Source organism: Rhynchophorus ferrugineus, unplaced genomic scaffold (genome assembly GCF_030347505.1).
Source record: "Rhynchophorus ferrugineus isolate W39M unplaced genomic scaffold, kcgeb_rfMv2 rfM9, whole genome shotgun sequence".
NCBI lineage: Eukaryota > Metazoa > Arthropoda > Insecta > Coleoptera > Curculionidae > Rhynchophorus > Rhynchophorus ferrugineus.
This window is the reverse complement of record NW_027472588.1, coordinates 24354148-24407608: the sequence shown is the minus strand read 5'-3', so window position 1 is coordinate 24407608 and position 53461 is coordinate 24354148. Positions and strand designations below refer to the sequence as shown.

At 31.7% G+C, this 53461-nt stretch overlaps 5 protein-coding genes across 6 annotated transcripts; all 5 read left to right on the top strand.

The window, feature by feature from the left end:
• Positions 1–7298: 7298 nt before the first annotated feature.
• On the top strand, positions 7299–15816 carry Sym (symplekin scaffold protein). Of its 2 annotated transcripts, none has more exons than XM_076415238.1 (14): positions 7299–7503; positions 7567–7763; positions 7817–8206; positions 8265–8551; positions 8641–9116; positions 9229–9522; positions 9578–9770; positions 10671–10876; positions 10970–11116; positions 11169–11444; positions 11499–11696; positions 11752–11910; positions 15287–15583; positions 15662–15816. In XM_076415238.1, exons 1-14 carry the CDS (start codon positions 7486–7488, stop codon positions 15728–15730), a joined length of 3207 nt encoding a protein of 1068 aa, XP_076271353.1. In that variant the 5' UTR covers positions 7299–7485; the 3' UTR covers positions 15731–15816. The 2 variants fall into 2 exon arrangements, with proteins under 2 accessions (XP_076271353.1, XP_076271352.1); XM_076415237.1 differs by having other exon boundaries at positions 7300–7503; positions 15287–15592.
• Positions 15817–22747: 6931 nt separating this feature from the next.
• Positions 22748–23431, top strand: LOC143202073 (endocuticle structural glycoprotein SgAbd-4-like). The gene is made up of 3 exons (XM_076413346.1): positions 22748–22903; positions 22959–23101; positions 23158–23431. The coding sequence occupies exons 1-3, from the start codon at positions 22892–22894 to the stop codon at positions 23429–23431; spliced, it is 429 nt and encodes a 142-aa protein (XP_076269461.1). The 5' UTR covers positions 22748–22891.
• Positions 23432–33976: 10545 nt separating this feature from the next.
• LOC143203227 (larval cuticle protein LCP-17) lies at positions 33977–34570 on the top strand. Its single transcript, XM_076415374.1, has 3 exons — positions 33977–34006; positions 34064–34206; positions 34259–34570. The coding sequence occupies exons 1-3, from the start codon at positions 33995–33997 to the stop codon at positions 34551–34553; spliced, it is 450 nt and encodes a 149-aa protein (XP_076271489.1). The 5' UTR covers positions 33977–33994; the 3' UTR covers positions 34554–34570.
• An 8189-nt stretch (positions 34571–42759) lies between these two features.
• On the top strand, positions 42760–44772 carry LOC143202060 (larval cuticle protein LCP-22-like). The gene is made up of 3 exons (XM_076413331.1): positions 42760–42817; positions 44214–44344; positions 44401–44772. Exons 1-3 carry the CDS (start codon positions 42809–42811, stop codon positions 44663–44665), a joined length of 405 nt encoding a protein of 134 aa, XP_076269446.1. The 5' UTR covers positions 42760–42808; the 3' UTR covers positions 44666–44772.
• Positions 44773–49189: 4417 nt separating this feature from the next.
• On the top strand, positions 49190–53219 carry LOC143202061 (larval cuticle protein LCP-22-like). The gene is made up of 3 exons (XM_076413332.1): positions 49190–49244; positions 52671–52801; positions 52858–53219. Exons 1-3 carry the CDS (start codon positions 49236–49238, stop codon positions 53120–53122), a joined length of 405 nt encoding a protein of 134 aa, XP_076269447.1. The 5' UTR covers positions 49190–49235; the 3' UTR covers positions 53123–53219.
• Positions 53220–53461: the final 242 nt, after the last annotated feature.

The window sequence follows — 53461 nt, the reverse complement described above, 5'->3', positions numbered from 1 at the left end:
CACTTCTTGGAACCTTTGCTGACGACAAAATTATTATGGCAAAAGATATATCTCTGCCTAGGGCAATAGAAAAAGTGCAAGTGGCAGTCAACAAAATTTACAAATGGACGAAAGATTGGAAAATTCAACTTAATAGCTCCAAATATATCCACTCAATGGATGTCCGATTCCTCAAGCAGAATCAGCAAAATATCTTGGAATCAATCTTGACGGTAGATTAAATTGGAAGCATCACGTTAGACAAAAAGCAAAACACATTAGAACCAAAATAAAACAACTATACTGGTTAGTCGGAAGATACTATCAACTTGATCTAAAATCAAAGAGGTTGATCTATAGTACAATTATAAATATATGGGGTTGCACTAAAAATTCAAATCAATTAGTCATACAGCGCTGTCAAAATAAGGTTCTTCGATTGATTACCAATGCCTAACGCTATGTAACCAATGAAGAACTGCACGATGACCTAGAAATCAAATGGATTTGCGAAGTTGTCCAGGATTTCGCCGTGAAACACGAAAGAAGTTTACTAAATCATACTAACGTGGAAGCGGTACAACTGCTGGACAGCACGCAGGATGTCAGGAGATTGAAACGAACAAAACCATACGAACTTATATAAAGTGTATACATTTAATGTAAACTATAGCTATAAGTTTATAATTAATAAATAATTATAATTTTATAACTGAGGAATACATACTAATGTATTTTCTCGCACTCGTCTTGCTTGTTAATTAATCCAAGTACATAAGAAATGTAGTAAAAAATTAATTGTAAATTAAGATTGTACTAAACGTATCTAATAAAGAGGTTATGAAAAAATAGTTATATGTTATTATTATGTCATTGTTTATATATTTTATACGTTTTATTTTCTCTTTTTTATTTTTAAAATTATTTTAAAATTAAAGATGTTTATAAAAGGTTTTTCATATTACAAAGGACAAAAAATATACAAAAACATTTTAACTCGGGTTTCACCAAAAATATTATGTTCTTTGATATTAGGTTAACTTGTGAATTCAAGAAAAATTTTTTTCTTGTGCGCATGCGGGGATTCTTCGCTACCAGACTTTTGTGAAAAGTTGTAGCTAACGATGGAGAATACTTTGAGTAAAATATAGAAAGCCTTTAAACTCATGCGTGAGCTCTATAATTTGCAGATTTAAGACAAGCTTTCATCGGCGCAAATCATTTTTCATTTCTTGTAGTGATTTTGTAAAAAATAATAATTTTCTTTTGTTCAAGTTCAATTCAAGCCCACATAATGATATTTCTTATGACAATTATATTTTTTAATATATCTCGTCTCTGCAAATAATACATATGCAACATAGGTCGATGGCATTTTTATATTTTTTGTTGAACTTAAAACATATGCCGACGTTACATAAATATTTCAATAGTTATTGGATTCACAAACAGTCTGTCTACCAGAATGGTAACCTTGTGCGTTGTACAAAGAAAAGAAAGTGTTACTCATCTTTATAGCTTATACAGAACGAATTTTAATTCTAATTATCTATATTTCTATTCCTCCTATTTTTTTAAAGGTTATATTGTCAAACGGCATTAGAACTTTCTCTATTATTTTCTTATTCGAGGCCTTAAAGTAATATCTTCCTTCACTCGAGCTTTTCTTAAAATACAAAATTAATTGTTATAATTAATAACATACATTGTTTTTAACGTTCACGCATGGGGATGAATGAACTAAACTAACCAATTCTATTCTAAATATCACCTTTCCTAATCTTCAATAAACATTTTTTAGTATTTCGTTTCTACAGGTTATAAACCGGCAAACGTTGTATTAAGGCTTCGCTTGCTTTGATAAATTTCAAATCGCTGCTTATTATTACTCTAATTGAAAGAACCGAAGCCACACTGAAGATATCTAACGGCGGATCGTACAAAAATTAATAATAACATTGAGTAGTTTTTTCATTATGGACATAATTTAGTACAATTATTTCATAAGAAAACTGTTAGTTTGGAAACTTTTTGTGTTTTGGCACAATATTAATACTATTTCCAAAGATCTTCTATCCTTTTTTTATAATTATTTTATATTTTATGTATTATGAAAAATGTACAAATATTCCAATAAAACAGTCAATTGACAAATTCAAATTATAAAAACATAAAATCCCTTTAAAACTTCAATTTTTTTTTTCATTTTACTAATTAGCATTATTCCAGTTAAAAAGAAACATAAAAGTTTGACGTGCCCGAACACGTACCCAAATAAAATTAGATTTGTGTTGGTCGACACCATAGAAAAAATAGAAATTTCACGGTATAGAGGTCCCTGGGAAATTGTTTTGCTTAGTTCAATCAACTGTAGAGTTGCGATCGCAAATTTTGATTGGCTAGTTTAAATTGCCACTAAAATGAATCGTGATTGGTCGATCCAATTGTGTAAAGCCAGCATTTTCTATGGGCGTCCAGTTTTAACTTTGTTGTTTCAAAGTTTTGGTGTTTGTTTAGGTCAAGAAATCTTCGTTTTACGTTACGCAAATTTTCTGTTTTACATTAATTTTTATGGAGTAATAATATAAAAATTGATGACAACGCATCCGTGTAGTAAAAGATGTAGTGTACCTGGGTGTAAATCTACTACCGAAACCAGACATCGTTTCCCAAAGAATGATTCCGCTCTTTTCCAAAAATGGGTCGATTGAGTTAATAGTAGTAAACTATCTGGATTAACCACAATGAAAATATACCAACGGCATCGTGTGTGTCACAGACATTTTAGTGAAGAATTTAGAATTACCCTTCCTTCACGAACAGGTATTAGGGCAAATGCATATTCAATATTGTTTTTATAAGGTACATATAATATTATTTATATATCTATTATATGTTTGTTTATTTAGTAAAGAAGTCTTGCAAGAAAGTACTAATAAAGACCATTTTTAATTGTAGAATATCTTTGAAATATTTGTAATTCTTATATATATATCTTTAACTTTTTATAACAACAATCGCAATGTTCAATAAAAGAAACTCCCCGAAAAGGTAATAATTTTGATACATAATTTGTATAGTTAATACTAAAAGATCTTTTGTTTTAACATGTAGAAGCTACAGTGGCCTTATAAGGAAATTTGGGTCCTCTCGTCAAACAAATTTATCAGACGAAGTTAAAAATATTTATAAAAAAAGTAAAAACGTCTTATAAACGTATCACAAGAAATAAGAGATTAGTAGCCTCATACAAAAGCAGATTTGCAAATATTAGTTCAAGTTTGCATGCAGAGTTATTAAAAAACTAAAAAACTAAATCTAGACGTTTCACAATACAGGAAAAAGTTTTTGCTATTGCTCTCTTAAAATCAATTGGTAAGACCTATAAATTATTGTCAAAAATATTTGCTTTTCCATCAAAGAGTACTTGCTTAGCATTGCTTAGGCAAATTCCAATGCGAGTAGGGCTAAATGAGCAAATATGTTTGTCACTGAAAAGCGCAGTTCAAAATATAAGCATGCCAATAGATTTTGTATTGTGATGTTTAACGAGATGAACCTGGCTCCCAATTTGCAATATAATATAAAATAAGACTGTATCGATGGCTTGGATAATACAGGGAGCTATAAAAGGGCAGCCATAGCAGACTATGTAAATGTGTTTATGGTGAAGGGATTATTTTGAAAATGGAAACAACCTATCTCCTTCACCTATACAAAATGACCAATTAAATCGACATTATTAAACATTTGATTGTTAAAGTTATTGCAAAATGTCAAGAGATAGGTTTAAAGGTCCTTTGCACAGTTTGCGACTAAGGGCTTGCTAATCAAGCTGCCATTAATAATTTGCTGTCCAAGTAAAGAATTTGTTCCGAATTTCAAGTAAATGGGAAAAATAATTCGACTTTACAATATTCCTCATTTATTTAAAGGAATTCGGAACAATTTGTTAAAAAAAATTATATATTAAACTTAATAACAAACATTGCAAAATGGGAGCATATTTTAGATATGTATTAATAACATCGATAGAGAGGCGCCGATGAGAATATGCCCAAGATTAACTGTTAACAACAGTTAATAAACAAGGCAAAATAAACAAGATGAGAGTCAAGAGTTGTACACAAGTGTTCAGCTATACAGTAGCCTCACATTTGGTGACCTTCCGAAGGAGGCTGGACAAACATGTACTGTATACCCTTTTTGGATAGTTTATTCGATAAACGGCCAGCCAGTGCAGTGCTACAACTGCCAGATTTTCGTGTATTCCAGCTCGTATTGCTGAGCACACTCTACTCTTTCACAAAGGAAAACAACATCATTCCTGATGAACAATTCGGCTTTCACCCTCACCACGCATCCGTCCATCAGGCTACCCGTCTGGCCGCACACATCCATCACCCTCTTGACCAGCGTAAAAAGCTTGGAGCAGTCCTTCTGGACCTAACCAAAGCCCTCGACAAGGTCTGGCATAACGGTTTGATCGTAAAATGCGTGCGGTTAAGACTCCCAGAAGACCTAACCGCTCTCATCAAGTCCTATCTCACGGACAGATCTTTCCAGGTCAGGCTTAGGAAATAACTTTCCAGTCGTAAACAAATCGATGCAGGCGTACCTCAAGGTTCCCCGTTGACTCCAGCCTTATTTAACCTATTTATTTCAGATCTGCCGAGAAAAGAGCATATTGATGTCGCGTTTTACGCTGACGACATTGCTTTCTTCATGGCCGCCAGGTTCAGCTGCAGAAGCAGCTCGATCATGCGGTCAAGTGGTTCAAATTCTGGAGGTTGCAAAAAATCAATACACTCAAAACCCAGGCCATCATTTTCCATAAGAAGCGTTACGCACTGCGCGTCTCGCAACTTAAGGTTGACACCGCAATAATTCCGTGGCTGGATAACGTCAGGTACCTCGGTCGCAATTTCGACCGACGGTTCGGTTGGTATTCCCAAATCCAGAAAGCAATCCAGAAAGATTCGGAGATAGAAAAACTGATCTGCCCTTCTAGCAGACATCCCATCTCCATCAAATGCTTATTTTACAAGATGTTAATTCGGTCCGTACTCCTCTACTGATCTAATGTCAAGTTCAAGTGTTACACCCAACCAGGTCAAACGGTTTCAAGTTTTTCAAAATAAGCTCCTCAGGAGAATATCAAACGCTCCATGGTTTGTCAGAAATAATGAAATTCATAGGGAAACTGACACTCCAGAAATCAAGAACTTCATTTCTCAATCATTCCACAAACAACAACTCAGCTCAAGTTCTTCTGAAAACGCGCTTGTTCGCGAGCTGGTTGAGCTGCTGGCAGCTTAGCACCGCGTCTCCGCTAAACTCCCCCCTTTTCCAGGCTGAAACGACCTCATCCGTCGTAACAGTCATAAATTTTGCGCCGATATGACAGTATCCAGTCGTGTGTTAACTCAAGTTCACGAATCAATAGAATCGTCAGGTCCTCGTGCCCAATAACGGCTACCTGATCAGCGGGTGCCATATCCCCAAATTTAACGCAGTAGCAGTTGCGATCCAAAGGGATCAACTGTGAGGCGGTTTCGGTTTAGTGTATTGGTAAGGCCAGAGGCAGTCCCACATAACCCAGTCCAACTTGTCACTCCAGGACAAATCTCCGCGACCAGGTATGCGTCATGCATTCCACCGCCTGGTTTATAGACCAGAACAAAAAATATATATTTAAACAGTGCCAAATTGTATTGCCTTGCTAAGAAAGTATTTGTTACGGCCCCATCAATCAAAAACTTAATTGCTACTTTAATGGCATTTATTTCCTTAAAGAAATCAGTTCTGTCCAAATTTTAAAATGATTACATTTGTTTAAGGAATCTTAACCAATGATCCCTTGGAGAATTTGTTTGGATCTATTAAAGGTCATGGAGCATTTTTACATTTTTTACATACATTTTTTTTTAACCGAAGATGTAGTATCACCAGAGGTTGTAGAATAGAGTTGAGTCTATATTTTCAGTTCCAGAGAACTTTGCTGTGAGGAAAACAAGAGTGGAACGTTGCACGTTAGTCTACATTTCATACCATTTGATAAAACTTCTGTGAAAAAAGACAGCGTGCAATATCTGTCTACATTCTACATTAAGTAGTTCCACAGATCAAAAACTCGATACTGATTTTATAGAAGCAATGCAGCCGCGTAGACCCAAATTAACAACTCCATCAAGACTGTTTTACTATACTGTTTGTAGATCTTTAAGCTATATCTTTTATTTGATACCTAGATATTGCCATCAAAACAACATATCTGTTATTTTGAGAGATGTCTTAAAAAACACACAAATTTTAAACATTTCAACTGTTCAGTCTATAGTGATTTTGAAGACTAAATTTTTAAAACTTATTGACGGATGTTCATTGTATTTTTGGCTTAAACAAGTTAATGCAATATTAACAGGGAAGGACTTAAAGTTTACCTTCAGTATAGCAAAAGTACAAATTGATAGCACTAAACAAATATGAAAAAGGGAGGAGGCGTTATAGAAGAGTATTTTAATTATTTAGTCTGGAGTATGGAGCTGTTAATTTATTTTTATTTACATTTTTATGGGTTCTTTTTTTTTGCTTTTTGTTTTACATTTATGTTTAATCGTATAGGATTTTATTTAAATAAATTAGTATTAAAAATTTAACTTGATTTCATTCAAATACTATTGGCCAATAAATGTGACGTCATGAAATAATCACGTAAAATGGGAGACCAATCAAAGCAAATTATTTACTTTACAGGTTTCTATATATTATGTTTAAACTAACCAATCAAATTCACGTTATCAGCGCCACCAATGATTGGATTAAGCGAAACATTGCCCCATCACCTACCATTGTACTTGCACCCCCTGGTTGGAGTTACACTGCCCTGGTTGACATCGTTGTCATATGGGAATATAAATATAATAAAACAGCTCTGACATTCAAACTATTTTTAATTAACTGTAATTGTAGTTTAAGTTTTTCAAAAAGTATTCATTAAAGGTTAACATAAATTATATTTTATACTTTATTTTTGTTTTATTATTTTATTTATATAGTATTTTGTCAGATTCAGTAAATTTTGATGAAGTGCATTGGCTGTTTTATTGAAAGGACTATATAGGTTTATATATGTAATAATAATTTATATTTTAATTTTTAAATCTTTAACATGGCCATAAGAACCACATAATACGTTACACAATAACAAGTAGTTTCAGTATTTTGTGCTAAGAATTAGGGGTGTCGATCACCAAGAAAAATGTCGATATTTCTGCATATTAATATTTTTTTCTGTCATCCCTACTAAAAAACCTTTTGTTTCAAGAAGAACTGGTTAAACATAACCTATATAAATTTACTATTTTGTTAAGTCAAAGTATGTGAACTTATTTGTACTCTATGCCGTAGATTAATTACATAAAAAAACTATTATTAAATAGTTTATATACTTATTAGATGTTATTTTATGTGTAATTTATATTTTGTAAATTAATTGTGCTCATAATGTCTGACGAGGATACGGTATATTCAAGACAATTCTATCAGATATATAACAATGTTAATAATGTATTGAAACATTTTTAGGTTGTGGAGAATATAAACAATGCTCTGATAGCACCACAAGCTTCTGAAAAAGTTCATTATTTTGCCAAACTCAAAGAACTTCTGTTATATAAATCCCCAAATTTATTGCCAAAATATATCAGTGATATGATGAATTTTGCTACTGTTAAACATCAAGATGTAAAACGAGCTTTAGTAGGATTTATTGAAGAGTTATGGTTGTGTTGAGACATATACTTGTATAATTTTGATACTAATATGTTTATTGTAGTAAGCTTAGGGAAAATATGATCCCTAAAGTGATGGTATCTTTACATATGCTTTTGTGTGATGAATCCGTACCAGTACAGAAAAGAGTTATACAAGCAGCAATTTCAATTTATCGGCACACATTGTCTTGGCTATGTAGAGCTACTAATATTACAGAAGAAATGGAAGAGGCATGGAAGCAATTAAATACTATAAAATTAGAAATTGCTAATATGATTGATAGTGATAATGATGGAATTAGAACGAGTTCTGTTAAATTTCTTGAGTGTGTAGTATTGTTACAAAGTTATCCAGATGAAACTGAAAATAGGAGGTCCAATGACTTCTCTTTGGATAATGTACCTTTAACATTAAAAATTGCCAGAAGAAGGAAACTTGAAGAGGAAGCAAGGTAGAAGTGTTATATTTATGTACATTTAAATATAATATACTACTTTTCATATTTTTAGTAATCTGTTTGAATTGCTCGTTAAATTTCATGGTTCCCCTCATATTAGTAGTGCCAACTTATTGGCATGTATTGGGGTTTTAACAAATATAGCAAAAAATAGAGCAGATTTTATGAAAAGGGTTGTTGATGCTTTGGAGTTATTATACAACAATTTACCTCCAACTTTAACTAGTACACAGGTAAGTTCAGTAAAGAAGAAATTAAAAACAGAACTATCTGGACTTGTGAAACATCCCGGGACCTTTGAATATGTACCTAGATTAACACCTCTTCTATTAGAATTAGGTAAGATATAAAATGTCATGAATTTTTACTGTCATTTCTTTTACAAAACATGCTAATGATAATTTAAACAATTAATAAACATCTTATAGGTTGTTCACAAAATGACATAAATAAAATGATACCAAAAATTGAAGAGCGGCGTAAGTATCAGAAAAGATCACTATCTTCAGAGAATTTACAACAACCTGTGGCTAAAAAGTTCCGCAGTGATGTTATACCTTCATTTGATTTGGAAGATAATGATACTAATCTAGTACCGATGACCCCCCTGGCAGCCAATGAAAAATTTGTTTTCGACAATTTAACAGTTGAAAAGGCGGTGTATCTTGTTATGACTAGTATTCCAAAACTACCTCCAGTAGTACCCCCAAGTTTTTTAAAGGACTATGCAAAGTATGTGTTTAGTGGAAGAATTGGCAAAGAACATATTGCAAGTTGTATGGCATCACAGTTTCTGGATGCTAAAGTTGGTCCAGGTGTTGACATTGTGTGCCCTGAAAAGTTAGATACCAATAAAAGGAAAAGAGATAGAGATGCAGATGAACTAAAGGAACGGGAGGAGAAGGTATCACTTTCAATTTTGTCATATTTTATACATTTCTAAAACCTGGAGAAACATGGAGATATTTAATTAATTATTTTTTGTAGTAATATTTGTATTAATAATATTTTTACAGATACCGAAAAAGGAAAAACCTAAACAGATGAAGGTTAAGTCTCTTAAGTTAGCTGAAATAACTAAACCTTTATCCAAAGATACCAAAGATCATCTATTAATTTCGTCTGTGAACAGACTTCTACGTTGCGACAAAGCCAAGAATAAGGGTCTTTATCAGAAGATAATTATAACTTTGGCTTCGAATTTTAATAGTAGCGTGCGGGAAACTATTCTTTCTTATTTACGCGGTGATCTTCGATCTAATATCGATACGGCATTAGCTTGGCTTTTTGAAGAGTATAGTATTATGCAGGTAAGTTTGGTATTTTTAATATATATTGCGTGTAAGTAAAATACATTTTATTTAGGGTTTTGTTAGAATTCCTCCTTTACGTAAAGGTATTAGACCTGACGAATACTACAACCTGTTATTATGCAAGTTTATTAAAGCTGCCTCTCATGATGCTATAATACTTTCCCGATTAATGCTCGAAGCACCGTTAATAACAGACGAGGCATTGGAGGAGATAAAAACAATTTCGTGTGATGAGAAATGTTCAGGTGAGTGAGACGTGTTTCAATAAATTTTATACTTGATTGGATGGCCCTGTTTTATTTTTGGATCGTCAGTGAATCAATTATTTGAAGTATAAAATGTTACCACAACCATTCTCTGCATCATATTTAATTTTGTGCATCTTCTAACTCATGTTATTGTTACATAGACGTATTTTGACAGTGTTCTATCTCAATGATGACTTAGCAATTTTTTTGAAAAAAAAAACGTCTTTAATTTTTAAAGTAGGAAAAAAACGCTTTATATTTATGGTTTTATTACTTATATGTCTATGAGTATACACTAAAAATAGGGATTAATTTTAGTTAGTTATTAGCTTCTAGATGGAACCTGCATTTATGGAAATTGCGTCTTCAAGAAAAGCTTTGATATCGATCTCTTAATGTGGTTATCCTAGCAACAAGTGCCTGTTTGGGCTGAGTAATCAGCCTGTATGTAACTCTTTTTCATGTTTTGTTGAATAGATTAACAACCGAGAAGACGCTGGTCTTATAGTCGTAGCCTTTGTTGAAATTATTTTGGTGTTTTTAAATACCAAAACCATATCAATGTTTTCTCTTGAATTATTCTCGTGCAGTGGCTCAACTGGTTTTATTAAAGTGATTGTTTTGGACAGTATCGTGGCTATGGGTCTCACCTATCGTTGATATTTTTTTTATCCGTAAATTTATCATTCCCCTGGTTTCTATTATGTGCTCTTTCTTATTCATACTATGATGTATATACCTGTAGGTATATACTATATATATAGAGAGTATATACCTGTAGGTATATACTCCCCTGTGGGAGTCACCTTTAGTGGATCTATTTTTACAGTATATCACTGTTTGAGTAATAATTAAGTAAAGAGTTCCTGTTGATAGTGATAAAATTATTATTTTAAGCTTGGGCACTTGGCTTATTAAAAGATTTAACGCTGAGGAAACCAACTAAACAACTTACTTTCTTGAACGCCCTCCTACATTATACTACGTATGAGTCAACCGTGGTTCGAGATGCTGCAATTAGTCATGTTCTGGAGCTGCACAAACATTTTGAACTGCGATTGATAATAGAAGAATTTGCAAAGATGAACTTGGAATTTTTAAAGGTATTAAAACAATACAAAATAATAATTATAGAAATATAACTCATATAAATTTAAGCTTAATAACCATATTTAATTCTTTTTGTCTTATTATAGCTTTCAAAGCCACCAGAAAGTTTATCTGGAAAGAGTCAAGGTCGGTTCAAGAGTGAAACCTGGGGTGATGATTTCATTAAAGCCTGTTTACTTCCTTATGTTTCTCTTTTGCCGGCCAATTCAGCACTGATTCATGATTTAGCAAAGGTATTTATATCATTCAAATAATCGAAACATCTATTACTATTGTTTTATTTAGGTTTACATAGAAACAGGGGCAGAAATTAAACGTATAGTTCTTCGACTAGTGGAAGCACCGATACGTTCTTTAGGCATGGATTGTCCAGATCTAATAAAACTCGTAGAAGATTGCCCGAAAGGATCTGAGACCTTGGTGACGAGGGTCATTCATATTTTAACTGACAAGGGAACACCAAGCCACATATTAGTTGAAAAAGTTAAGGAATTATATAACACCAGGGTATCCGATGTTCGATTCCTTATACCAGTGTTAAATGGATTGTCAAAACAGGAGGTACTTGCATTAATATGAATTTCATATACATCGGCTTGAAAGTTTGCATTTTAGATTATCGCAGCCTTACCAAAACTAATCAAACTAAATCCAGTCGTGGTTCGTGAAGTATTCAATAGACTTCTAGGGTTGCACGGTGAAAGTCCAATTTCACCATCTGAACTATTAGTTGCTTTACATCTAATTGATTTGAGTAAAGCGGATTTAAAATCTATTATAAAAACTATTACCTTATGTTTACTAGAAAAACAGGTCCGTTAATGTGTTTTTTGTAATTTTATATATAAGCTTATTATTATTTATTTAGGTGTACACTCAAGAGGTCCTAGCTGTAGTACTTCAACAGCTAATGGATCAAACACCTTTGCCAACGTTGCTCATGCGAACTGTTATACAGGCATTGGGTAGTTACCCCCGCCTTTCTGGATTTGTGATGAATATTTTGCAGAGACTTATTTTAAAGCAAGTAAGTATTAAACTGTTTCAACAGAGATCTTTTTTTATTAATCTCTTAGAACTTCAATTTGCCCGTGGGCGGTAAGTATTATATGATTTCCGTTATATGATATAACTATCCTGACATGTAGAAGATCGCTTCAGTAAGTGATCTGCTGTACAACTTATAATTTAAATCTTATTCTTGGTACTATTCTAACTTATTTAAAGTATATCCTAACTTATTCTAAAGAATATCCTAACTTATTCTAGAGATTATCAAATCCCACTCTATGTGTCTATTAATTAGTTCAGTAATAGTCTTTCAGAGTACTTCACACTACCACTTCGAACCACACTCCTTATGGGTCCTAAGGGGATATCGCGCTGAATCAGTCTGTTGGAGACGTAATATGGAATATCGGCGATGACTCGCAACACTTTATTCTGGAACCTCTGGAGGATAGCTATGTTAGATTTGCTAGTTGTACCTCACAATTCAATACCATAGGTCCAAATGGGCCTAAGTATTGACTTATATAGCAAAACCTTGTTATCTATGATATTTAGATTTACGCCCTATCAGCCAATACATTTGATTTAGTTTTAGTCTAAGCTGTTTGCGTTTTGTCACTATCTATTTTTCCATGTCAAACGTCGATCACAATGCATTCCAAGATATTTAACATTGTCTGCTTGTGGATGTTCATGATTATTTAATTTTACTGAGGGACAAGTTATTCTATAAAGGGTGAATGTCACATGGGTAGATTTTGTCTCATTTGCTTTGATACGCCACGTTTTCAACCGTAATTCCACTTTGTTAAGATACAGTTGGAGGGTTTCTTGTGGCTGATATTACATCCTCGTGTGATGATACAATCGCTGTATCGTCAGTATATGTTGCAACATTAGTGTTTCTTGAGGTCGATAGGTGAGCTGTATACAATAGGTATAATAATGGGATAGAACACTGCCCTGCGCAACATCCGAATATATTTGGTGTAGGTCAGTGTATTTGTCACCCTGTTTGACAATAAAATGTCTGTCTGTCTGTGAGGTATGATTTCAGCAGTTGAAAGTGTGTATGGGGCAAAAGCTTTTTCAATTTAACATGCAGTCCAGTGTGCCACACCTTGTCGAAGACCTGAGATATATCGAGAAAGGCAGCAGACCAATATTTTTTATCGTTATCGTTTAAGTTTTTGTTAATTTGGTTAACTAATCTATGTATTTGTTCTGTTGCTCCGTGTTTATTACTGAAGCCAAACTGGTGGTCTGGAATAATATTTCTCTGTTCTGCGATTAATTTTAGTCTCTTATTGCATAGGTTTTCAAAAAGTTTAGAGATCACAGGTAACAGGCTTATAGGACGATAAGAGGATACATCGTCTGATTTTTTCCCAATATTCCAAGTGCTAGGAAGGTAATTAAGTCTTAGCATGGCATTAAATATGAATGTTATTAATTTGATGCACTTTTCTGAAAGCTCCTTTAAGATTCTTGCAGTAATTAGGTCAAAACCAGGAGTCTTTTACTATTGATTTCTTTAACTATTGTTTGTTTTACTTCCTTAACAGTAAATTTCTCATGTGGCAGATCCATTTGAAACTCAGTGTTAAGAAAGTCAACTATGTTATTTTCTTCTGTTGCGGATATTTTAGACGGGTACGGGTATTAAATACTGTTTTTATACTGTTGTCTAAACACTTATTTAGAGAAAGCTTCTGCTTGTTAATGCCCCGTGAACTTCTTCAATGGTTACACTGGTGGCTTGTAAATATTCCTCGCCAAATTTGTCTCTTTCATAGTGTTTTATGTTTTCACGAATAATTATAGATGTTACTCCATGTGCTTTATCATGTGGGCGTCTTGTGTGCCTCAGCTTGTATTTTGAAATCCATAAATAATTTTTATCCGTAAAATGTGTTTCGGATACCATCATATCAATATTTTGTTCATATAAGAACATTTTAAGTTTGGTGGCATGTTGCTGGAGTCCATTAGCATTCTTCCAGACGGTAATGGCTATCAGTCATTAGGCTAGCATGGTAACGACGACGGTGAATAAATTCATCATTGTACTCATTTGTTCCATAAGTTTATCCATCATTTTCTCTAATTTATTAATAGTACTTACCCGTTCAGTGGTGATTGGCGTTGTCTGCACATTAAGTTGGGTCTTACTGTTGGTTACTGTTGTATTGCGTTAGGCGAGTTAAATGGTATAGGCTGTCTTGGTGGCTGTAACTTTATTTTTTCTCCCAGTGTTGGATAAAGTTTTTTTTGTAACCCTTTATGGACTAAGCATCCCCTGTTATTTGCAGGATGGTCACCGTTACAGTTGAGGCATTTTACTTTATCGTTACGTGTTTTGCGTTTTGTCGCATGCTCTCCTGCGCATTTCACACATCTATATAATTTGCGACAGTATGTTTTGGTATGCCCATATTCTTGGCATCTGGCGCATTGTGGGATGATTCTTTTTGTGTATGGTGGTTTACATTTAATGATATTGTGGTCCAGATATTTAATCTCCTAAATATGTTTATTATTTTCTTTTGGCTTCAAATCAATATAAAACATTGGCCTTTGTTGCATGGTCTTTAACATTGTGTATATTTACAACTTCGTGGCATTGTTCAGCTACGGCTGTTTTAATTGTGTTTAAATCTGTAGAGTGATGCAGCCCTTTTATGACGAATTTAAATGCTTTTTTCGGACTTTTGTCGAAAAGTATGATATTGCGTATTTCTATTGTCCAATTCCCTTATTAACACTTTGAAGTGTTCAGGGTCAAACATTTGAGTCTTTATTGTTTCAAATCCGATTGTTTTTATTGTATAATTATTAGAAATTGTCTTCAGCAAGTCATACAGATGTTTAATAACACCTACCTTATATATTGTTACTAGGGGTAGTGTGGGAAACGTTTTTGGTTGGTTTCCTTTGTTGTTCAGGGTTTCTTCTGTCTCTTCTGTCATCGCTGATTTTCGTTTGATTTTGAACAACTTGTTCTTTCGGCATTTGAGGGGTGTCAGTCATTGGCAGTTGATCGTTATTTCGAAGAGCGGGTGATTCAATTGATAAATCGATAGAAAGGTATTGTGGATTAGTCATTATATATTGAAATTAACCGAACAAGAAAGTGTAATTTTGAGTTAAATTAATTCAGAAAATTGCTGGAACACAGAATTATCTGTGTCATGTGAATAAATAAATAATAAAAGAGAGGAAAATAGAGTATGCTTAGTTAAAAAAATGTGAAAAGTCCGGTGAAAAATTAAGTTGTTTAAAAAATCCTTAAATATGGGTGTTTTTAAATAAAATTTCTATCATATTTTGTTAATGTTACTAAGGGCTACCTATTATTTTTGAATTTTTTATTACAGTTTTTCATATTTTAGGTATGGAAACAGAAAGTTGTATGGGAAGGATTCATTAAATGTTGCCAAAGGACAAAACCACAAAGTTTCGCCGTTCTGATGCAGTTACCTGTCCCTCAACTGACCGAAGTCCTGAAGACGTGTCCGGAATTAAAAACACCTTTACAAGAACATTTAAATACATTTACTGAAGCCCAGAGAATGCATATTCCAGCATCGATACAGGAGGTTATTTTGGGAACTAGCACAGTTTCAACTCCAACACCAGTTCCACAGCCTGCCCCAATTGCTGCTTCAGGATCAGAACCTAATTTAGTGGTCAGCATGGTATTCTTTGATAATTAGCTTGTTATATTTAGAGCTATTTGAAATATTATGTGATATATATTTTTTCAGATTGCTGATGATACAAACACAACCACTAGTGTACCTAATGTAGACGTTTTGCCTCCCAGTACAGAATAATTTTAATACAATATATAGGAGACATTTTTTTGTTAAGTATAGGTATATAATTCTTTGTTTAATATACATTTTTGTATAACATTTAACATATGTTTTTGTCTTATTTTATTTTAGTGGTACTTTGTTTTTTAATCTATTTTTTATTAATTACATCTTACATTAAATATGCTTAGTACAACCTTACTTTACAAATGTCTTACAATTACTTACAAAAACTTACAATTTAGAAATACTTGAATTAATAGACAAGCAAGACGAGTACAGAATCAAAATATATGAATGTATTTGCCAAATTAAAATAACAGGTCAATTGAAAAGTCCTCAGCCTACCATAGTTAAACAAATTTTTTTGGCAAAATTAGTTTCTTTTATTCAACATAATTCCCTTCAATGGTTATACACTGATTATAGCGAAATAGGCCTCAGTTTCGGCGATCACCTCTTCATTCGACGAAAATTTCTTCCCAGCGAGCATTCTTTTGAGATCTAAGAACAAGAAATAGTCGCTGGGGGCCAGATCTGGAGAATCTGGATCTGGAATGCGCCTGGAATAATTTTCATTGACTACCTTAAAAAAGGAAGGATTATCAACAGCGACTATTACATAGCGTTATTGGACCGTATGAAGGACGAAATCGCCGAAAAACGGCCGCATTTGAAGAAAAAGTGCTGCTTCACCAAAATAATGCACCGTGTCACAATTCAGTGAAAACGATGGCAAAAATCCATGAATTGGGCTTCGAATTGCTTCCTCATCAACCGTATTATTATTATAATATTATATTAGTATTATAATAATTATTATTATTGCTATTAGATATAAAATAATTGATGTCAATCATTTGTGGTCATGATGAAAATAAAGAACATTATTATATGTTGTAATATATATTTTATTAGATATTTATTTGCTAAGTATATAAATTAGCACTTAAATGGAACAAACTGTTTCTTGAATCAAATCAGTTTTCATGAGATTCCCCACAAGTTAATTCGACAACTGAATTAGTAGATGAAGAAATTCTTTTTATTATATTAAAATGTTATTTTATCGATTTTTGGGTTATGTTTCTTAAGTTACGACATCTCGGAAACGACTAGCTGATGGCCTGTCCCAGAATTTTTCAGAATTATTTTAATTATGGCTTTTGCTGATAAAAGAGGTCAATTTTTATAGTTATGAAATATGTCTTTATAATTATGAATTATGAAAAAAACAGCAAATAAAATTCTTTGGTAATATATATAATATGGTAACGCTATTTGTAAAAAATTTACATTTATTTACACATTATTTATGAGTAAATCGATAACCGCGTTGAAATTGAATTGATACAAAGTATACTTAGATTATAATTCATTATGTAGAACGATGATGTTATCAAAAAGGGAAAAGACTAAGAGATCAACGTACAAAAATGTGTTACCATCACGAATCTAATATTATTTATTTATTTATTTATATATTATACAACCATCACTCCCCGAGACAATTTAGGTTCTGTTTACAGATATACAATATACAACACGTTTACAGTATCAGTTAAAGTATATAATCTTATTACAAGTATGTTGCAAGATGACAAGGAACATGTAAAAGCATACAGATACATGAATATATGAATGCTACAGTATAATGGTCGCATAACCCATGACAGTGATAAAGATACAAGGTACAAGAAATTCAAACGAACACGAATGATATTACACAGATGCACACTATTATATTTCTAGCAATAGTCCTGTTACGGTTAGAAAATGAATGAGCTTGTCCAGGTTCTCCAGCCTAAGGCACTGGTCTCTCCCCAGGTTGACCAACCGTTTTTACGAGTTGTATCTTTGACATTCGATTAGTATGTGTTTGGTTGACTGTAAGGAGCCGTATTCGACACACATTGGTCAAGTAATCCACTCTTTTATTTTTAATGAAGCCAGAGTGAGAAGGGAGCCACATAAAGGTGATAGTTTTGCCGTTACTTTCCAATTTAGATGTTAGTTTACGGATAAGCACTCCTAGCGGGTGTAGAGGAAGATATGGTTGGAGGCATTTTAAGGAGCTCATTGAATCGGAGGCGATAACCAATCGCTTGTCTTGCACATCTTGTATTGAGGTCATACATGGCAAACAATTCAGCCGTCAATACGGCACATAGTCCGTTTGTCTTGGCCCATGATGATAGGGTGTCGAGGCCTTTTTGCAGTAGCCTTTGACTTAACTTATGGTCTTGGATAGTGTAGTAGATGAAAATGTCATCCGCAAAAGTTCGGACCTTAATCTGCTTCGTATCATCATATTGATCCAATTAAAGGCTATAAGGAATAGGGTTGGGCTAATGCTTGACCCTTGCGGTACCCCGTAAATCTGGGAATATGAGCATGATAACACTCCATTTACTCTAACTCTAAATGAACAGTCACTCAGAAAGGATTGAATGAAGGGGTATATTTTGCCTCCGATTTTGAAAAGCCCTTATTGAATCCCAGTTGGTGGTCACCTTGAAATCCGTGATACAGTGATGTAACAGTCTGTTGTTTATAATTCTTTCCAAGATTTTGCATAGATAACTTGTCAGAGATATAGGCCTGTACCCGTTGATGGAATATCTTGGTTTGCCAGTTTTATGGATTGGAAGAAGTATAGAGTCTTTCCAAGAAGACGGCAGCTGATCCTTAGTCCATATCAGGTTATAAATGTCTAGCAGATGTTGGTTTATGTTAAGTTCTTTAATAAAGAGCGCCTTTATGCCATCTGGGCCTGGGGAAGTATCTCTGCTTTTTGAAACAGCGGCCATAAGTTCTTCGCAGGTAATGTGATAGTCCAGGATAGATTCATCTCCTTCCACTGGTGTATTTTCAGGTATATAATAGTCTTGATGGTTGGAGTATATTGAGTGAAAATGCATGCCAAAAGATTTAGATATATTTATAGGATCGCTTATGTAATTAGAATTATTAATAATCATAGTTATCTTTGGGGGAGGAGCGTTCTTCATTTTTCGAATGTTTCTCCATATGGTTTGAGTTATGGATTGTGGGCTAAGACTGCTAGTGAATCCCATCGATGATTTGGTTTTAGATTTTCTTACTACTTTCCTAGCTACTGCATTTCTTTCTACATCTTTTATACTCCACGAAGAGTTGAGTAGTTGGGTGGCTTTTGAATTTATTGAGTCCTTGTCTATCCTTGATGGCCTGCTTGCAGTCATCATTCCTCCAAGGCACGGGGGCTTAGTAAAGTTATATGGGATGTTAGGGGATGACAACTGCTCTAGTAATGGCTTGCGTAAATTAGCTACGAATGGGTCTATATTAGATGTGAGAGAATGTAGCATGATGGAATTTCTATATATGTCCCAGTCAATCTTTTTTGTGTTGGTAATATATATTCTTTGTGGGGCGTAAGTAGGATATTCTAATTAGATAATTATTGTGTAGTGATCGCTGTCGTGCAAGTTATCAAGGATTAACCATTGTAGTTGGCTCGTAGAGTGGCGAAGCATAAGCCTAAGTCGAGATGCGAGTAATTTCAGGTTGAAGATAACACGAACGTAGGGGAGTTGTCGTTGAGGATGTAAAGGCTATTCTCGTAAACCATTATAACTATGAGGTGACTTCTTATGTGTTCTTCTTCTTATTCTGAAGTATGAACTACACTCGGGTGCATGAGTGTTTAAGTCTCCCATTATTTTTATTGGGTGAGATAGTTATGATCTTAGCATATCTAGGTCAGTTTTGGTAATGGTTATTGAAGGTGATATGTATAAGTTGCAGAGAGTAATAGATTTGCCGGATAAGTTTAGTTTAATGGCCACCGCTTTGAGGTTTGTATTTAGTTCGATTTCGTCGTATATCATATCGTTACTGACCATGATAACTACTCCTCCAGAAGGTCTTAGAAGGTCAGTTCTATCCTTTCTCAAATAGTGGAAACCTTTGACTTATATAGCGTCTGATTTCTTGAGATTTGTTTTTTGAAGGATCAAGATGGAAGGTTTATAGGTTCCCAGTATTATCTTCAGTTCGCTGTATCTGCGTTTGAGTCCATTCATGTTCCACTGTAGGATTTTTATTGTCATTATTTTGATTTGGTGTATATAGTAGGCAGTCCTTATTTTTGAATTTCAATATCCATGTCATCGCTGACTGAAGATTTGGAGCTGCTTCTGCACCTACTTCGAGAGCGACCGTTATTGTTTCCCTTGTTAGTTGGCAGGGAGAGGCGAAATCTGTTGGAAGAGCCGGTGGTTGTGTCGTCGCTGCCTTTATCTTTAGTGCGAGGGTTGTCCGTCTTATTGGAGGAATGCGAGTGTGAAGGTTGAGAGGAGGTGGAGGTAAGATGGAGCTCTGAGCCCTTAGGTGTGATTTGGGATTGGGGGTTAAATAGATCCTGGGCTAGTGGGATAGGACGAGACCCAGGTTCTTGAGATGATGATGGTGGCTTTGGGTAGCCGTCCGTTTTGGCTATAGGGGGCTTGAAAGTGGAGATTGAATGGTTTTGTTTGTTTTTATTGCATAGTTTGACTGTGAGGTGTGGTTAGGTTCTTTGCTTTGACTTTGGTTGCATAATAGGATCTTTTCTCAGTCACTTTCAAATTTTTGTATCAAAAACTCTTCCTTGTATGTAGGACATCCTCTATATCTGGGGGAGTGATCTTGGCCACAATTGATGTAATTTGGTGATGGTACACATTCACTTTGTGTATCTTTTCCGCATTAGGGGCAAGCTGGGTTATAAACGCAATTCTGAGACAAATCTAATATTGAATGACTCGATGTAAAAATTCACTGCAAATAAAATGAAACGAAAGAGAAAAACTTACGCAATTATTACGAAGATCTACACTATTCGTAAGATTTTGTTCCTTCTGATTGACATCTGGCCTAGTTTTCATATTTTGTATTCAGGAGAATTTATTACTCAAATTAATCATAAAATATATTTATAATAGAACAATTTGGATTGGAGCCGCGTTTATGGCTTAAAACTAGTCCACGTTTCTCAACTAATACGAATTGTATCTTCAGAACAATCACAAAATGATTTTGAATGACCGTAAATTGAAATTGAATGAAACAGCAGATACTCTAAAGATATCAACACAACGTGTACATCATATCATTCACGAATATTTGGGTATCCGAAAGCTCCGCGCAAAGTGGGTGCCGCTTTGCGGCTCATGAGCTCACTTTTAACCAAAAACAACGACGAGTAGATGATTTGAGGAGTATTGTTTGAAGATGATCAAGCGTAATAAACCCGAGTTTTTGCGTCGTTATGTGACAATGGATGAAACATGCCTCCATCATTTCATTCCAAAGTCCAATCGACAGTCATCCGAGTGGACTGCACACGATGACCCCGCTTCAAACCATGAGAAAACGCAACTGTCGGCTGGCAAGTTTATGGCGTCTGTATTTTGGGATGCGCATTAATTTTCATTGACTACCTTGAAAAAGGAAGGACCATCAACAGCGACTATTACATAGCTTTATTGGATCGTTTGAAGGACGAAATCGCCGAAAAGCGGCCGCATTTGAAGAAAAATAAGTGCTGCTTCACCAAGACAATGCATCGTGTCACAAGTCTGTGAAAACGATGGTAAAATCCATGAATTGCTCAGATCTTAAAAGAATGCTCGCTGGGAAGAAATTTTTGTCGAATGAAGAGGTGATCGCCGAAACTGAGGTCTATTTTGAAGCAAAGGACAAATCTTACTACACAAGTGGTATAGAAAAGTTGGAGGGTCGCTATCACCCTTGAAGGGAATTATGTTGAACAAAAAAAATTTGCAAAAAATGTTTTACTATGGTAGGTCGGAGACTTTTTAATTGACCTGTTATAAATGAAGTAGTAAATATATACATGATTTAAAATCAAACTAACTACATAATTTGCATAGTTGGAACACATAGGACAAATTGAAGAAATTATGAATTATGAACAGTACCTTTGTAAACATTTAAAAACATTGATAAATTTAAGGGGTTTAATGATTAATGTAATAAGATATCTGACTGTTTGACAATTTATTCTATATCAATAATTTTAATAATTTATTTTACAGACCTAAGTTTTGGAAAATCAATAGTTGATTTAATGATTGTAAATACATTTAATATACATTTTAAAATTTTCTTCGTTATTGTTTTAATATAAATGCTGGAGTCAAATATCAATTTCAAAATTATTTTATCCATATATTCTCTGTTCTAATATACAAAGGTGTATTTCTTCATTTAAGAAAGATCATTTATACTTATGATATTTTGTTATAATGTTCAGTGGCGTAGTAATTTACACTTATTAATGCTTTGTTGATTATTGAAACATAATGGAAATTAGATTTAATTAAATGCAATTTAAAAAATGTTAGTGAGTTCTGATGTTATATTGAACATGCTGTGAAAACAAGTACAACATAAGATTTTTAAATTAGTCTATTTATTCTATTATGAGAGAAATATGATTAAATTAATACATTGTGTATGTCGAATTTCGACCACAGTGCGATTACTAGTATGTCTTATAGCCCTTTATTGAGGTTATTTCGGTATTTATAAACCTTAAAATAGATCCGTGGAGTATCTAGTGCTTTGATTTTATCAAATTAAATGATGTGGCCAATATCCGGTCAAAGCCGTTTTGATCGTATACCTATGTTTTCAAATCGTTGATGTTCGTTTAACCGTTATTCGTATAAGTGCAATGTTAGTACCTTATCTCATAGCTAATCGTATAAATGATTTTATTATAAAGGGAAGAGACAAATATATGAAGATGTACTTGGTTTTTGAATTTGTAACCTTTATAAACTTTTTATTAAATTTAACTCAATAAATTAATTTTATTTAATTTACCCTATTCATTTATTAAAATAAAAAATTAAAAATATGATTTATTCATATGAATAAAATTGCTTAAAAAATTGTGCTCAATATATATTAAATATTCATATTATTTAGCTAAATTTAACTGAAAATTACATAAGCACTTTACCTTTAGGTGGACATGTGCACCCTAAGGCCAAATAACCGCGAATGTATGAAAAAGAAACGAAAGTGTTACTCATCAATACCATTTAAAATTCATATAAATAGACGGTCATCGGTTAAAGAAGATACATTGCAACTTTAGCAATAGTTTGAAACGCTTGAATCAAAATGATCCGATTGGTAAGAGGAGTAAAATATTGTATATATGTTGATAAATGAATTATCATTTGTTTAGGTCATCGTAACTGCTTTTATTGCTTTTGCTGCAGCCGCTAATCGGCCATTTGGCCGTCCACTTTCTCCCCAAGCACCTGCCCAGTTTGCTGCAATCCTGAGATCTGACTCTGACATCAATCCTGATGGAAGTTATTATTATTCGTGAGTTCCCTATGCGCAACAGTGAGACACATTTATTAATTGCAATGCATTTTCAGTTATGAAACAGAAAATGGAATTGAAGCTCAGGAACAAGGTTCTTTGAAATCTCTACCTGAAGGAGCTGGTACAGCTGCACAAGGTTTCTATCGGTATACCTCACCAGAAGGTGTTCCTGTGTCTGTTCAATACGTAGCTGACGAAAATGGTTTCCAACCACAGTCTGATATTCTTCCAACTCCTCCGCCAATTCCCAGTTACATTCTAAGAGCCTTAGAATATAATGCTCGTCATCCAGAGCCAACAAATCCACCATCTTACCGTAGATATTAGAGACTTTTGTGAAATGATTATATAACATTTATATTTTAAATTAGTATTAATAAAATATTTATATAATATTTCCACAGGTTCTTTAAATCTTCCATTTTTATTATTTCAAATTAGTGAGTTTACTGCTATACTATGTAAGCGAATGCCTTTATTTTTACAGGCATTATATTTTACCTTCGAAATATTTTCCATTATTTTATTTAAAAAATCTGCACCATTTCTCAGGTAACTTACAAATGGTGACATAAAAGGCACTTTTGGTCATGCAATCTCAAAAAAGGCTATTTTGTTGCTGGATAAGTGAGTGTAGAGTTCTGGGTTATATTTTTGATTTTTTCATGCAAACGCCTATAAATTGCTGTTTAAGTGATATCTAGCTGAGAGCTTACATCTCGTCAACTTCAGAGATTTAAGAGTTTTCTAAGGCTAACTAAGTTTTAAAAAAGGACATCACTGGTCAACATTATAATGTTACAAGTCCTTTTTATTGAAGTAAAATTATTTTTTGAAGTGAAAAGAACACTTTTAACGCTGCAATCGTTTCGCAGTTTAGAATGCGATGCAATCAAAGACGGACTGAAGTTGCTATAAACTGACACTTTTAGCTAGGATAAAATAAGAAAGAAAAATTTGATTCAGATTCCAAACGAATTTTATAATTTTACAAATTGCAATTGACAAATATTCGACATTCAACGCGCTATGTTTGACTATTCTTGCTAATATAACGGGACTAATTTTCTATCATGCCTAAATTCCAATAACTGTTCTTAGAGGATTGCAATGGTTACTTCTAGGGAAGTTTCGCAAGAAATTAAGCACCACTTCTATTTGAAAAAAGTGCCAGGCTATAACCTTGTTATGGAAGAGATTCTTAAAAGACTCCAAAGAAAGCCGTTGGTTAAATTTTTATTTATTTATTTATTTATTTATTTATTTATTTATTTATTTAAACCCGTCAGCCTCTTGGGCTATTTAGGGTGAATTACAATGTATTATATGAATATTAACAGCTTAAAATACTACACAGTAAATTATAAACAGTAGAATATATACAATGAAATTTCTTTACAAGAATTTTTCAATTACACAATAATAAATGTATGTTCAAATGTTGAAGTAGGTCTATGGTCTTTAGATAGTCAATCAGCAGATCAGCTGCTCAGGTTGAACGAATTGTTCCAGTGTTGTCGGCATCTCAGGTTGTCTCCTCAAATCATCATATTTTTGACAGTCCAGTAGGATGTGTATGACGCTAAGTTGAATCTGGCACAAATCACATAAGGGCGGGCTCTGTCCCTTCAACAAATATTCATGTTCAGTTTACAGTGCCCCATTCGCAGTCGTACGAGGACACTTGACTTGTGTCTGCTGATGTTATTATGATCTATAGATTGATAAAAGATCCTCTTGACTTCCCATAATTTATTGTTTTTATGAGAAGGTCCCATTCTAATTGGGTAAATTGCCTATTTAGGCTCTTCATATAGACTTCGGTATCTTTTTTTGCTAAACAGTTCGTTTAACTTGATCGACTCCTCTCCCCTACTTGCCAGATGGTCGGCTCTTTCATTTCCAGATATTCCTTAAGGGAGGGGACAGAGGTATGTGATTCTTACACCCCTAAATTGTAACTTTGTCTGTATCTCTCTGATATATGTGACCAGAGGGTGGACTGTCCTTGCCGATCTTAAACTCTCTTCCTTGGTTGTTATTAATTTACAAGTTTAGTGTATATAAGCAGATACTGAAACCAATGTGGTGCTATGGAATTCAGTTGTGGGGCTGCGCCAGTGACTCCAATGTCCAAGTGATTCAGAATCCAGTCCAGTTCAGATGTCCAATTCCAAAATAATATGCTGAAGTGTATCCGCCTTGATATGTATGTGTTAGTGACCTCCATCGCAACCTAGAAATTGATATGGTTATGGAAACTATCAGAAGATTTGTCGATGCTTATCAAATAATACTCCAGCAGCATGTCAATACAGATACGCCTTGATATGTAAATGTACTGTCATTAGATGTTTCAAACGAACGAAAAAGAACTTCTGATCTTGCAAATGTTTGAACTCTAATTGATTCATTGGGAAATAGCTTAGTTGTAGTTGTTCGTTAACAGGTTAAGTCTGATTAAAGCTAATTGTTAGTTATATACTTGTCTTAATAAATACATTTAAAAAATAATAATAACTTTATTATTTCTGCAGGAATACAGGTTCATAGAAAGAAAACCAGTTGTTACTTTAATGTTCAAATTGTGCTGGCTGGTGTCATATAACGTCAACTCATCAAAGTAATTTATTTTTCATGTAAATTATGAATTTTAAAGCGTTTAAAGTTATCATCAATTCGATAACTTCAATGGGTGAACAAAAAATCCTAATATATTGTTTATTTATGTCTTACAACAGGATAATTAGAAATAGATGGCTAAATCTAGTACAATTAGATTCAACAGCTATTATATAATATATTAAATATGTTTAAATTCTTCGGTCTATTTCTGTAAAGGTACTTTTTATTTTATTTCATATATTCTAAAATAGTGTTTAATTTAATGTAATTATAAATTATAACCTTATTGAGGTTGTGATTTGATATATTTTTCTTCTTATTTGCTCTTTTTTAAATTGAATAAAAATTTTTATGAACAATAAATTTCATCTCTTGATCCTAACAAATGAAAAATATTGTAATATGTGATTTAATTACTTCATACAACTTTTTATGGACCGACTTCTTTTGTTTTTAAGTTGAATGTAACTGCCAGCGTCATAATCTGGGGGATCTAAAATAATGAAATCAGTATGTGAGAAAATTTTATTTGTATAATCAGTATATGGTAAATTTGGGTTTCTAAATGTTACTAAACAACAGTCTTTGTAAATTAGTGCCGTTTGTTTTCGGTAAATTCCTGTTCCTTGGTATCCAGGTTAACACCTATATATCCAGGTAAACACCTGCTATTCAGAAGACACTGAACACTCCGTAAACGTCTTTTTGTATCAGTTTACATGTGATGTTTGCTATAATTTGTCGTCTTTAACTTATGGCACATTACTGTATTTCATAGTATGAATATATTCGTAGTATAAATACAATTTTAGGTAAATACAGTATGTTTTCATTGTTAATTAGTGACGTATTGTGTACTCAGAGGACGTAGTGTTTTTAAATTATTATTTGTTTTAGGAATTCCAATATATTATAATTGAGAAGATATTCATTAAATTGATAATTAATATTTGTGAAGGACGACAGATATACATTATAAAATAATATTTGGTTAAAGTGGATCCCAATGCAAGAAAGACTGTTTTATAGAATTAATATTTTGCAATTGTTTTGGCCAGACACGAATTACTTGATTTTTTAAGAAAAATGTCTTAAAGCGGAAAGATTTACGACCAATAATCAATATTCAACAAATTAGTAAACATTTCATTGCCTGAATTTAAATTATTGTTGCATAATTTTATATTTATTTTATTATAGATGAATGCCCTGAAGATGTCTGGCCTTGAATATTCCTAAAAATCGAAAGTTCTTATTATCCTTAATCTGTATTATACAAATTATTGCATTATAAAATGGTTTATAGTTTCCTTTTTCGGTACATATATTAAAATTTGATTGGTACAGAGAAGTATACTGATTTCTGCACAAAAATGGTATATACAATCGTGAAACATTTCGTTTTTAAATGTTAACATACTATGGAGACGAGCATTATTTACCTATGACCATTTTAATGTTCTATTATGTATTCGTCTTATGTATTTTTCTTTACGACCTGTGTCTGTCTTTGAGTTATATAGGATTAAGAAGGTAAACTCTTCACAATGGAGAACCTGAATTTATTTTGCTTTCAAAATTACTCAATATAATTTAACATTTTCATGAAGGAATTGATATGCCATTGATTTTCCAATCAAAGAAATTTGGACAAGTTGACAATTATTGGTATTCATTGATGAGAATGTTCTTCTACGCAGAGTGAATGTTACATGGGTAGATATTGTATCATTTGCTTGTATTATACAAATTATTGCATTACAAAATGGTTTATAGTTTCGGTACATATATTAAAATTTAATTGGTACAGAGGAGTGTACTGATTTCTGCACAAAAATGGTATATATAATCGTGAAGCATTTCGTTTTTAAATGTTAACATACTATGGAGACGAGCATTATTTACCTATAACCATTTTAATGTTCTATTATGGATTCGTCTTATGTATTTTTCTTTACGATCTGTGTCTGTCCTTGAGTTATTATACGGCTAACAAGTTTGGTTCGGATTAAGAAGGTAAACTCTTCACAATAGAGAACCTGAACTTAGTTTGCTTTCAAAATTAATCAATATAATTTAACATTTTCATGAAGGAACTGATATGCCATTGATTTTCAAATCAAAGAAATTTGGACAAGTTGACAATTATTGGTATTCATTGATGAGAATGTTCTTCTACGCAGAGTGAATGTTACATGGGTAGATTTTGTATCATTTGCTTATTTACGCCATGTCTTCAGCCACAGTTGTATTTAATCAAGGCGTGCTTGAAGATTCTTTGATACTGTTATTACATCTTTGTGGGATGCTAAGATGCCTATTTTGTTTTCACACGTTGCTACCATAGTTATTTTGGTAGTCGATAGATCCGCTTTATACAGGAGATACAGTATCGGGCCCTGTACGCTGTCTTGCGTAACTCGTGAACATATTTGATGTAATTTAGTCATTTATTTGTGAGCGAAGATTTTAGGAACTCAAATATATGGACGAGGGAAGAGTTTCTTTAATTTAACCTACAATCCTGTGTGCCGTAGTTTATTTAAAGTCTGAGATATATCAGGCATGCAGCCGAACAATATGTTCTTGAATTTAAGTTCATATTTATTTTACTTACAAATCTATGCACTTATTTTATAGTCCCGTGCTTATTACGAAACCAAAATTGATTTTCTGGGAAATATACGGTTGGAGAAAGATTATCTTCAGTTCGGTTCGGTTTTCACATGTCTTTCAAGGCGAATTTATTTTTATACATTTGTTTAACACTAATCTATAGATATGCCGTTTTGATCGATGAACTTTTGCTACTTTTGTGACGAATTCATATATTATATCTATAGAATCACTGTCGAACTTCTGCGATTTTTGAATGAAAAACTGAATCAAATGATGTTTACAAGCCTTTTTTAAGCCTATTTCTACACCATTAAGTTCCTCTGTATCTTCCGACTTAATCACCGAATTCTTCCTAATGGACTTGTCATAAAATCTACAAAAGGGTTAGTAACTATTATCTCGTCATAGATTCCGTCCAAATGCTCATGTATATTCTGAACAATTACACACATATCTATGCACATTAATCTTACAGTTACTGTTACTTTCACTTTAATTATCAGTGTTACTGTTCAAGTCAATTACTTAATTGTTAATTTATAATATATCAAACACTTGTTCTCGATTCCACAATTTGTCAATTTCTTCTTCTGTGTATCTGATAGAGTTCATCCAAACCGAAGGTATTATTGTTCCATAAGCAAACACGACCATTCCTGACCAGCATGTTTATATGCATTAAAATAATTCTTTAGCACCCCCACATCAATTGCATAAACATGATAGTGAAGAAGGCGTAATACTCTGTAACCATATTCTGCCATCCCATCCATTGTGTATATTTTTGCAAGCTTGTTTCTAAAAAAAGTAAATTAATTAAAGCACAAACATTTAATTTATATTTACCGAGTGACAATATGAAATAGTACTCTTCCAAAGAGTAGCATATTCCTGAGTTTTCTGAAAATAATTCCAAGATTAACAGTTTACACTGAAATAATTGTATTAAAGTCATTATATTGAGAACAAAACATAAAAAAATACTATTTTTTGACGCATTTAATATATTTAATTCCAAATAGACCCAACATCAAGTTGATCTTTATTTTTCACCCTTTTCGCATATAGATGGTTTTTCTTTGGTAAATCTAATATTATACCGTATTTAATTTTTGTAGAGATGTTGGTCATGGTGCCTATAGTAATAATATTTACCATTCTAACTGATTTGCTTTATTATAATTTTTGAGGGTCAGGAGATCTTAGGAGCACCAACACCATATGTTCGAAAAATTATTTGATGTGTTTTTGCAGCACATTACATTATATAGTAATAATGTTTACCATTCTAATTTAATTTATTTATATTAGTATTTTGTTATACCAGATTCAAAATAAAGAAAAACTTAAATTAGGTGCGGCAACGTTGCATTATATATATACTATATATACTATACTATACAATACTATGCAATATATACTATAAATTAATTACTCAATGGATAGGACCCCCATTATCTCGTTCCTGTTGCAAGTAACTGATTTGAGGTGCAATGTGTTTTTGATTCTGATTATTTATTGTTTAGGCAATTTCATTGCGAGTTATCACCAATATTAAGCAACGATTTGAACTTTATCAAAATTAGCAAAGATGTGTATAACCTATATTATTACTAATGTTTTGAAGAATTTTGCAGATATTTGACGACCAGGCGAATTTTAGCGGCTGATTCGGTTTCATGTTCGAAGTCATCAGGCAGCATTGTGTCTCTTCTTAATTATAATACGAATTTACAAACTATAATTGACAATACATTGGACGTTTGTGAGGACATGTGTCCACTATTATTTTAGACGGACTATACATTTTTATTATCTGAACCCATATGTTATTATATAAAATATTCGCTTTTGAATATTTGTATTTGACAGAAATATGTATATTTTATTTAATTCGTTATATAACAAACTAATAAAGCAGTAACGCGATAAGACGATGAAACAACAGTAGAAAGCTTATTCATCTGGAGAAATTTATATCTTGCGAATATATATGCGTGTGATTTTTTTGCTTCTAGCCAGTGTTGCGGTTGTCAGGTTCAGACTCAATTGGTTAATAGTATAATTTGGGGTTACAAATGGCATTTAGTATGTCGATATTTTGCAATTAACACTTTACTTAATAAGTTTGACATAGGAGAAACCCCAACCAATAATATTAAGTTTCAATCATGCATGTTTCTACAATGTAACATTTCATATCATTTCCACTGTTGCCTTATAAGTTACAATGCTTTTGTAATTTTTATTTTTATGAACTTTTGTTATTTTCAAAACAATGGATATGTCATGTTAAACATAAGTGGACCAATATTCCCCATCAAAATCAGCTAAATACTTCGGCATAAATCTCTCTCTGGTAGATTGAATTGGAGGCATTACGTAACCAAAAGCTGATATATAATAAAAATCATAACAATCAGACTCAAAATTAACCAACAGCACTATACTGGACTAGTAATACAATGCTGAAAATGTTCTACGATTAATTACCAATGCTTATCGTTTCGAAAGAAACGAATATTGTAGGATGACCTCGATATCAAATGGATTCACGAAATTATCTAAAATTTTGCTGCAAAACATGAAAGAAGGTTACTAAATCACAATAACACATATAAGGTATATAAGTGTTACATTTGACATAACTAATCTAAGTCTAATTCTATTTTAATTTGGGAAATAGATACTGATGTATTTATCTTGCATACGTCTTGTAAATTGATCCAAATATAACAGAACAGTAGTAATAAATTGTAAAGAAAATAAATCTCTTCAAATTGTTTTCCTACCCACCATACTCTCCAGATTTGGCCCTTAGCAGCTATTGTTTTTGCAGACTTTGGGGAAATTCAAAACTAATATCACTAAATTATTTTAGAGGCCTGCGTTCAGAGCGGAGGCAAATTGTTTTACAATAAAGGCATCGATTTGATACTATTATAGATATTTAGGCCATGAATAAAGTCAAATATCGAACGTAAAAACGAATTTTTCTTAGACCGGATACGATTCGTTTTGTTTCAACTAGTGATGACTAATACAATAATTTGATGAGGGTTTTGACTTCGGGTGTTCTTGAGGTTTATGTTACAACAATATTATAATTTTATTAAAATTATTTCCATATTTTGCATGCTTATTAATGTATTTAAATTATGACTAGTATAAATTAATTTAAGATTTATTAACTCACCGGCTGAAAAGTTCCTGGTATGACCTATAGACGACACCTTTATAAAAATAGTATGATATTTTGAAAATATCAACGAAATCATGACGTCAATAGATAGATAGTCATTAGATATTAAATTGATTTGCTTGCAGCGCCGCTACATTTGAAATCCAAATACTATGGATGATTAATTTGGCATGCAGGTGTTTGAATTGTTCTTTTGGTAGAAATTATCGGTCAGGCTAAATATTTGCTAATTGGTAGTTCCAAATATCGTGATCAGTTTGTTTAAATAAATTTGATTTATTAGATTTAATTATCATTCACTGATTTTCACTGATTATTTTTGACAAATCATAGATTCACTCGTATACTTGCGGAACAATACTTAATTTCTATGAATATAAAGACTAAATGAAAGTTGTATAAAATGACCTAAAACGCAGTTAATTATAAATATTATAGCCATCTTATTGCATCTGAAATATTATCTCATTTTATTAAGTGCTTGGGTGTATTCTAATATTTTTTTCATTTTTACAAGGCATTTATTGAAAATATTCACATAATATATATTAACCAAAGTATTTTTCATAATTTTCTACAATTTTTCCTTATTTTTTAGTATCACTGCGCAGCGATCCAAACCTCATTCCATTTTTCCACATTTTCAGTATTTCGAAACCATGTGTCAGCTAAGCTATACTGCATCTATTGTAAATCTTGCTGTATGTTATGTTAATATTGTTATGGTATGTTATGTTAAATTATTATAATAATGTATGTAAATGTTGTAAATGTTATCTAAAAGGCTCTATGACTGGCAAGTACATTGCCAGAGTGTATAATTTGCCATACAAAATAATTACTGTTGTTATTATATACGTTATTTCCTATTGATGGTCTTTTTTGTGTTTCTATACTTTGCGTTATTCCATATTGCTCGTTATCATTTGTACTAATAGGTTGTTATATATAATTGATTTCGCTAAACATTTGCACTAACACTTTCTTTTGGTCTTAGCTGCTTGTAAGAAGAAAAACCTTCAGCCAATCATGAGGTAGCCATTTTTTCTCCTTTTGCATCCTTTTCATCGTATCGATGTATACATCTGGAAATAGTTGATTCTAGACTGCTAAGCTGTCCGAAGCTTTTTGACGACTAGGACGTGCTGGGATGAGTAAGTGAACTTGAAAGCTTGAAATAATTGAAATCGAAACCTACAATTAGGATGACGGAGCACCATTACCGTATGTTCCAAAAATTATTTGAAGGCCTTTTGCAGTGCATTTCATTAAATCAACGAACAAATGAGTGTTGAAAATAACTCCATAATACTAGGTGGAAAAGTCGTATTTTATACAGAGACATGTCAAAATCATCGAGTTACATAGATACTTCACCTTATCTCCAATAGATATCGCTGAACATAATACATTTCAGGTAATATTTTACTGTAATATTCATAAGTTGATCTAGGTTATCTTCCATTAATATATGTGATTGAAAGTATTTGACTTTTTCTCACTTAGTGTAAACACTTGAAAATAGTTGTTTAAGTAAGTTCCCACTGAACCTCTTTTGTTTGTGTTGAGTTTTCATCCATTAGAACTTTTGAAATTCTACTTTTGCGATCGATATTAGGTCCATTGTGCGAAGAGTCAGCACACAAAGGTATATGATGTTTATTAACTGTCATCGATATATAATGAATTGTTATCTAACACGTATATTTGTCGTTCAGTGTTAGGCTTTTGTTTGATCAAAATTTCAAAGCACATATAAAATATAATACATAAATTACGATAGATAAAATATAACATTTTAAATACCATGTTAGGCTAAGAAAAATTCGGTAAAAATTAAGTAATTCTAAGTATATGTAGTATAGGTAGTTCTAAACGATAAGTTTAATTTACTAATTATTAATGAATACATTTAATGGAAGAAAAATACAGAAAAGTCAGTAGATAAATTAGCGTAACAACATAATTATTCTGCTTGATTCGTAGTTGATTAAAATCGAGAACACGGAAAGACAGATGGGAGACTTTTCAGTCGTTGTATTATATTAATATAAGTATTTATGAGTCACATTATGCAGTTATGATGATATTATATTTAGTCCACCTATACACACATGTATGTTATATATTTATATATACACTAAAAAGAAGCGTGCAAGATTTATGTCTGATAAATATTCAAATAAATTGACCAATATTACTTCGCCAAAGACATTTAAATGTTTAATTTCATCTGCCTGAATTTAAACTGACGCTATTACATAAGTTAAAGCATCTTGACGTTAGATGAGCGCCCTGAAGGTAAGTGACCCTGAAATCTTTGAAAAATAAAAGAAAGTGTTGCTCATCTTTTATCCAAAATTCGTATAAATAGACGGATTGTTTGTGTGACATCTACATTCATGTTTTACTAGTTGATGCGAACAAATCATAGTAAAATCATCATGTTTAGATTGGTAGAAATATTCCGAGATATATAAGGAATATATTTTTTAAATAATTTTTATTTTTAGGTTGTTCTGTCCGTTTTTGTTGCTTTCGTTTCAGCCGACGTGAGTCATCTCTTGAGAGGCAACAGACCCCAAGTACCTGGAAAGTTTATTGCCATCTTACGATCTGATTCTGATATCAGTCCTGATGGAAGTTACCATTATTCGTAAGTCTATTTGAAAAAAAGCTATATTTTATTTAACTAAAATAATTTATAGTTATGAAACTGAAAATGGAATAGCAGCTCAAGAACGAGGCAGCCTAAAATCATTGCCTGAAGGTGCAGGTACCGCCGCTCAAGGTTCTTATCAATACATTTCTCCAGAAGGTGTTCCCGTTTCTGTCCAATACGTAGCAGATGAGAACGGATTCCAGCCTCAGTCTGATATTCTTCCAACACCACCACCAATTCCCAGTTACATCTTAAGAGCACTGGAATACAATGCTCAACATCCAGAACCAGCTCCTGATGCCCCAGCTTTTGGAAAAGCACCAGCTTACCGTAGATATTAAAGTTATTTGTTGATTTATGATGGTAATATTGTTGATATTTATGTAACATTGATTTAAATGTTGTTTGTATATTATATTTTAAAATAATTTTATTTGTTTTACTTAAAATCTTTTAAAGTTTTGACATTTGAATCTGAGTTACAATTATGTGTGTCTTTACTATTTTTACCGCACAACCAAAGAAAGTAAAACGTAATTAAGAATACTTTGAAACTGGAGTAAAACATTACTCAATAAGTCTCGGATCTGACATATACATGACGCTACCTCTTAACCTTCCTAAATCTATAATAGTACTTTTAAGACCATCTTCAAACGACACTTTTCATATCAAAATTTCATGATAACGTAACTATTAGTTTAAAAGTTGCAGTGGTTTTATTGAAAAAAATCTGTTATTTTGACTATTGACTATTTACAGACCTCAGAAGAATGATCCTGGGAAAGAGTATTGACTCAAATGAAGAAGTCATTGCTAAATATTAACGAAATGTGAAATAAAAGTAATCAGACCTTTTATTTTATCTTTTAATATTCGAATAAAAAAATGTCCAACAATTAATTTAAAATTATTTCTAATATGATTATTTCAAATATGATTTTATTAATATGACCAAAATAATTCTTAATGTTATTACAAAAGTATTTTGTGTGCTGATTGAAATAACACTATTGAATTACAATGCGACATAAATGAACAATTGCTTATTTATAGACTAATCTATTAGTTAAAGGGTTTTGTTAAAAAAATCATATTTTAAAATTATTTATTAATTTTCTCTAACACGAATATGGGTAGAACAAAAATATATTAGTTTCATTTAATTCTTGATTGCCAAGCGTGGACCAGAGTTATTTCTCTAGACTTTCTTCAACTCTAGCTACCTGTCTGGGCCAAGGTTGCCAACGTTTGCCTTAATTTCATCTTGTGCTCCTTCAGCTTATAGACATGGGATGTTCTCATATTTCAGGTATTCTTATGTCGATGCTTCACTTATGAAGATTTTAATTAGTTTAAGCTTTAACATTTATTTTAAGAAAACCTTGCCCTGGAAGAATATTGGCAAGTTTCTAGGCAACGCTAAATAATGCAGTGTGAAGAGACAAAGCCCATTTATATTTAGAAGGTTATGTACCAAGGATATAAACAAGACCTTAATAGCTCGAAATTTGTCCATGTCAATTTTGCGATTCCTTAACAAGAATTTTTAAGCGAATTATCTCGACATCTATTTTGATGGTATAATTAGCAGAGCCATTAATAAAGGCTATTTGAACTGATAGGGTGAAATTTATATAATATATATTTATATAATATATAGGGTATTGCACTAAGACTGTTCAACGCTGCCAAATCCAGGTTATTTGATTAATTATTAATGTTTACTGCGATGTAACCAACGAAGTACTGTTGTACTAATATTGAATTTACTTAGTAAAAGAAGTTACTTAAAATAGTAATTACTATTTTCGGTCAAATGCACGATTCGACTGTTTTTTTCAATTCGTGATGTCAAACCAAGATGTACGAATCCTTTCCTGTATAAATTGTGAGAGAGGAAAGGATGGAGATAATTGCTTGAAGAACTTAATTTTATATTTGGTTATATTTTCCAATGGTAGTGTATGCGAGGCGGCGATGTATAGATTCCTTCGCGAACTATCTTTAAAAAAGAAAAGGAAATAAATAAATACTGAATACTATTATAATAATACATAACATGCAATTTATAATTTAATTTTAAACGAAGTAGAATTACTTTTGTATTTAAATATTCTGTGGATCTGTAAAAAGTAATGGATTTTTTTATGGAATGGAATAATACCCCAGAAATATTTTATTGTATTATAATGTGTTAATTGCTATTTTTAGATAATATACTAGAATGAATATAGACAATACAATGGAATTTAACCTAACACAAAACCTAAGAACAAAACCTAAAATCTAAAGATGTACAATAACCATAAACCATAAACCATAAACATAACCATAACCATATATAAAAATTATGCATAGACCTAATCATAGAAAAAAACTAATCCATGACATAATCAAAAATGATATGAATGAAATGTTATAAATGTTTTATTTATTATTGAACGGAAATATTGTTTAACAAAAATTGAGAGTAATCAAAATATTACCTATTATTGCCATAAAAACAGTTAAAATATTTAACTATTTATCATTCCTAATTTTAATTTTTTACCTTATTACATTAACCATCTTGAAAAATATCATACCAAAATACTATAATATTAATATACAATATATTGTTATTTACAAGTAAATTACTAAAAAAAACATAAAACTACATATATTATATATAAATCTATATAAGCATAAATTGGGTACATTTTTGTCAAGGGCGCGGCTAGGACGACAGAGCCAGAACGTTAAAAACCAGTCGAATGAAACAAGTAAAACTAAAAGTATAACTGAAACAGTCGATGGTAAATAGTAACAAAATCAGTCGGACCGAAAATAGCGACTGAAAACAGTGACTGGTAAAAAGTAGTAAAATCAGTCGAAACAAAAATAGCGACTGAAACAGTCGATAGTCAATTTCAGTCGATAGTTCTCAACACTAATTAATAGTAATAATCAATTTATTTAAAATTAATACTAAAACATTATTACACTGTCTGTTTATATCAAATGTTCATATGCTTAACATTTTTAAGCTTTCAGTTACAGGAATGTGTAAGAATGGATGAAAAATATATGGAGGGGATTTTCATCAAAAAATTATTTCGGTGAATTTAGTGAAAATTGACCACATGGTATATCCATATGGTCGTTTATCATATATTAACAACATCTATATCAACATTTTATATTCTCATTAAATGTTTCAGTTAATTAAAGGTTAGGCTTTGTAGCAAATATCATCTTCCACCATAATATTTTTCAGCTCTACCGTTAACATTTTTTTGATAAATGTTTTTTAGATGTTCAGAAAGTTCGAACAAAAGCCTATAAAGTCACCAAAAAGTAGATTGTATTTATTTTAAAGTTCCCTGAAATCATTTAATTATTAGCAACTGGAAACATTCATATTTTGTCGATTTTTGACAGAAATGCAAGAAATACACGTAATTAAAGTAATTCTAAGTGTAAGTAGCATAAGTAGTTCTAAAGTATAAGATTAATTTACTAATTATTAATGAATATATTTAATGGAAGAAAAATACAGAAAAGTCAATACAGAAATTAGCTTAACAACATAATTATTCTGTTTGATTCCTAGATGATTAAAATCGAGAACACGGAAAGACAGATTGGAGACTTTTCTGCCGTTGTATTATATTAATATTAGTATTTATGATTCACATTATGCAGTTATGATGATATTATATTTAGTCTACCTATAGCGTTAACATTTTTTGGATAAATGTTTTTTAGATATTTAGAAAGTTCGAACAAAAGCCTGTAAAGTCACCAAAAAGTAGGTTGTATTTATCTTAAAGTTCCCTGAAATCATGAACTATTAGCACTTGGAAACATCCATATTTTGGAGATTTTTGACAAAAATGCAAGAAATACACGTAAAGTAAGTACCTTACGGTAAGTATTGGAAGACAGTAAATCTTGGAAAACCATTTCATAGTGTATAGCTTACATGGAAATTTTAAACAGAAAAATTCGGAAGAGAATCAAAGAAAAACTAGTAGGATTTCTTCTTTAAATACTGCGAAGAAATATCTTTTCGATAAAATAAAAAAATTCAAGTAAAAAAACAGTTTTCGTAATCTATTTACCCAGTTTTCTAAAATACATGACATTCATATCATTGATGACTAACAATTTCTGAATATATTTGTTAATGTAATATTATATATAAAAGGCGGTCATAAATCTTGAACGTTATAACAACATGCATTGATTTTAATAACCCATTGTGTAGAAATACAGGTTAGTAGAAAATATGAAAATGTTGAATAATATTTTGCATTAAAAAAATGTTATCTATTAATTTGATTAATAACCTATTCATTTTTGGTATATATTTAATCAATTATCAATTTTTGGGAAATATAAATCTTACAAAATATTTCGGTATACATAATATATATTTGTCATTCAAGTCTTAAGTGTAAAGATTAGAAATCTTTATGACCGATTATGCTGATTAATATTTAACATGCAATAATCTGTGAAGTAATATAATTCGTAGACCATATGGATCAGACTATTGAGTGATGACGAAATATATTCTGGTTCAATTTGTAGTCAGTTTCACCTGACTCAGTAAACTTAGTGTCTATATAACACTTTATTCATTAATTTGATATAATCTTATGTAATGTGAAACAACAGATTGTCTCCTGTCCTTCTTTATGGCGCGTCTAGTTAACAAAGTCAAAAGTTCACACAAATAAAAGAATACTTTTTTTGAAACTGCTAAAATTTCAAAAGTAGATGAAAAATAATGTATAATTTTTAACTGACTTCAAAAAAGGAGGAGGTTCTATGATCCACTGTGTCTTTTTTATGTATGTTCACCGATTTCTCCGTCAATTGTGGATCGATTTTCAAAATTGTTTTTTTAATTGAAAGAGTACAGTTCCGAGATGGCCTCATTGGAACCACCTCAGGATATGATGGTGGAATCCGGGGAAATCAAGGAAATCCTTCAAACTTCAGAGGCAGCTTTATTGTTTTCACATATTTTTTATGATGGAAGACACAACTCCTCAACGGTTAGAACTTAGAGGATATTTCTTTAAATATTATGGGGACGTACAGAGATCTAATTGTATACTTTGAAGTTATTTAGGTAAACTGATGAAAGAAGGGACTGGACAGCTATACCTTTCAGTGGTTTTTGACGAGATTTAGTAATGGTTTGCTTGCCAAAGCCGTTCGGTTTTTTTAAGCACTAACCACATCATATGAGAATCCGTAAAAATATTGCTGGCAACTGCCTCTATGGTGTTGTTGTTAGAGCGTTCAGCTTACAGGCGAGGGTTTGAATCCCGGCGAGGGCAACGACTTTTTATTGTTCTTAGATTTCTAGTTGGTTTGGTAGAACATTTGCCAAATCATCTAGGCTAGGTCGCGGACTCTGATGCCTGAAGCGTTCATTATTTTACAATACAAACATAATAATATAATGTTGCGTCATATAGACAAAATTATTAGGACAATAAACCAACTAGTTATCCAACCTACTCAAAACAAAGTTTTACGATTAATTACCAACGTTTATCGCTACGTAACCAACGAAGAGCTGCACGACGATCTCGAATTCAAATGTATACGCGAAGTGATCCAAGATTTCGACTTAAAACATTAAATAAGGTTGCTAAATCATAAAAACGTGGAAGCAATACTGTTATTGAACAACACGCAGGAAATCAGAGATTGAAGAAGAAAGATTGAAGCGAACTAAACCACACGAACTTCTTTAGAGTATAAGTGTATTCTTAAGTTTAGTTTATATATATTAGTTTTATTTTAATTTTGGAAATACATACTGATGTATTAATCGCGTTGCTTGTGTATTAATGCAACTATAACAGAACAGTAGTAATAAATTAATTTGTAAATTAAGAGTGTTCTAAATATATCTAATGTAAGATGTAATTAATAAAAACGTTATTAAGGACTACGCCCAAAGGCATGCATAGAGGCTTCTTAGCAGACTAATGTTGATGTTCTATAGCTTCTAGATAATTATGACTTAGCCAGCAGATTTAAGGGAATTAAACCACTTGATCTAGTTTAGTGAGGTTTGTTGTAAATTTCACCGCAGATTGAAAACAGGGACTAGATGTTAATCCCGAAGTGTCTATCGTAGAATAAGTACTTTGTAATTGTAAAACTGCAGTGAAATAGGATAAAACAAATATTTTATTAGTATTAATTTAATAATGAGAATAAAAATACTTAAAGTATGTAGAGTTTACATTGTACATGTTTTATCATTTGGATATCATATTCGTGTAACCTGTAATGGTGATTTGGTATCAGTTATTAACCGCGCCGCCAAAATAACTGGGTATATAATTTTTAAAGATTTTTAATACCAAATAAATAATTTGCGTTAGTTTAGAAATACTGTATAAAACATGTAATAGTTTATTTAGATCTATTTTCGTAAAAACAGGAACAATTTTATCCCTAAATGCAAATATTGCATTCATTGTAATTCATTGTTCGTATATTATTTATTATCATTATTCATTATACATTTTTAGATCTTTCCCCTTTAAATCCTACTGTTGCGTTAGTTGCGGGTTTGAATCCTAACTTGGGCATACTTTTTTTGCATACATAGTTTATGTTTGTGATTTTACGTAAGGAAAGAGTGCAAAATTCGACAAGAATAACTATTCCAGTCACGCTAGTAACCAGGCTTGGTAAAACTGGATGCCTTCTGGAATGATTTCTAAATTTGTTACTTACCAGTAGGTAGGCTTCATGTCAAAGGCATGGTTCGGAGTCCAATTTAAATATAGTCCAGGGAAACTTTAGTGGATAAAATGATATCAATGAGATAAATTCTTATAAAAACTTTCAACAATTTTAACAACGTTATTATCGTGTTATCTTTCAAAAAACTTATTCTTGAAAAACTCTTTATTATGAACTTGTTAGTTCCTAGATTTAAATTGACGAGAAAATATATATAATCTTATATTAAAAATATATCAAAGAAAAATTTTAAAAACATCATTAGCTTGATATTTTATACGATATTTATATATAATATCAACTGTATTTTTCCAGCCCAAGTAACCAATATTTTAATCACTGTTTATTACTTCGAACATATATTTTCTTTGTTATTGCATGACTAATGATTTGTTTTGACTTTATCGTCATTGCATGACCATGCAGTTGTGCTTTTGGGCTTAAAACAGGAGATTCTATACAAAGGACGTGGATAAACATAAATGTCTGTATATGTATAAATGAAATTTATAAAATAAATTAAAGTAAATCATATGACAAACAAAGTGTGTATAGATAAAATAAATATCAAGAGAAATGTTAACGTTCAGGATGACAGGAACAGGGTTAAACAGTTGAAGGATAAAAATACAAACGATAATTATAAGGATTTAAGGGAACGATCGATATGAAATATATTCTAGGATACTAAACATTATCTCGTAGAAATCCGATCAATAGATCACTATTGTCGCCGATTTGAGTGTTCCTAGAACTATTCAGCCCAAATTTCATTCTAATAGAAGAAAAACGATGGCAGTCGCTCAAAAGGTTGGCCAGAGATTGGCGATTGGCCAGAGGATTCACGCTGCAGAGCTTGAGGACATCGAGGCTGTGCGAGAAATAACGGGGTCAGACGATTAAGTTTCACCACATGGTAACGGATAGGGGAAACAGGAAGGTGACTGAAAAAATCACTTTTAAATTTGAAAAGTTTGTTTAATCCATCCTCTGAGTACCAGCATATTTGCGCTGAGTCTCTGGTAAAGGTTCTGATAATGAGATAGAGGTCAGTGTGGATACGTATGTTCTCTCGATATTTCGAGCAAGCCTAAAGAGGCTTATTACAGGCAAAGGCACAACAAAGCCCTTTACTGGATTTGGGCCATCATGTTTAAAAAATATTAAAAGTACGGTTACCACAGATACTGTAATGAAATAACGAAATTTTCATATATTTGCTCTAAAAACCAGTATTTTTGAAGTACCATATGTATACTATTATTGATTTTATGGTATGATATATACCTATATATATATATATATATATATATATATATATATATATATATATATATATATATTAATTTTAAATTAATGTGATGCAAATAATTAAACAATCATTTTAAGAATAAATTTAATTGGTTTAATTGGTTCTATTTTTAATACAGATAAATGTATCAAAGCATCAGATATGGAAACATTGAAAAATTAATGGTTACATCAGGACTTTATTTATCTAAATTATATTTACCCTTTCTAGTAACAAATATTGATATTTATAGTCTAATTTGTTTGTGCGTGGTACGAATTAAACAATCATCGTTAGCAAAAATTATATATGATATCTTAGGCATCCTATGTAAAAAAAGAAAAATCTCTCAATTATTGGTGCGGTTGTCCCTGAACTGTTTTAATGTAGGAAACAATGATGATACACATTTTTGGCTATTTCTATTTTTAATTAATTTTAATTATTGTCTATCAATATAAATATGGAGGTTTGATTTAAGTTTCAACATTCATAGTTTCATCACTCGATTTGTTAGTACCACCAGGAAACACAACAAAAATGAAATTGGTAAGTCATGCCTTAAATTATACATAAATAATATCTATTTATATATATGTATATAATCTTATATATGCCTCTTTTTGCTGAAAACTTGCATCAATTGGGCAAGATGCGTTTTTATGTTTTTTTTTCCATAATTATACATTTTTGGTTATTATACATTGGTTTAATTCTTAATCATGACTGAAGGTTAATACCACCAGTTTCTTACACTTTCATTCTTTTGGGTAACCTTATATCTATTTTTGTATTATTATCAGATTATTGTTAATGTTATTACTGTGAACTAGTTCAGTTTCCTTCTGTGCAAAATTTCGTTTATCGTTGTTTTATATTTATTATTTTTCAAGTTATTGTCAATGGCTAGTCACTACTTTTTCTCATGCCTTTGGTCAATTATAAACAAGTGTTTCCTAAAGTGAAATTGATTTTTAATTTCTACAACATAGTTTTCCTTTCAACTCTTACCTCAATCTCCAAACATTGTCGGTTGATCAGGGAGCTATTTGTCTGTTGCATTCTTGAATATTGTTTATATAATAACGCCATAATACTTTTTATTGGCGGAATATTATCTTAATAATTTAATGTCTTCCGAGCTCATTTTCTTTATATGTCTTGGATATGAGTATAACTGCAGAAATATCCTATATAATATATATATAAATTATGTCATTTGCTGTGATTTCTAAAAAATTTAGTCACATTCAATAATTAAAATTTTCGTCAAAGATATAGTATTGATTATCTCCTATACACCTTCTGTTATGATGACTATGACTATGAAAACTATTGATGTAGTTTTTCTGATTATACCATACATTCGTTTATTTTTATTCCACAAACATGTCCAAACCAATGCTGCCTGCGTACTTCATTAATTGTTGACTCAGGGAATAAAGTTTCTGGAGTATCAACTATTGGTGGAGTTGCAGACCGCTCTAGCGGGGCTCCCTTCACAATTAGTTCTTTCCGGACATCTCGATGTAATTTGCTGTATGTATCGAAATCGATAAATTTTCGTTCTTTTACAATCTGTAAATTGTTGTCAGATAACCGGCACTATGTTTTATGTTGAGATGGTGGACATATTTTAATGTTAGTTTTTTATATTTCAGATTTGGATTTCTAATTTATGAATTTACCGTCCATTCATTGTTTAATTTTTTTATCTTGTTTACCTGATGTTATTTCAAATGAAGAATTTCTTCCTAGTGATCTACTATATAATTTCTGTAATTTCTAAAGTTTTCTAGAGAAGAACTTATTCTTTATATTGTGCAGTATATACAGAAACAAATACATTATAAATATCTTTATACCTTAATTGCTTTATTGTACATTAAAATATATAATAAAAAGGGTATATTCGTAGGTTCATTATATTTTTTAAATATTCTAGATCATTCTTGCTACCATAATATCGCTAGCAGCATGTCTTCCACCAGTGACAAATCAATATTCTGTTCAAAAGCCACCCGCAATTTTAAGGTCCTACTCCGATATAAAACCTGATGGAAGTTATCGTTATTCGTAAGTAAGTCGATAATTAACATACTAAAAATAGTTTGAAAACGCTTTGTTTTCAGCTATCAAACCGAAAATGGTATAGTTGCGCAAGAACGCGGCTATCAACAATATTTACCATCTGGGACAGGGACCGTCGCCAGAGGGTCATATCGCTATACGTCTCCGGAGGGCCGACCAATTGTGGTCAGTTACGTAGCAGATCAAAATGGTTTTCATCCAATTTCTTCTGCCCTTCCAACACCACCACCTGTTCCGGCAGCGATCTTAAGAGCTCTCGAGTATATTGCTCGTAAAAACGCCGAAACATCAATTGTAAAGAACTAATAGAAAACTTAGAATGAAAATGGATGGAAATGATGATTGATGAAGAACTATAGAAATTCTGAATTACTAATTGTTTGCACATTACTAGAATATATATTAAAAATATATTTGGAATATTATTTAATTAATGCTCCTTTCAATTCAGATGTCTATGTTCTGCTAGATGAACTATGTAAAAACATCTGGAAATACTTCTAATCTTTAATTGATAAACTATTTTAAAACTTGTCATCTTATTACAATCTTACCCCAGATGTTTATAATCGCACGCACACTATCCATGATATTGTATCCATGCAAAATGTCTCATTTTTGCCCTTTTCAATCGTATTTATTTTTTTCATTCATTTAAATGAGAATTTTCGTTAAATTGGGTTTTGTCTGAGAATATACGTATTTTCGTACGTATCGTTTTGCTTATAATATATATAATATAGAGTATACTTACTTTTCTCATAAATAGTTTGGAGATTCCCACACAAGCGAATTAAAATTCCTAGAACCGTTAAATAACATTTATACAATATAACATATCATGAGCATAATCATAAAAATATATGTAATAATTCTTGCTTGCAAAATCAGCACATACAGGCTTAGTTCTTAGTCTTTTTGAAGTTATACTGTCTGGTTCTTATCTGCATGAAGTTGAAGGCACATATTTGTTAATTCAAGGATCAATGGAGAAACACGTGCGATATCTCAGTTTTCTAATCTCTCATGACTTCGTTTGAAAAGCGTTATATTTGTACTTACACGTAACTTACAGCCATATTTTCCTTTTCAGTAGATTAAGGAAAACGATCTGTGTATATACACATATTGTACGTTTCAATTCAGTTATGGGCGTAGATTTTAATAAAAAACTTATAATAATAAAATAAATATAAGTATAAGAAATAAGTATAATAAATATAAATATAAGATAATTAAAATAACAGGGATTGCATCTTGGTCAAACAACGGTTTTACACAGTTTGGTCCATAATCATCTGTTCTGAAATACAAAGAATAAACCGCTTTTGTGGTAGAACAGAAACTTTTGGATTTGAACCTTCATATCCTGGTAAACAGTACTCCGATTATATTTTTACATTAAAAAAAATATTTACCTTAAATGCTACAAATACAACATTATAGCAACAAATTTCCTTAGAATTGTACCCAAAAACAGAAAAAATAAATATAATCTAAGTAGTTTAAGATGACTTATGAAATTTCAAATCGAAAGTAAGGAAAAATTGGCCAGTTATTGTTTTTATAACTTTAAAGTTTATGAGTGAGCCCATTTAAGTTCCCATTCTGTATTTTTATGTATTATGGTTATAACTGAATAATTATAAGATACCAGCAAGCGAACCACTTGGTGGCACACATATTCGGATGAATTTTCCACTTTAAAAGTAATTTAACGAAAAAAATTGGTACAATTTATATTAATCAAAATATCATAACTTTATACAACTTTTTTCCATTCTTGTGGCAACATGATGTTACTGCGTCGAAAGAACGATGTTGGTTTGACAGCGATCTAGTCATCGAGCAATGCTACATCGATCTGAACAACTGGCAGTCAAAATAAATCACATAACGTATTTACATCGTGAATAATACATTTTAAATTCAAGATGATGCAACTGGCATTAATGACCCTCGTGAAAAGACAGATACTGCCCGACTTTTACTGTCCCGATTGTTTCTGTGGGGTGTCTTGACATAAGGTGTCGTTTATATTTGGATAGAATTGAACTGGCGAACGATACTTTCTGATGACGGTCCAATAAGTTACCACTTCTTTTCCTACAATGAAGCAATTTTAAAGTGAAATAAAAGCATTTTTGCTTTAAATCCTTCCCATTTCATAATCTGAAAATATGTTACATCACGCGACTATTCTGGCACTAGCTAGTGACTGCACTGTGTTCGGAGGAACCTGGCCATTTGTTTTAAGACTGAATGGTCTAACAGGGGGATGCCAAAAAATATACATTGAAAAGCGTTTGGTTTGTTTTATATAATGAATAAAAACCCTCTAAAAAAGTCGAAAGTCGCATCTTCTTTAATTAAAATAGTATTTTGTAGTAAACTTTGTGTATTTTACGTTTTAAATAGTTTAATTCCATATAGCTTAACTGGCCTACGCCTACTCGGTAGCATACGGGGGAGGCCATAAGGCTGTTCTCTGTAGAGTTCATTCATTTTATTAGAATCAAATTAATTATTAAAAAATTAAGACAGGTTGACGTTAGATTGGTAATCGTCCCGCAGTTACTCGAAGAATTACTTGAGGTAATTAAATGGATTTTGGGCGAAAGTATCGCAGCTGAATCTGTAATTCACGAAAGGTGAATTGAAGATGCTTAAAGACTCTTAGTCATAAGATATTACACGTAAGAAGTATACATGCTTTGAAAGACACCCCTAGTTCATAGATTCTCAACACAAGCAAGTTCAGGATATAAGATTACCAAAGGCGGATTGTAGTGGTTCAGTTGCTCATCCGCAGACTATTGGAATTTGAAGTTACCAAAAATTGGGAAACCATTCTATTCAATGAATATTGGTAGAAAACAGTGCCATTTCGAACCTCATTAAAGGCAAATTGACGCATAAAGGTCCAGGCAATTCCCAAAAATAATTTTATTACAACTATAAGTTCTCTAGGCGAAACAACAAAACAAACACATCCCTATGATCTTTAGTAGGGACGTGATGCATTGCGCGACTGTTACGGCACTGGACTGTGTTCAAGGAAACGAGTGTGTTTTAAGAGTTAATGGTGTAATGAGCGAGATGTAAAAATTAGATGCCCGTTTTGGTTTGTTTTATAAAATGGATAAAAACCGTCAGTGTCGTTTGGTGTCGCCAAATCGCTTCTTTTTTCCTTAAAATAAAATTGTATTTGGAAGTAAATTAATAGTTTTTGTGTTTTAAACCCTATCATATTTTTAATTTATATCGAGCTTGATATTTTCAAAAATATATACTGTTAGAAACCATGATTGGTTCTGTCAGTTTGGCCCAACTACCCGCGCTTTCCACGCTTGGCGTATATTACGCAACGACGTTTTTGAAACACCGAAGACGTATTTCTCTGTACCACTTCGTACAGTTCACATCTCTCTTTTAATAAAGATATTTCTCTTAATATTTACATATTTATTGTATCACCCTATTATTAATTTTCTTGTATATCGCTTTGTTATTAATATCGTTCACTTTTGCTTTGTTGTAATTATTTAAAGGAGAGTTTTAATATATTTATTAAACTATTTTTAATTATTATATTTAATATATTTAATATTTAATATTTAATATATAATTAATATATTTATTATATAATAATATTTAATATATTTATTATATTATTAATTTATAATTAATATATTTAAAAAAATTAAGAATATCAATTGTACCTAACTTGGTGTGTATACGCTTTGGATCAAATATTCAAATTAATGAATCCATTATTGTTTTAATTTTCTGATTATGTATTAAGTATATGAGTATAAAATATTTTTTCGAGGGAACCTATCCTCTATTATTTAATTAGCACTGGTTTGTTTTCTATGTCCCAAAAGTGGTTGTAACTCCAAAAACGTATAAATTTTGCAAATATCCCCTTGAGATTACGTTCTTAAATGTCTAAATCTTGAAAACATATGAAAAATTGATCTGATCTAATAATTTATTAATTTAGTACCTGAAGAACAATCTGGAATTGCCAGTAAACCAAGTCTGTTCCCTCTAATTTTAAAATCCAATCAGTCAAAAATATTGCAATAATATTTTGACTTTGGTTATTACACCATTTTGGAGGAAATTAACGGATGTTTTTTTTTGTGTAACTCCCGGTACAATAGCTTTTGGTATGATTCAGAATCATCTCTGTTGTTGTAGATTCAAGTTTCATTAGTGGCCATTAAATGACAGGCGAAATTCATTTAAATATTATTAAAAACATACCCTAACATGTGTTAGGTCCTTTGAGCTTTTTAAATCATGAAATTATTATAGGTTTCCTACAAAAGCTTTCGAAATAAGATGTGGCTTTTTATTTATTATTATACTATCATTATATTATTATATCAGAAAATTAGATTTAAATAATTAATTTTAATTGGTTTAATATATTATAATACCCATACGTTTTATTTTCAATACATAGATATTTATCAAACGTCATATATGGAAACATGAAGAATTCATGGTTACAAGATGACTTTATTTATATAAATTATTTTATAATTACCCTTTGTGGTAACAAATATTGATATTTATAGTCCAATTTGTCCGATTGCGTGGTTGGAATTAGACAATCATCATCAGTAAACATTAGAAGACATCTTAGGCCTCTAATATAAATGCAATAAAAATCGCTCAATTATTGACGTAGTTGCCCATGAACTTTTTTAATGTACGAAATAATAATGATACACATCTTTAGTTGTTTCTATTTTTAATTAATTTCAATTATTGTGTATCAATATAAATAGGGAGGCTTAGTTTAATCTAAACATTCCCATTTTTACCATTCGATTTGTTAGTAGCATCAGAAAACACAACAAAAATGCAATTGGTAAGTCACATTTTAAATTTTATATAAATAATAGCTATTTATATGCATGTATATAATCTTACATATGCCTCCTTTTATTAAAAACTTTCATTGAAAAGGAAATATGTGTTTTTGTGCTTTATTTTTCCACAATTCCACATTTTTGGATATGGGCCACTTCTTTGGTCTCGAAATTTATTATTTCATATTTCCTTACTTATAACCCAACCTCATAATCCAATTCTTCATACTATTAGTATTGGTGTAGCTATTAGTTCATCTATCTGATTAGTTCAATTCCAGTGGTTCCAACATATTATATAAAAACTGTGAATAAATGTTCAGGTTTTTTTATTAAAGTTTTTGTTACATTTTTATTGCGTTAAAGAATTATTTACATTATTGATTTTTATTTATCATTATTTTTTATATATTTAATATTTTTCAAATTTTTATATAACGTTAAGTTTGTCACTTTTCCTTCTTTTTTCTTTCTACCAATCAATAACTTTCTTTTCAGTTTTTGTATAACTATCTCCAATGATAGCTTACCTTGGTTTGCACTTTTAATTCATCACCTTAAAATATTGCCGATTATTCAGGGCATTTTTAGTGGACTACATTCAATACCATTGGCAAATGTGTTGTTTACGCTGCGGTAAATTGGCTCATAATAACAGAACATGAGGATAATTACAGAAGTCTTCGATATGATATGTCATCTGTAAATTCTTTAAAATTGAGTTGCAATCAATGTTAGCTCACACTCAATAACGAAAATAATAACAGGGTCTTCTATATATCATCGGTTATATTTGGAGAATCTGAAACTGCTTTTTTATGTTTGTGGATAATATATGCTAAGTAAATGTGGAAACATCATGGCAAATGTGTTCAAATATGCGTACTTGCAGTATTTTGGTATTGCTGTAGTAAACACTGAGAAGTCATGGGTACTGAAATTGTTTTGTAACACGTCAAAGAAAGGTACAGGTACAAGTAGTCACATAGTAAAATGTATACTTTTCATTTTCTATGCCCACGTGCCAAGAACTGAAAAATTATGTAGATGATTGCTACTTTTGCTCGATGAATGTAGTCAGCATAAATGCAAAAAATAGCAGTCAGTTTATTTCTGATTTATACTTTTAATTCAACCATTTGCCATTAATGGCCAAATTAGTAAAATATTTTATTTATTGAGTATTTTGAAAATTTGGCTGCCGATTTGGGCCGACTGTTTATGAGGTAAATTGGGAGAATTTACCTTATTAACAGTTTTTGGTTATTCAGTACCAAAACCACGCATACTTGTGATATTATGTTATGTAAATTTATGAGTTAAATGTGATAAGTCGAAATGTTCTCATGGATTTTTTAAAATTTTTGGTGGATTTGGATCTAGTAATCAAACTAAAATAATTTTTTTTCTTGAGTAAAAAAAATCTATTATACTTATTGAATTTGCCATCTTTGTTTGCCAAGTTGTTTTCAGCGATTCAAAAATTCTTTTGGATATTAAGATATTCGAAAGTGTCCATAACATTTTCAGTTTTTATAATCTGTCTGACTTAATGGCCATTGTACCAACCTCAAACCATGACATTTCCATCAACAAATTAAAAGTTGACTGTCTATATTTCGGATTTGACATTACAGTACATGTGTTCACTCAGTGTTTCCAATTCTTATCTGGCTTATCTAGTCTTATTTCAAACGGTTTGTTTGTCTGAGGGTCTAGTATATTATTTCCGTTATATTTCTTACATCAAAAACTAAGAGATGAAATTAGTGTTACTGAATATATTCTAGTTAATTTATCTATGAAATGAGTTGTTTCTTAGATCTTCTAGATCTTGCTACAGTAGATAAAAATAATTTAAAGATACTACGCGTCTTGATGACAAGGATACATTTATTTCTTATTTGTTTTATTTCAAATATTAGAAAAGTTTAGATTGAATTCTCCACTTATTTGCAGAAAGCGTATGAACAAAAAAATATGTATAACAAAAATATTTAATATCAATAAAACTAATAATTCAATTGACCTGAAATGTCCCCGGCCTACCATAGTAAAACACATTTTTTTGCCAAAATTATTTTTTTTATTAACATAACTCTCCATCGGTAATACACTGATTATAGCTACCCTCCAACTTTTCGATACCATTTTTGTGATACGATTTGTCCTTTGCTTCAAAATAAGCCTCAATAGGGTTTCGGCGATCACCTCTTCATTCGAAGAAAAATTTCTGCCCAGCGAGAATACGGTGGATGAGGAAGCAATTCGAAGCCTAATTCATGGATTTCTGCCATAGTTTCCACTGACTTGTGACACGGTGCATTTTCTTGATGAAGCAGCACTTTCTTTTTCTTCAAAGTCGGCCGTTTTTCGGCGATTTCGTCCTTCAATGGTCCAGTAACGCTTTGTAATAGTCGCTGTTAATAGTCCTTTCTTTTCAATGTATTCAATGAAACTTATTCCATGCGCACCCCGACAAGTAGCCGACTGTTGCGTTTTCCTACGCTTTGGAGCGGGTTCATAGTGTGCAGTCCACTCGGATGACTGTCGATTGAACTTCGGAGTGAAATTATGGAGCCATGTTCCATACATTGACAAAAATATCATCATACATTGACAAAAACTCGGGTTTATTACCCTTGATCATCTTCAAACACTGCTCCGAACCATTAACACAACAAAAGTAAGCTCGCGCGGCACCCACTTTGTACAGAGCTTTCTCATACCCAAATACTCGTGAATGATATGCTATACACGTTCAGTTGATATCTTTAGAGTGTCTGCTATTTAATACAATTTTAATTTACGGTCATTCAAATTCATATTGTGGATTTTTTAAATATTTTCGTCGGTAACAACCTCTTTTGGGCGTCCACTGCGTTCACCGTCTTCGGTGCGCAATTAACCACGTCTAAACCTAGCATACACATTCGTTTCCTTCCAAAAAACAATATTTTATCAATACGCGAAATTCCTTTTTATACAATTGTTCACAATAAGAAAAGTTGCTTCACTCAAAATGCTATAATTCACAAACTAATGATCCGACAGCTGTCATTATACACGCATCTTTTCAGGGTTAGGGCTAACTTATGTGTAATTGTTAACGTATGTTTTTTACATATGGATTTAATTCTAGAAACGCCATCTATGTGTCAGGCCTGGTATTTTTCAATTGACCTGTTATATGTGTTTTAATTAGTTCTAACTGTTACATATATAACTGGTTATAACTAACTGTCTATATTTTAAAAGTTTGTCCATATTTAACTAGTACTGTATATATTATTGAAAAGGTTGATATTACATATACAATAACTATTAAAATATGAATATCTTTTAATTGTTTCAATTACAAATTATAATATATGTAAAAATATGTTTGCCATATGTTTGATTCAATATATTTTTAAATATTTTAGATCGTTCTTGCTGCCATAGTATCGCTAGCTGCATGCCTTCCACCAGTCCCAAATCAATATTTGGTTCAAAAGCAGCCCGCAATTTTAAGATCTTACTCCGATATTAAACCTGATGGAAGTTATCGTTACTCGTGAGTAAATCCATAATTGATATACTAATAATTGTTTAAAAATGAGTTGTCTCTAGCTATCAGACCGAAAATGGTATAGTTGCACAAGAACGAGGCTACCAACGATATTTACCATCAGGAGCAGGGACCGTCGCCAGAGGATCGTATCGCTATACGTCTCCTGAAGGTCGTCCAATTGTGGTCAGTTACGTAGCAGATCAAAATGGTTTTCGTCCAATTTCCTCTGCTCTTCCAACACCACCGCCTGTTCCGGCAGCGATCTTAAGAGCTCTCGACTATATTGCCCGCCAAAAATCCGAAACATCAACCGCTAAGAACTAATGGATATCTTGAAATAAAGTTTGGATGGAAAATTACAATTATGAGAAATACGTAGTACTAATTGTTTGTACTTTACTAGAATATATATTAAAAATGTGTTTCGAATATTTTTTAAATAATGCCCCTTTCGATCAAGACACCCATATTTAGAAACACCTTATTAAAATGTAACACCAGAAATAGATTATCGCGTATCTAATTTGACAGTTCACGTTAATCTCTAAGTTTCAAGAACTTCATTTTTTTTTGTTAATATAAATCCTAAAGTTATTGTATTAGGTGCTTCCATATATTTTTACCAGCAATATCTATGCTTCAATATGCAAATTATTATTTTAA

What these genes read in the sequence shown, in the direction of transcription:
- Sym (XM_076415237.1), top strand. An exon ending in TATGTTTACTAGAAAAACAG is followed by an intron (nt 11,697 to 11,751) that starts GTCCGTTAATGT and finishes TTATTTATTTAG; the next exon opens with GTGTACACTCAAGAGGTCCT. An exon ending in AGAGACTTATTTTAAAGCAA is followed by an intron (nt 11,911 to 15,286) that starts GTAAGTATTAAA and finishes TTCATATTTTAG; the next exon opens with GTATGGAAACAGAAAGTTGT.
- LOC143202073 (XM_076413346.1), top strand. An exon ending in GATGGAAGTTATTATTATTC is followed by an intron (nt 23,102 to 23,157) that starts GTGAGTTCCCTA and finishes ATGCATTTTCAG; the next exon opens with TTATGAAACAGAAAATGGAA.
- LOC143203227 (XM_076415374.1), top strand. An exon ending in GATGGAAGTTACCATTATTC is followed by an intron (nt 34,207 to 34,258) that starts GTAAGTCTATTT and finishes AATAATTTATAG; the next exon opens with TTATGAAACTGAAAATGGAA.
- LOC143202060 (XM_076413331.1), top strand. An exon ending in GATGGAAGTTATCGTTATTC is followed by an intron (nt 44,345 to 44,400) that starts GTAAGTAAGTCG and finishes CTTTGTTTTCAG; the next exon opens with CTATCAAACCGAAAATGGTA.
- LOC143202061 (XM_076413332.1), top strand. An exon ending in GATGGAAGTTATCGTTACTC is followed by an intron (nt 52,802 to 52,857) that starts GTGAGTAAATCC and finishes AGTTGTCTCTAG; the next exon opens with CTATCAGACCGAAAATGGTA.